General features: G+C 36.7%; 3 protein-coding genes across 3 annotated transcripts; 2 read left to right on the top strand and 1 right to left on the bottom strand.

The window, feature by feature from the left end:
• The first annotated feature begins 23,282 nt into the window (after positions 1–23,282).
• Positions 23,283–41,073, top strand: LOC105439451 (tyrosine-protein kinase receptor Tie-1-like). Its single transcript, XM_030981220.1, has 7 exons — positions 23,283–23,448; positions 27,734–28,048; positions 28,811–29,086; positions 30,108–30,242; positions 39,020–39,181; positions 39,597–39,725; positions 40,765–41,073. Exons 1-7 carry the CDS (start codon positions 23,343–23,345, stop codon positions 40,929–40,931), a joined length of 1,290 nt encoding a protein of 429 aa, XP_030837080.1. The 5' UTR covers positions 23,283–23,342; the 3' UTR covers positions 40,932–41,073.
• A 3,061-nt stretch (positions 41,074–44,134) lies between these two features.
• Positions 44,135–54,180, top strand: LOC105440970 (ephrin type-B receptor 4-like). The gene is made up of 7 exons (XM_030981219.1): positions 44,135–44,276; positions 45,885–45,955; positions 46,548–46,779; positions 49,858–50,096; positions 50,880–50,949; positions 52,161–52,272; positions 52,689–54,180. The coding sequence occupies exons 3-7, from the start codon at positions 46,641–46,643 to the stop codon at positions 52,921–52,923; spliced, it is 795 nt and encodes a 264-aa protein (XP_030837079.1). The 5' UTR covers positions 44,135–44,276; positions 45,885–45,955; positions 46,548–46,640; the 3' UTR covers positions 52,924–54,180.
• Positions 54,181–63,696: 9,516 nt separating this feature from the next.
• LOC593221 (V-type proton ATPase 16 kDa proteolipid subunit) lies at positions 63,697–71,879 on the bottom strand. The gene is made up of 3 exons (XM_792708.5): positions 71,637–71,879; positions 66,542–66,734; positions 63,697–65,785 (listed from the first exon to the last, which is right to left on the bottom strand). The coding sequence occupies exons 1-3, from the start codon at positions 71,704–71,706 to the stop codon at positions 65,581–65,583; spliced, it is 468 nt and encodes a 155-aa protein (XP_797801.1). The 5' UTR covers positions 71,707–71,879; the 3' UTR covers positions 63,697–65,580.
• Positions 71,880–72,089: the final 210 nt, after the last annotated feature.

The raw sequence follows: 72,089 nt of genomic DNA, 5'->3' as shown, positions 1-72,089 counted from the left end.
GCTTCGCGCGGGAGGGGCGAAACAAGAATAAAAAGTCTAGAACGGTACAACGGATCGTATTCTTTTTCTAATAATTTAATGAAGTATCAAACCTTCCGCGCGCGGGAGGGGGAAAACTGAAAAAATAACTTAGTTCCTGGCCCCGGGTTTACAGGGTTAAATTTATAGACATTGGGACATTGGCATTAATATATTTGTCGGTAATTGGTGGCTCGTTTTGAAGGTAATCGGTGGCCTCTCCCCCCCCCCCTCCCCCACTGAAAAAGATCTAGCAACGCCCCTCATAACAACACAGTTTATACACTCGATATAATTTTTAGTACAACTGGTACCGGACCACCGTCTTTGTGCATTGTGCGGCAACGAACCTAATACAACGTCTCATTTCCAGGAAGTGGCGGTGGACTATTATTGCGCAAAATGTGGTTCTCACATTGTAAAAGATTCCTACTCTTGGAGGGGGTAGGAGAAAGCAATTTTATGTCATATTACTCCAGGAAGTGCCTGAAAAGGCGTCTAACGTGGTTCTAAAATTGCAAATGCTTCCTACTCTGGGAGGGGGTCAAAACGGTAAACCCCCTCCCAGAACCACCCCCGCTTGGTCGTTCCCCTCGCCGCTAAAGCCTCGCTCTGTCGCTTCATCAGGTTTTACATATATTTCACCCCATGCCACCCCCCCCCCCGTAAGAAACTCCTGGATCCACCACTGGTGCCCATACCCATTGAGCTTCGGGGGCTCCGCCCCCTGACCCCCCTAATGGGGCTTTGCCCCTAGACCCCACTTTGAAAAACGTTCAGCGGGGCCTGCATGTTAGAGTGGGGTGATGCGGATTTTGTTTTTTGCCAGCCCCCCCCCCCCCAAACGTTTTTGCTCATTACGCCACTGCTTGCCATACAATAGCAACATTTGACAAGATATTAAAAACCATTTGAATCAAGACTTACGGAATATTTCGGATTTGCTTTCATATAATCTGTTGGCATTCAATACAAAGAACTGTGAAACAATGTTATTCGGATCCCAAAAAAAAGAATTCATGGAAAAAATCATATATTTTTTTATTGATAACATAAAATTGAATCGAATAATTGTAAGTAAATATCTTGGGGTGCACTTGCATAACTCTTTAGATTGGGATACGAATGTAGAGCATGTGTGTAAAAGTACTGTGAAGAATTTGTTTTTGTTAAAAGAAAGACATTGTAAAAATTAAATTAGATTATTGTGATGTTCTTTGAAGTATTTCGAAGAAACAGAATATTCAAAAATTGCAAATTTTACCAAATAGATTACTTAAAACAGTAATAAGACGGGAAATAGATATTAAATTTGACCTTTTGTCTGAAAACTTGATTTTGGATACCTTAGATTTGAGACGTAAAAAAAAATGTTGTATTATATGTATAATGTATAAAATTGCAGACCAATTAAATCCGGATTTTCTTTTAAGTAAATTTAATTTTTTTAATACACATCCTATAGCTTAAGAAATGCTCCTCGTATATTTACTTTACCAAGAATAAAGACATGCTTTATGGTGTAAAACTAAGGAATAAATTGCCGGTAGAAACTAAATGCAAACCAACTTACTATGCTTTCAATAGGAGTTTATGATATTTGTGATATCATGTTTGAATGTAGAAAACAAAGCAAAAGTGTATGTTTTTTTTTTTGACTTTGTATGTAAACCATGTTAGTCTAATGTTTGTTTCTTTGTAATTGATTTTATATATACACGGCCATACTGAAGAACAGCCCTACGACTAAAGTATGCCATCGTGCTAAAATAAGATAAACGAAACGAAACGATTTGATGAATTAATCTATTATAGGTCAAAAACATTTAGTATCTTCTATATAATTTTAAACTTCAGAGCCCAGTGCTTCTCCAACTGGACTATATGTGGCAGCCATCCACCCTAAAGAGCTTGATCTGACATGGGAGGTATGAACTGTTTAAGAACAGGTGTTTGGTCACTTAGTGAAATGTAGTTGGATGTAAAGACTCGTCCTGAACACAAAATGCATAACTATTAATAGTCTCTTTTTAACATAAAGGTAGAACCACATGATTAGGATATGAAGATGGTAAATACATGTAAAACCGTGATTAGACATGATTTTACCAACAATTTCCTCGAAATATGCCAAGTAAGAACTACTCCACATCACTTACTTCCATATCTCTGGATGTTTCTTTACGTACCTCAACGTTTGACAACATGAAATACGTATCGTGAAGAAAAAATATTGATTGCTAGTTGAAAGTATGAGTTGTTTTGGTTAATGAAAGGGAGTTTTGATTTTATTCCACAGAAGGAAGCAAATATAAGCATAGTTTGTGATCACGGGATTGTTGTATGATATGCAGAAAGCTCAATCACATTAATTGCAGCATCCTTTAAAGCGAGAAATTATGGACATCAAATCAGAACATCTCATAGGTTTGTTTATTAGTGTGAAAGTAACTTCTTTTTGTATGTGGTTATGATGTTTTTTCACATTTATGTTTCAGCACCTCCCCTCGGAATCAGCAGAATGCAGAAGTGGAGTGACTCATTATATGATCTACTATGCTGCCACTGGGTCAACTTCTTCAAACTCTCTCAAGGTTCGAAATGATACGAGCTCCATCACTATACGAGGGTTGGAAACCTATCTGGACTATTCCTTTCAAATGACTGCATCAAACGAAGACGAGGAGAGTGACAGGAGCAGTGAGACTATCGGCAAAACACTTGAAGAAGGTTCGTGTTTATCTTGATGTGATTGTGTGTCTATTGGTGGGGGTGGTGGAGTAGTTGCCTGTTAAACGACATAGTTAATATTCTTGTCGATACCTTTGTCACAACCTACGTACAACATGACTTTTTGTGTTGATTTCACAATTTACTTTAAAGCTGCATCTACAAATTAAATTGATCTTGATAAAGTGAGTGTCATTTTGTCTGCTTGACTGCAAACTGTATGGTTGGTATTCTATCAATTCATTAGACCAAAATCCAGGACTACAGTTTTGTTAGAACTAGACCTCAGTCTAACTTCTTTGTTAAACTCAACTTCAAATGATTCATAAATCCAGCGTCGGGTTAAATGTTAGTGGAGTATGGACGATGATGTTTACGCGTTAGATATCGTCGTAAATCATTAAGAGCAATGAGATTTACAAAATATTAATAGAAGTGTTTTTACATTAAACTACTTCCTTCTGCATCATGCACGTCGTATACATGACTGTTTGAGGCATTAGAGTACTATTTCCTAATGTCATTTAATTTTGATGGTAATTCAAACTCTGTTTTTCTTTTTATACAATACACCAGTTCACGGTTGTGTGCGCCATTTTAAACAAAGCCAATGACCTAGAGGTCATGTATTTATGCGTAAATTAAGATTGCGCCCATGCAAATTATGATGATATCACTGCATACGCGCTGCGTTGTGCGCGCACATCATCATTTGCATGGGCGCAATCTTAATTTACGCATAAATACCACTGACCTCAGGTCATTGGCTTTGTTTCAAAGCCAATGACCCGAGGTCAATTGTCTGCGCATGCGCACTGATACAACCGTAAACTGGTGTATTAGTCGCTTTAATTGCACAGATTACGACGAGAATGAGAATGGTAATGGATATTCTGGAAAAATTATTATATAAGTCTACCATATTTTACTGTGACATTTTTTATGAATAATTTCTTCTAATCAGTCGCACCTGCTCCTATCAATGTGGCTATACCGCGGAGTACTACAAGCTCCTTTACTGTATCCTGGTCTACCCCTCTACCATATAACATCAACGGTAACATCCATAAGTATTTCATCCGCTACAAGGGAACTAACCCAGATGTTGAAGACACTTATAAGATAGAGGAAGTATTGACTGATGCATTTGATGGAGAACATACTGTGGTAAACCTGGCCAGTGAAATCAACTATTCAGTTCAGGTAAGAAGTCGTTACATCAATCATTATGACCCAACGATTAAGGGAATGTTCGATCTCTTCATATTTTAGTACAAGCATTCCATATAAAAAAAAGAAAAATTAATATGAGTGTTAAACCTAAACGCTGTTGGAGCAAATATATACTTTTTTAGATGAAATCACAAAGTGATCTCTTTCATATTTGTACCATTGATCTAAAAAGCATTCGCCAATTATAGACATGACATTGAATTTAAACATTTAGTACTTATAGTGATTAGTGAATGATATAGTGAGGACACTTATGATGATTGCAGATATATTTGTTAGATTAAGATTTCAGATGTGTTTTTTTTTCTCGAGTATATGAACAGTTATCTTATGATTATATATAGATTTGATTTAATAGATTAGAAGAATATAATTATTTTGTGTGTTAATGATGTTTGTTTTGTCATTATTTCTGCAACTCCATTTTGTTTTCTATGTTTGTCAGGTCCGTACTGTCAATGGAGCTGGTTCTAGTAATTGGTCCGAGCCAGTGTATGCAAAGACCACCCTCACAGGTAAAAGCATGAATTGAAAGAAACTTTTTCAACCCTGAATCTCATACTTAAAAAAAATCTGTAGATAATGTAATTTGTTTAAAGGTACTTTGTCCCATTTGCAGGCCAAAAATCAAAAGGTTAAATACCAACGGCATTTGAAAGATAATACTAATTTAGAACTTCTCTTTAAAAAAAGGGGGGAGGGCTTGAAAATGTCTTTAAGTGGAAAAAAACGTCTTTTAGTTGTCAAATCGACTTAAGTGTTACCAAGTTAGTAAGTAATAGTCTGATTTCAGACCATTGTACCGAATGGTCGTATGTTTTTTGCTGCACAAAGAATTAATCAGTTTAATTTTGGCCATTACAAGAAGTTGGTTATTGATGTAGACAAATGCTGTACACTTTACAGCCCATGTTATGTATGTTATTACCAAGGAAGAAGAAAAGCCAGTCAGTCACTCAATAGTGTCTGATAGTATAGTCTTGCAAGTAAATGGGGTTTCTCGCATAATTTGAATATGAGGACACTGCTAATGTTTACATTTCACAGATAGGACATACATTACATATCATATTTCCTGCAAAGTTTTACACAATTCGATGTTGGCTGCAAAAGGGACATAGTATCTTTAAAGAATGTAGAATTAAAATGTAATTGGCATTTCATTTATTGTTCTTTCATTTTCGTATGTTATATGTTACTCCCGTTTGGTTTTAATGCAGATGCTTTTACGTGATTTTTTTTCCTTCTCACCAGTGCAACTTTGAGCATTCGATTAAAGAGGGTTACGTGCATTCCAAATATAGTTTATTATTATTATCATTATTATTATTTAGTAAGAGCTACTTATGATAACGTTAATATGTAACCGTCATATATACCAAAATATGAACATAAGTATGTAGCTTATCAGTATCATTTACATCTTCATAATAATATTATTCTTTGTTATCCGTTTGATTTTCTGAGTGCCTTTGTAAAAGTTAAAAAGTCTGCACTAAACATGGACTATTTATATTAAGCAAAAATGGAATGTATGAATCCAAAGCAATTGATACATCTTTTTGTGAAACTTCATGAAAAGAATTTTTTTAAGTGTCATTTATGAACCCTAAACAAAAATCAACAAAATCTTTATGAAACAGACCAACAAATGGTTTGCATAAGTCATGACAGCATAATTACATGTATATGTATTTTTGTTTGTGCTAAAGGTGATGATAATGGTACCAGGATACCACTAAGTGCCGTGATAGGGGGTGCGATAGGACCCCTCGTTATCATCGTAATACTTATATCCACTGTGGTGATGTATAGAAGGTAAGTTAACTCAACAACAGTAGAAAATCCTAGTGAATTCAATGTCACTGTCTGATATTAACATTGTTGCAAATAAACATTATTTTTTATTGGAAATTTGACGTTAAAAAAGATAAAATTCTTGACCATCTAAAGTGAGACAAAAGACAATGGATAACGTTATTGCAGGATTTTCCGTATTCTAGAAGCCATTATTATATATCTACAAAGAATCGTTTATAATGCGTTTGAAGATTTTGTATGATAAGAGGCATCCAGAATCACACGCATGCAGCTCATCACTGACCATTCCTACTTCAATTTTATTGGACCTTTGTGTGTATATGTGGGTGTGCGTATGTAAAGTCAATGACGTTACAAAGGCGAGGGAAATAAACGTTGTTTTGAATTGAATTTCACTTCCAGGATCAAACACAGACATTTAAACGCTGAACCAGCCGATACTGCACATGAGACCTCCTCCAAGCATGGGAACCCTGCATTTGATAACTCGGACACCAATACATACCAAGATCATACTACAGACACATCGAACTATCAGAATTGTACCGACCCCCATGGCTATGAAACTCCCATTGGCCGCGTTACCTATGAAGATGTCATATCATCAGATCCGGGAGACATTTACGCAGAAATATAGATGCAACCTATAAGCATGGCTGAGGGGTATGGTGCCAGCATTAATACATGCTGGATCAACAATAATGAACATGTTATGCAGTACACATAGTTTGGAATACATGTATTCATCTTGATGCTTCAATTCAATTAAATTCAATTCAATTTTATTTCGTCCAATAATAACATGGAAATTCATTTTGGGATTTTACATATTGCGTTTACATTAGAATCATGTATAAAAAGACATCAAAAGCATGACATTGAAATAGGAAATAATTACATTCAAATCGTTTAGAAATTGGAAAAACATAACATGACATCGACACAATGCACAAATATACGTAGTAAAAAGGCCCCACGATTTTCAACATAGCTTTAGTACACAATACCCCGATCCCTTGCACCCCACCCCAGAAACTCATCCCAGCCGGAGGGACATAGAGAGAGAGAGAGAGAGAGAGAGAGAAAGGGGGGGCATACAGACAGAGACAGAGACAGTGAGAAATAACGAGAGACGAAGGTAGAGAGAGAGGAGGATATAAGAGGGAAAATGAAAGAGAGAGAGAGACAAACAAAGAGAGTAGAAAGAGAGTAGAAAGAGAGAGAGAGTAGAGAGAGAGAGAGAGAGAGAGTAGAGAGAGAGTAGGGGGAGAGAGAGAGAGAGGGGGGGGGAGGTGGAAGGGAAGGATCGAGAAGAAATCCCAACCCACAGTACGGGCAAACCCGAATTCAGAGATAATAGCACATAGTTCATAATACATACATACATTGGCTGTACTTAAAAAGTGATGATAGATGTGTGAGCTATTCCAAGTAAAAACAGTTACATTCAATAATTTTGCTCTATTTTCTTCGTACATACACCCTGCAGTGGGAACTCATCATTTTAATGATAATAATACGAAGACACATGAATATTGGAGGCATGGATATTGCACATAATGAGAACAGGTTTTCAGTCATTCATTAATTAATTAATTAATGCATGTCAAGGAGATACAAACGACCAGTTTCGCAACGTATCCAAACAGAATGAACAGGCTCCCGCGAGGCGGCCAAACGCGAGCGATTCCACCCACCTGCCAAGAGCGACCGCACCCCGAATAGACAGAGCGCGAGTTGCACACATCATCCGCAACCAGGCTGGGCAAGCGTTAATGTTTGCCCAACCTAGCAACAACAAATGTGCGCAACCCACACCCCGCCCACCGAAACGCAATCACTCCTAGCACGCGAGCGGAACCACACGCGTCCAGGTACCCCACGCGGACACATGCACCCAACTCGAACACATTACGAAACTGGTCCATCGAAAGAGGCGTCTCCTTGCACATAATAACAAGAGTTACATGTTGGTGATGAATATATGAATATATGAATATTATTATTATTATTACATGCAATTTTGTTTGTTTACTCTTACGCTTACATGACTACGAACTTAGCAACACAGCACATGTCAACGAGTATGGGAAGTCAGAGTTTGATTGCATTTAAAAACCAAGCTCTTTAGACATAATAATAATTCTAAGGTCAACATTTCAGGTGAACTATGTTGATTGACACCAATTTAAGTTAACGTGTGTTGTTAAAGGCTCTAATGGCAAATGGGATGAAAGAATTCAGATAACGGTTTGTTCTGCATTTTGCAGACTGGAGTCGTTTGCCTGATCGCATCCAGCAAAAACATGGATGAAGGGGGTGTTGGGGGTCCTTCATGATATTTTCAACTTTCTTAAGAACACGGACAGAGCATGTATCATCTAGACTGAAATTTTCACCAACTATTTTACCTGCTTGGTTCAACAACCTTTGAATTTTTGTTTGGTCACCCTTCCTTAAACTACAATACCAAGAGAGGCAGCCATATAGGATGGTACTCTCAACGACTGCGGTGTAGAAGAGTTTCAGAATGGTCTTGTCGACATGGAAAGATTTGAGTTTTCTCAGGAAGTGCAGTCTTACATGACCTTTTGCCAGAACATGTTTGCTCTGTTCTACCCAATTCAGCTTCTCATCAATTACTACACCCAGATATTTATATTTCGGAACAATTTCAATGACTGAATTTTGGAGGATAACTGGACTTATAGCAACATTTTGTCTTTTCCTATGATCGAATACAATTTCATTTGTTTTCTTTTCATTGAGTATTAGAAAGTTAGAATCGCACCACTGTACAAAGTAGTTCAATGTTCTTCTATATTCTGTTTCGTCGTTCTTCGTGATGAGACCAATGATGACCGTGTCATCGGCGTATTTAAGAATACTTGTATTTACACCATCAGCTTGACAGTCATTTGTGTAAAGTATAAAAAGAATGGGAGAAAGTACACAACCCTGAGGAGACCCGGTGCTCGTTGACATCGGTCGCGAGAGAGCACCATTAACCGACACCTGTTGGGTTCTGTTCACGAGGAAGTCACCAATCCATTGCACTAATAAGGGGTCAACATGAAGATCCCTGAGCTTTTCAATCAGCTTTGCTGCTACCATGGTGTTGAATGCTGATGAGAAGTCAACAAATGTAGCGCGAGCGTATGTGTCGCGGTTGTCCGTATGACGTTGAATAGAGTGAGCCAGTGACAACACTGCATCGTCTACTGATTTATTCTTTTGGTATGCAAACTGAAATTTATCCACCTGCTGCACTAGAGGATCAAGGAGACGCTTGGATACAATTCGCTCAAAACACTTCATGACTTGCGATGTCAAGGCAATCGGACGATAGTCGTTCGGTTCCTTGGGCCGCGGTTTCTTAGCAACAGGAACAATGATGGCAGACTTCCAGCAGTACGGAATGGTGTGCGTTTTCAGTGACTTTTCGAACAGTGCTGCATACGGAATTGCTAACTGATGAGCACATTCTTTAATAATTTTCCCTGTGATGTGATCTGGCCCATTAGCTTTGCGTGGATTCACCCGCTTAAACTGTTTCACCACTTCCCATATTTCAATAAGATGGTTGCATTGTGTAGATTCATCAAACAATAGTTCTGGAGTAGTGGAGTCCCCACGATTTTCCCTTTCAAATCGACAGAAGAATTCATTCAACTCATTGGCCTTGTCATGGGGATCAGATGCAAATAGGAAGGGGTCATCGTTTTTCCTCGAAGAAAAACCTGTCATCTCCTTCATACATTTCCATGCGTCTCGGGGGTTGTTAGTTTTGAAGTTATTCTCTAATTTGTCACGGTATGCTTGTTTAGCGTTCTGAATTTCCCTCTTTACTTTCTTAGCACTGCCAATTAACATGTCTCGATCGTTGGCCGAGAATGCAACGATTTTTTGCTTCATTGCATCTCTTACTTTCTTCGTGATCCAAGGTTTTTGGTTAGGATATATTTTTACTGATTTTGTTTGAACACAGGTATCTACGCAAAATCGTATGTAATCATTTATCCTTTCCGTTTCAACATTAATGTCTTCATCGCAGAAAATATCCCAATTTGAGTTTTCGAAGCAAGATTGTAATCTGTCGATAGCAACTTTATCCCACACTTTAACGTCTTTTTTGATGGGTTTAGTTGTTTTAAGTTTTTGTCGGTACTTGGGTAGAAGGTGGACGACATTGTGGTCCGAGTTCCCAATTGCAGGACGAATCACTGACTTATAAGAATTGGAAATTGAACAGTAACATTGATCCAAAATCTTATTTCCACGTGTAGGTTCATTAACACATCGAACAAATGTAGGAAGTATTTCGCTGAGAAGCTGTTCACAGTGATTAACATCTCCAAGAACAATTTTCGGTGACTCTGGGGAAGAACTACTCATAGATTGGACAAAGTCATAAACCATATTCGACGCCTCATCCTTGTTAGCGTCTGGGGGGATGTATGCCAGGAAAACATGAATTTGGTTGAATTCTCGGGGGAGGTAGTAGGGTCGTAGGGCTACACACATGAGTTCAATGTTAGCATTGCATATGCTTTTCTTTATCTGAAAGTTCTGGCACCATCGCTTGTTCACATACATGCAAATTCCACCTCCCCTCGATTTATTAGTAGCGGTCTGTGACCTATCGAGACGTAGAATATCGAATCCATCAATATCAATAATGTTGTCCGGAATGTCATTTGATAACCAGGTTTCAGTGAAACAAAGTATGCTAGAATCTCTGAACTCGGACAAATATTTACAACCAGTTCGAATCTCATCAATTTTGTTTCTTACTGACCTCAGATTAGATAACGTTATTACTGGTAAGGGTGGTCGTTGTCCTCTCCTTCTGACACGTTGTCTAACACCGCCCTTTCTGCCACGGCGTCTGTTCCTACGCTCGTCGGGCGGCGCCGTCCAGTGGTCATTTCTAGTTGGTACCCACGTAGGCAAGTCTAAGGGCGTGGCATGCGACGCCACGGCTCCTTCGAGTTCACGTAGTACACGACGGTCATATGTAATGGGGTTGAGGGATTGCGCCGGAGAAAAAGCAATCAGAAATAGCACCAAACAGACCCACACGATGTTTAAAAACTTAACAAACATGTTCACCACTGCACAATAATCACCTTGAAGCAAATGAAAAGTAACAGTACGTTTCCAAAGATGAAAAATAACGTGAAAATATGACTAAAATGGACGAGAAGTTAAAAATCCCTGGTCGCCACAAGTGCAGCGCCCTCTGACATTGAATATTTATTCATTTTTATACATGTTTTTTACGGTACTAATCAATGGTTACACGAATTATAATGAAACTTAAACAGGCATTTTCAAAAATTTATAGAAACAGGTTATATGTTATGTGATTTTAGATCATTAATCGCTTGTAAATAAAGGGAGGAAAGGGTAAATGTATATCTAGGTTCTTCAAATTAGCTTTCATTTACAACGCACAGATGCCACTTTTTAATTATGAACTACTGTTGTACAGGAAATCTTTTTTGTTGTTGTTTACTTTAAGTTGTGTAACGATTCTATTTGTCATGTCATATACCTCTTTTCTTTTTCTTTTTTAGACGTGTAGATTTTTTTAATATTTTGTTGTAAGCGTATGTAACAATATATATATTATTCAGTACTTATGTATTTCTCACTCTCTGTATTCTCTGTATTGAATGAAATATAATATCTATAGATAGGTAAGGGTTCTCAAAATTGGCTGAATTTGAGGTTATTCAATGTTGTGTAGTGGCGGACAACTTTTCCATTTGTTCAAACATACAAAATTGATTAAATGTGACTCAGGAGGGTCTATTCGTTTTAGAGGACATGCTGTTATCCATGATATATTTTAAGTAGTGTCCTAAGGGAGAATGCACTTAGGAGAAATACAGAAATTTATCATATTCTTGTACACGACAAACAATAGAGTTATTTGCATAGACCTAGTGATTTCATATTTAAAACATCCAGAACTTTCTTGTTACTGGTCCGATTTATTTCACACCTTCGCCATTCTGTTATTTTCTGCTTTCAACCGAATAAACTTGGTACCATGGATGGATTGCCCCGTGAGGGAGTCCTCATAGATTTATCGTATATGCAATTATTTGAAGTGTAGGACTGAAAGAACATAATTATGCACTGTACTATAATATTAGTAAACTAAGAGGAAATTATAGTTTCGTATACATGCAATGCTAGTCAAGTGTAGGCCTGAATTATATGCACTGTACTATAATATTAGTAAACTAAGAGGAAATTATAGTTTCGTATACATACAATGCTAGTCAAGTGTAGGCCTGAATTATATGCACTGTACTTTATTTCTGTTCCAATTATTGAACCTTAAAACGAAACAAGTTTTCAGCATATGAATAATGTCATTATAGTACATTATATGTGATGTAATTTTGCAATTTATTATTAAGCAATTAAAAGCTAATTCTGAGAACTGGAGTCTATTAAGATTTCTGTATCCCATTAATAATATGTTATTGGCAGTTTTGCGTGATCACAATTATTATCGGGTTTGGTTGTTACTGGATTTTTTTTTAAACTCTTATAATATTTAAACTATGTGACCTATGTATGTCGGCGGTTTTCAGAGTTGAGGAAAAAATCATGCTTGATGTGTGTGTGTGTGTATGGGTGTGCGTGTGTGATCGACACGGCTTTGATCCTGGGGCCTCACAGATACGAGGCCAATGCTTTGCCTCTGAATCATGACTTTGAATCGTAACCCCTATTAATAGGAACAGACTGAGTTTGATATGGTAAATACGGAGTGAGGAGGACTCCTGGATATTGGACTCGAAGTCTTGCTGGAATGCATGGTTTTGTCCCCCCCCCCCACCCCCCCCCCCCTTCTTCGACATTAATTTTGACAGAGGGAAGATTATGAAAAATTAGCTCAGCACTGCCCGAATATCAAAAGCCATGGGCAAAAAATAGCTAATTTAGAGTTATACGGGTTTTCCGCCATAGCGCTCTTTGCCTGTCTTTTAGGACACTTTAACACTTGTAATAACTTCAATATGGACGCAGTAAAATAAGAGAAACGAATAGCGAAAGTTTGATACAAATCAGGCCTATAATAAGGGAGTTACGACTGTTCTAAAGGCATCGTTTAACAATGTTTGATCTGAGATGCATGGCCCTACGCAGGATTTTTTAAGGGGGGGGGGGGTTTAACATTTATAAATCGGGCCGAAAATTTCGCAACGACTCAGACAGCCGCTGAATAACCGAGGGGGGGGGGGGGGGGGGGTATGAGGACAGGTTTTATTTAATTTTTTTTTGGTCTTGAAATTTGAAAAATTTTCATTTTGCTCCGTTGGGGGGGGGTAGGTCACCTGTTTTGGCCAGTCATGGGAATATTTTTTTTTTTTTTTTTTTTTTGTTATAAAATTTTTTTTTTTAGGTCTTCAATATTATACTATATCACCGACACTGGCGATACGTAGGGCCAGGCGCGTACAAAGGGGGGGGGGGGTTGGGGGTTTGGGGGGGGGGTTACACACATAAAAATACCAAAGGGGGGTTTAACCCTGAAATTTCGAATTCCAATCATAGATATCTTGATAATCAGACAGGCGATTGGCTTGTAAAAGTCACGGGATTCATGTATGACCTAAAGGTTTGTAATTATGATCCCTTTAAATATGAAATCACTAAATCCATGCGAATCTCAATTTGGCAGTTTATTCAGTCGATAGAAAAAGAGTCATACACTTCGTCACCGTAAAACATACCGATTCGACCAAATCGAAGTGTCCATACGTACAATGATTACAACTGTCAAAAATCTATAACTTTCTTCATTTTTGTCCGATTTAATTCAAGCTTTGCGTCTGCTTCTTTGATTTTCTGCTTTCTTTTAGAGTAGATGTCTGTTTAGGTTGGATTTACTTTTAACGAGACTAAACACCAACATAGAGCAATTTCTCATTTGCCTCATTACGTCAGAGAATGGCATGCACAGCTCTGATTCAGGTTCTTGATTTGATAGCTGATCTTTTGGCACGCCAGTGGCTTATAACAAAATTAACGAATAGGAGGAGAAGATCCAAGTGGGCGGGTGGGGAGTCCCTGGCTCCTGTTACTACGCCAACTTGAGTCTTTGTATAGTACTGGCGCTAGTTACATTTGGTGATATATTTTCATTTGAATTTGAATTTAATTGATTATTTAATGAGTTTCGTGTAAACATCTTTCAATAGTCATCACTATTAACAATATCACTCATTTATTTCATTATCATTTCATGCTCATGATGATAATCATTAACATAATTTTGCTATTATTAATAAATATGTAGTCACAGGCATCATCGTCATCGTCTCCAGCACCAACATTGCAATCATCAGTAACATCGTCATCACTATTATTTAGCATCTCAATCTTCTTCATCATCACTATCAGATGAATGATTATCACCAACATCACCACCGCCATAATCGCCATCATGCTCATCATCTTCATCATCACCATCATCAACATCGTCATCATCAATGCCATTACTCACCATAATCTTCATCTTCACCACCTCGCCACTACCATCACCACCACCACGACCACCGTCATCACCATCATCATCATCATCATCATCACTATCATCAATACCATTCGTCACCATTATCTTCATCATCACTACTATCACCATCTCGCCACCACCATCACTATCGCCACAATCATCTTCACCACCACCACCACCATTTCATCATCGTCATCACCACCACCATCATTATCATCATCATCATCATCACCATTATCATCATCATCATCATACTGTTTTCATCACTATGATATGTTCAATACCTCTATTTTCCATAGCGTTTCGTTGCCACCTTGGTAGATCACTTCCTGTGCCCATAGCGAATGGTCAATCCAGTCTTATCAACTCATTCACAGTCGTCTCGAATTGAAGATGGGACATTTTTAGATTTGTTCTGTCTTGAAATGCCTTGAGCGTAAGATGATGTTGGTCTATCCTAAAGAAGTGGATATGAGAGTAATGCGAGTTTTTGAGCTGTGGAAATAAACAAGAAGATTTTCTTTTTCTTTTACGGAATTCACAGCAGTTTTACATATCGTTTTAAAACCTTCACAGAAGTCAGTCATCCAAGCAACAATAAATGGGGGCTTTTAGATTTTTCAACCCAGTCAATAAGTGTATCTTTTATTTTGATATCCAATTAAAATACGAAACCATACAGGTTCAAGCTCATGTCTTTCAAAGTTTGAGTGACTGTCAAATCACATTTGTTTTCCAAAAAAAGGTTTGTCCATCAGCGGCATACATCGGACCTGTACTCAAAAACTAAAGAGCTTACTTTGCTTACCATGTAAATAAGCAGTAATCATCATTCGATGGTAATTTTATAGCTGTTCTCGACTTCTGTGTTAACCTTGGGAGTATGGTTGTGCTGTATTTGCAAACGAACTTGAAAACTTTAACTCTGTTCCGAACACACAGCCCCTGTACTTCGAGGTGAATCTAAGTCAGTGGTAGAATGTCTTGTATTGTCTATCTCTTATTTATTCTGAATCCCTCACCCCACTCTAATAAGTGACGTGCATGCCAGTGTCATAAATAAGGTATGAAAATATGCTCATGCGACCGTAATTAAATGCCTAAAACCTCTGAGCTTCCGGGGGCTCTGCCCCCTGCATGGACCCTACAAGGTGGCCCTAGAGCGGGCCCCTGGATGCTCTTCTGACCGATACTAAATGCCTAAAACCCCTGAGCTTCATGGGGCTACGCCTCTTGACCCCGCTGGGTCGTTGCCCCTGGACCCTACACCAATTTACGTTTCACTTAAAAAAAGGTTCCGCGGGGCCTGCATGTAACATGTAGAAGCGGGTATGATCCGGATTTCTTTTTCTGCCCCCCCCCCCCCCCCACCAACGAAAAGAAATCGCCGCCCCTGGGTGTGTACCCCTCCCTACCCCTAAAACCGGAATCAATTCAACTTTAACAAAAAAATTGGGGTTTAATCCTTACCGATTCATTCACTTTCAGGATATAAAGCGGTTTTTATTATTTATTTTTTTAGCTCCAATCTCCTACGTTACGGTGTGCATTTGTATGTTAAGTGTATGCATTTATATCTACAATGTTTATGCAATACTACTATTAAAGATGATTATGCATTATTTCCATTATGTGGTGATGTGCATTTATAACGTCTACATCAGTCAGACACAACTTCGAAAAACCGAGTACAGGAAAATACTCAACAGGGAGTAACACTTAATGAATATAGAGTCCTCTACGTTCAATGAGAGGCAGTATGTACAGTAGGTTGACTGGAAGATTTTCCCTATGCCACACAGCTAGGGCGCTAAATACTGTACTGTGCATTATTCTGTTTTTAGAGTACTAGCCATGGTAGCCCGTGGGCCAGAGGGGGCTAACGTGCACCCCCCCCCCCCCCCCCATGATCCTACTTCTTGGGTGTCATTTTGTTCATTGGGATCCATTTTATCAGAAAAAAGATGTTCCCAAGAAAAAAACTCTTTTGGACAATGTTTTGTTGCCCCTTATTTGAAGATATGTAAAAATGTCAGTTTTTCGTATTTTGCACACTTTCTTGGGGTTTGCGAATTATTTGCTTACATTTTACCCTGGATCAGCAGATATAAATCTAATCTCCACCAAAATGATAAACAATCTTTGTAAATGATGCAACAATAGGTATACAAAATCATTGTAATTTATTCTTTTGTCTTCTGTTATTAATGACGTCATAAATTTGCATATATTTTAATATGCAAATTTCTGTTGAAAAAAACCTGTCAAAATCACCTGAAAGTTGTATTTTGTCTGCTATTATCATGAAATAAGTTTTTTAACCCCCTAATTTCGTGTCAAATTTGTCATTAATATGTTATCTGATGTTTCCCGCAAAAAATTCAGTCAACTCATGTAGACATTGTTTTTTTTTCCCTTATTTATTTTTCCCGAGTTTTTCGTGTATTGTACCGTGACACTTTCTTAGGATTTGTGAATTATGTGCTTATATTTTACCCTGTTTCTCAGCAGATATAAGTCTAATCTCCACCAAATTAATAAAAAATCTTTGTAAATCATACAACATGTACAACTTATTTCATGACAATATCAGACAAAATACAACTTTCAGGTGATTTTTGACAGGTTTTTTAAACAGAAATTTGCATATTAAAATATATGCAAATTTATGATATATTTTTGTATACCTATTGTTGTTTGATTTACAAAGATTTTTTATTAATTTGATTACAAACATTTTTACATATCTTCAAATAAGGGGCCAAAAAACATTGTCCAAATGAGTTTTTTTCTAGGGAACATCTTTTTTCTGATAAAATGGATCCCCGGCAATGAACGAAATGACACCCAAGAGGTAGGACCATAGGGGGGGGGTGCACGGTAGCCCCCTCTGGCCCACGGACTATGGGGTCCGCTTGCGATTCATGATTTGAGAAAAGGGTCATCATTCATAAGGGTCAATATTCATAATTAAGGGCCGCTATTCATAATTGTAGAAGAGGGTTGATCTCTATTTGTAATAGGGGCGTGCTCTTCATAATACGAAATCGGGGTCCCTATTCGTAAAATACATGCTTTCCGTATTATGAATAGCGACCCTCATTTCTAGTTATGAATAGTGGTCCTTATGAGTAGTGACCCCAATATAAATTCTGAATAGCAGCCCTCGTCACGTTTATGAATAGCGACCCGATTTCGTATCATGAATAGCTACCCGATTTCGTATTATTAATAGCGGTCCTTACGAGTAATGACCCTCGGTCATCTCCAATTATGAATAGCGGACCTTATGCCTTTATGAATAGTGACCCCCTTTCCATTTTATGAATAGCGATCCTTAACGTATAGGAAGTTACAGGTTATGAATAGCGGTGCTTATGACTAGCGAGGTTACCCCATATTTATACCTGTACCCGGTTGCGTGTGGCATGACTGGTAACTTAAAATGGGGGCAAATATCCCTTTACTGGATGAAAGGGGCGTACAACCAGTTTTTCCCACATCAATTAATATCCCTTCAAAAAAGGGCCTTTTTATTGACTGAAAATGTTGCCTATCCTGAGAGAAAAATTACATATTCTCAGTGATGGTTTATTCTCTGCCTTATGTGCCCATTGGACCAAAATTTTCCCCATTATCAATATATAAGGTGGTCTTTACTTCAATTCTTCTGGAAATAGAACTGAAGTGTCTGCTTCGCTCTTTTAAAAAGTTGCAGTTCAGAAAATTGCTATAATAACTGTTTATAACAATTGCAGACCCATTTAAAGTACAAAATATGTCCCTTTTCACCCTTGCCATTCTCCATTCATTTATTTTTTTGTTGCCAATAATCTTGTCCTTATTATTGGATAAAAAATCCCATGAAAGCAAATTTCTCATTCAGTTCTAAAGTTTAGGTTTTGTGTGATATTAACGTTTTCAACCGTGTTCACCGTTCCACTCAAATCTGACATAAATAGATTTCATGCCATTTTCCAAACAATGTTGCTTCGTGAAACGTGTAGTCATTGAAGTCATTAATATACATTTGAAAGCGTATTACTTCTAATTCAGGGAAAAAGAAACCAATCATATTTACACAGCTTATAGTTTGTTTACAATATGTTTGTTTGCTGTTTTGTCTTTTCTGGGATGCACTGTATATATAAATGTTTTTAAGTTTGTTTACCGATACTAAATTACTGTTTGATCAGCCAGCCTTTAGACCACATTATAACTTGCCTTCAAGCCCAATGTTCAGTGGACCGCAGCAATAACTCCTCAAACTCCAATGTTCAGGACAAGCATTCAGAGTCTAATTTCCACAATATCATTCACTTACTTCTTCACACACAGCAATATTTCATTTCAGTTTTCTCTAGAGTTGATTTTGGTAGCTTTAAAACTAAAAATAAAAGCAATAATTCTGATTTAATATCAGAATTATCAAGTTATTTAGATGATTTCAGGAAATGTATTACAAAATTGCATCACACAGCCAAAAACAAGACACATTCTACACAACAATTAAAAAAAAAATGCAAAGAAGTCCTTTGTACATGAGTTTAACATTCATTCATACATTTATTCCATGATATATAATATCTGTTACATACACTAACCAACCATAAACAATTTCTTGTCAATGTGGGATACATACCTTTAAGGATATATTAACTATTTTCTAAATAAACCCAAAACAAAGAATAACATTTTTCTTATCGGAATTTTAAAGAATAAATGTTTGAATTTTCAACTAATCACTTTAATAGTACAAGTAAACAGAATAACACAAAATGGCTTTTCTTTACACATTTGCACATGCTTTATTCCAAACTAAGTAATGGAATGATTAATACCTGCACATTAAGTGCAATGAACACTTTGTACATTTATGGATTAAAATGGTGACAAGATCATAGTTATTAGGTGCTACATGTAATAAATTACAATACATCATCTTACACATTTTGTCAAATAATATGGCATGTTAAACTTACAAATCCATCTATTTCTAAGAGATTCTATTATGACACATGTTTTTCTCAGAGAAATACATGAACATAATAATGGACAAAAGAGTGCAGTCAACACAGTACTGATTGTCCCGTTGTCTATCAAACAACATCATTTACTTCATGTATAATGCTTAAATGGATTTTTTTCACCAGACACACAATGTACCTTCTTATATTATACATTGCAATAACACTTGTTACTACACAAAAGGAGACAACTTCATCGACCCAAAATAACTACTCATAGTAAGACATGTACAATAAGATTTTTGAACCCATATTGCTGCATGTTCTCACAATACACGTACCGGTACGCCAGGCATACTACATTATCTACTCTAGTACATATTACATGTCCAGTCAAGCCCGGTCCAGGAATCGCCTGATTTCAGTAGAAGCAGAACAATCAGAAAGATGGATTTTTTCTTAAGTTTGAGAGAAATCGGACAACGGATAAGTTAAACGAAAAGCCATGGAAAAATATAAAAATCACTAGACAAATTGGCCATGTGATAACATCATTCCCTCATAACTACCGATAACCAAATCATTTTCTTGTATTGATAATAAAAATTCTGGTTGTTGTTTTTTGGCCAAAAATATTATTCCCCCATAACTTGAAGCAAGCTGTTTGTAGTGTGGTAACGGTTTTTTCTGATTCTCTGCTTCTATTAAAATCAAGTAATTCTTGGACTGGAAGTTCCCATTACCTTCTCCTTGCTGCGTTGATCTGCCTTTAGTTCTCATTTCCATGCTTGCAATATACAGCAGTTCCCATTGTATCCATGTACATGAGCTCTCACCAAATTATCAAACCTTACTTACAATATTTTCAATCCTTGATATTGGGTTCTGTTTGAATGTACATGTATTTATAAGATTTTCACAAGAACATATTTATGCCTTTGGCTTCTTAGAATGCAATAATACCTAGCTAGGTGTAACATTAATTCATCTTGAACTACAATTCATGATACTCAAACCATAATATTGGCCAAAAAAGGTAGGGGTTGAAAATGTCTTCAAGTGGGAAAATAACGTCTATTAGTTGTCAAATCGACTTAGGAGCTACAGAGCCAATAAGTAAAAGTCTTGATTTTCAGACCATTGTACCGTATGGTCATACGTTTTAGCTACGCAAAGATTTAATCAGTTTAATTTTGGCCATCACAAGACTGGGTTATTGATGTAGACAAATGCTCATGTACCCTTTACAGCTCATTTAATGTATGTTATTACCAAAGAAGAAAAAGCCAGTCAGTCACTAAATAGTGTCTGACAGTGAAGTCTAGCAAGTAAACGGGTTTCCTTGCATAATTTGAATATTAGGACACTGCTAAGGTTTAAGTTTCACAAATAGGACATACATGACATATTTATAATTCCTGCAAAGTTCTACAGAATTTGAGGTTGGCTGCAAAAGGGACATAGTACCTTAACAAAAATGTTTGTAGTATGTATAGAAAATTGGGTGAATTACGATTTCTTTTGATGGAAATTAACCTTGACATATTTCAGAAACATGACTATCTCAAACTACACATGATAATCTGATATACACTATTCCGACGGGAAAGAGCAGATGGTCGCCTTGGAGGCGGTGTTTGTATTTATGCAAAAAGCACATTATCATGTATTGAAAGTTATAATCTCAGTGACACCTCATTGGAGGCAATATGAATTGAGTTAAGGTTACCTTCATCTGAGAAAATATTATTATGTTGTCTTCATTGACCACCTGACTCGAATATTGAGTACTGTAACATGCTAGATGTATTTGAAAAAGCAACTGATGAAACATCTAATACACTGATCATATAGGAATTTAATATTGATTATAAAATGGACGAATCATTCAATGAAAATTAAATTGATCTCATAGAAAACCTATTCCTCCTAACACAAATGATACACAAGCCAACTAATTAACTACTTCATCATCAACTTGTACAGACCATTTGTTAACTTCGATCCCCAGAAGCACCTCCTATGTGATATAGCAAAAAAATTCCATGAGTGATCATTATATGATTTATACATGTATTAACCTTATCATTGAAAGAAAACGACATAAACTCGTCATTTTCGTCATTTGATCTATTAATCATTTGATGAAAATCGACTTATTGCTTCCATAAAAACAGTTAAAATATTTCAAATAGCTGACGATGGTTCAGTTGAAGTAACATGGAATGTTTTTGGGAAAACGTGTTTGAAATAAGTAACGAACATGCACCTATCAAAACAACTAGGCTAAAAAAACAAAAAATTCCCTGGATGACTACAGAAATTGTAAAACTCATGTACACTAGATATTTTTTTTAAAGAAGGTCCGTGTCTTAATATAATACAATATATGTATATATTATCTGTCTTTTACGAACACGAAAACCGGAATACTTCCGGGATGTACATAATCAACATAAAAAATAATTTAAAGAAATTATGGGCAGAATTGAATAAGATTTCTCGAGGGACAACGTCCAAGGAGCTAAGCTGTAATATTGAATGTAATTAAATGAACGATTTTTGGATTAATACAGGTTTAATATCTTTAAATCATTTGTTAAAGAAAAATCGAAATAGAATCATCCACATTGCATTTATGATTTTTTTTTCTCAATCATTTGATAGTTCCAAAATTCTAAAAACACATTACTAACTTGGCTTCAAATAGCAACTTAAATTTTTTAGACTTTGACCCTAAATTACTTAAATTAGCTGCCCCGTATACTGATCAATCACTGTGTGGCATTTCAATGCAACATAACATAAATGAAACCAAAACAATGCTAGTAAAATCAAGATCCTCTGATATATCAGAAATATTCATTAAAGATGTACGAATCGAACAGGAGGCGCGATAGCTCAGTCGGAAGAGCAGTGGTGTCGTAATCCGGTGACCCGGGTTCGAAACCGAGTCGATGCGCTAGTGCCCTTTGGTAAGGCATTAATCCTCATTACCAGGTCCCTCGGAGAGGATCTAAAGCCGTCGAACGTTTGGTTGCTTACTAACCAACATTTATGCTTTCTTAGCAGTCACGTAAAATAACCACCAACACCACAAAATCTATAAGATATTTAGGTATAGTGATTGATGAAAACTTGAGGTGAAATGTACAGTGCGTCCCAGAAGAAAAGGAAACCAAGATTTATCGATGTTTTATCATAACTTAATCACAACTATAATTTATAAATGACACATATTTGTAAACCTTCGATCCTCCTCTTCATTTGATGCAACTCATATGATGCATATTTCACGCATGAGTAATTTAAAAACAATTTGAAGCAAGGGCACCAAAAAGTCATTTTGCGGACGGTATCTGAATTTCAAAGGGAAATTAGTGTAGAAAGTTCATTTTATGCATGACACCTCAATCAGAAAAAATGAAAAATTAACTAATTTTATTTAACGAATTCGTTTTCACTGGCTGCATGCCGTAGCAACAAACAGAATTGACGAAAGACTTAACTCCGTTTCGTTGACAACCAGACATGCATGCAGTAGTTCTTCTATGGCTGATCGTGTTAAAGAATGTTTTAATAATTAAATCGATAAATTAAAACAATTGTGTCATATCATGCCAAAATGTGGATTTATCGGATATTTTATACAAATGATCTTGTTCAATTTGTTGTCATGAGGTGTCAAAATAAAGGATAAACATCAAACTCTGCATAATACATTGCGCCCATTAGTAAATCCACTGCTTTACTACAAGTAAACAAGTTTACACGTACCTGGTATTTCTACATGAATGAATGAGCAAGGTGTTAAAAGCTAATGGGTTAATTTCTTTGCCCTGCTATCCACTTTATTGCGAGAGACTTGATGAAAGACTAACATCATGGATTTTAATAGTTCCGGGTACAAATGGTATACAGACGGCATCTGATCGGGAAGTTGTTTGTGGTTATTTACACTGAATGATGGATGGGGGTCCATGGTATACGGAAGACAGTTAATTGAGAGTACGTTTTAACAGTCGGAGTTTGGGATGTGGATGTTGCGGAGAATACTGGCGAAAATGGCATCATTAAAAGTGCTGAAACTGTTTTTATTAACTCTGTCACCTTTCGTCTGTTTTCCGTTATTGATTCAAGGTAGGTAGCTATCATCCATTCAATTGATTCAAATCCATATTGGTGGGTGATTGTTTGCTTATTGGGGTGATCACGACTGAGTCGATGGTTTTATGATAATGTCTTCATGGTCATGCGAGCATATATATATATAATAATAATAATAATAATAATATTCAGCTTTTATATAGCGCAAATCACAATAAGTCTCTAAGCGCTTCCAAACTTGGATATATATATATATATATATATATATATATATAAGTGCGAGAAATCTCAACTTTTGACGCCTATATATATATATATATATGTGGCTCCTCTTTTAAGGGGCGGTTTACCTGAGAATTGTCAACAAAGTATATTTTCCGTTTTTACGCCCAACCTCTTACGGCGTGTACAGGTGACTAAACAACAGAAAAAAAAGTTTATGAATTTTAGCTCTAACATGCCTGTCATTTGGGAATAGGCAACAATATTCTTTACATATTAATATATATGTCTATTTATTTATTTATTGCACCCGACTTTCAAAAATTCAAAAATTAAAAGTTTTTACACTTTTAACCATCTGCAGTTTTTTATATTCATATTTATTTATTTTTATTCATCATTTAAAAAATGCATTTTAGCAAAATGTAACCGAAATATTGACTTTGCATGAAATCTTAAGAAAAATACCCCACATGCTTTTTGGCATAAGATGTCGTCACCTCTCCTGCAAAAATATTTATCACAATACAGAAGTTATCACAGAATATCGGTGTCATCAGCAAATTATGCCATATCCTACCAAAATGCATTCTTATCACATTGTATAATACTTTAGTCCTACCCTACTTATCATACTGTAATGTCGTATGGGCTAATACATATTTTTCCAATTGGAAGCACTTTTTATATTGCAAAAGAGATTTGTAAGAATAGCTTCATCATCTACATACTTAGCACATACTAAACCCTTATTCATAAAGTTAAGCATACTGAATATTTATAAATTAAATAATTATTTCAATGCAATACTACTTTTTAAACACAAGCTTGGTTTATTACCCAATAATGTATGCAATATGTTAACTTTAAACCGTTCAGTTAATAATTATAATACTCGAAATAGAATGAAATATTATTTATCTGCTATTACAAAACAATATGAATTACACTCTTTTAGACATAAAGCTCTTTCTGTATGGAATTCTTTACCGTTAGACATTACTTCTAGTTTGAACTCATTTAAAAGAAAGCTTAAATTATATCTTTTTTCCAATAATCTTATATCGTAAAAACACTCACTTACTCCACGTGCAAATTTGTTTAGGGTTGTGCGGTCTACATGCATGTTTTTGTTTTTGCTTATGTTCTACTTTGTTTTTTTTGTTTTTTTAATTGTTTATTCAAGTACCATTTATCATTTTGTATGATTCCTATACTAGTTTTCTGTTTCTGGTGGCCGTCCAGACAAACCCTCTTCTAGGGTTTTTATACGGCAACCTAATTCCTATTTGTTTGTTTTTACTGTCAATATTGTACTATGTTAATAATAATTATGTAAAAGTAATATTTTGATGTTACTATTTTTACTATGGAATTCAATAAATACTGAACTTGAACTTGAACATGAACTTAAACATGAACAAGATTACAACCAATTGATGATATCTGCAAACTAATTAGAGAAATAATTCCAAAATTAATAAAGGTTCAAAATTTGATGCTTCATACGCTGGCACTGTTCATTTAGCTGAAACTATGAATTTAGCCTTGAGCCTGGAAGGATTATAAAAAGCGCCTTATATATATGTAATACCGTATAAAGTTATTTATTTGATAGGAGAATATTTGTTTACAATTATTATATTTAAGATGAAGAATAACAGGTCCCGCTCCGCGAAGTCACGATTTCTGAAACATTTCTTCTCGTTGCTCTAAATCGAAATTTCAAAAAGGATTTCGCTTAAACTGAACCATTAGTAACAGATATATGTAGGGTTGCTAAAACGTTATTCCGTATTATTGCATATAAACTTGAGTGAGACTATTATCTATCGTTCACATTCTCAAACTAACCTGGATACATATGAGCTGAGAAATATTTCTGTTCAAATATCGAAACTTACTATACCATTTATACTATACTACATCTTAACCTAGGAATCATTGTTTTGATGACGATTTCTAAGTAGGCCGGTATGTGCATATAATATTACGATATGCTTCCAAACTGTACAATGTACATGTACATTATAGTTGCCTTCTGTACGTGCACGAGTACCCTCACTGGTTTTGTTGAATAGAATTGAAACTATAAATTCAATGAACATGCTTCTCAAAAGGAATCGTTCGTCGTACTTTGCCCTAATAAAAATAATACATAAGATTTGTCGATCAAATGCTCAATGCGCGATTGTGATTTACATCGATTGTGTAGGGGGTCAATTACAGTATGCTTACTATTGTCCTTGGAAGAAGACAAAATGTGCAATGCTTGAAGGGACAACATTTCGGTCCTTTTCAACTTAAACACATCTCATTTCCTATTCAAAAGTATATTAATGTATATATTTGGTGGTGTCCCCATTTTTATGTTTTATTTGATCAGGGTATTAATGGGAATATTGAGACTTTTTGCTCAGGTCCTACACTCCCTCGCATTAAATATCAACATCTACTAACCAGACGCAAGATAAAACTTTGCGAATCATATTTTCCGCGATTATCACAGACTGGGTTTTGACGTTTTTATTACAATTTGGGAAAGATCTTCTTTTAATCCCATAAAACGTATTACCGATGTTGGTTGGGCGATAAAAAGGGTAGACCAGTAGCCCCTACAAACATGTCAGGAAATATTTAAATCAAAAAGTAAATTCAACTTTTGTTGTTATTACGTAAAAAAGCTCTGTACTATTCATCTATGCAAAATACATGTAGTTTTTGTGCCTATGCTTGTGCCTATGAAATCTAAAATGCTGACTTAAAAATATCTAATGAAAATATTTTCTTTCTCGGCCATTGTCCTTCTTCGGAAGGAAATATTATTTCAGCTTAGAGATACGATAGAACGAAACGATTCAATATAACAGAGTGCAAATCTTATGTTATTTTTTAAGGGAGGGATCTCCGAAATGTTGACGATTGGGGGCGTGGGGTTTGGGTTCTGCAGCAATGTTTGGTTAACCATCACCTCACATTCGGGCAGTGAGGTGGTCTATTTGTAAGTTTTGTTTCTCATATACTATATTTTCAATATCAATTATATTACATATCCTTCTAAAGTTGTCCCTACGATTGTATATTATGATTTTAATGCTGGTTCTTTTTTCCCCATGAACTTGTGTACACATTTTTCTAAAAGAGAGATTGAAGAGTATGACAGTTTTACATATACCTTTAAAATTATCAAGGAAGTGTGTCATTTGAATGTTATTGGTAAGGAATTCCCTATTTAGGATAAGGAATGTTGGTATCTTGAGTGAATGCAGCTGGTTCTAGTGAATGCAAAAACTGTCTTCTCATGTAAGAGCATGAAACAAATGAAGCTTGCTCTACCCTGAATATCATGCCTTAGAAAATCGTGTAGGTAATGTGGTTTCTGAAAGCAGAAAGAAGTAAAATGCATTCGCCGTTTAATTAATTATCAGTTCAGAGAATTTAAACAAATTATTGCGTCACTGTAATAAAGCGAATAAATAAAGATAGAAGGAATTCTTAATGAAGCTCAAACATGAACATGAACTGATTTAATAAGAGTGTAATTATACCAAAACAAAATCATTTTCTAGTGAAGAATCCTTAAAAATACAATGATATTTGATTAACTATGCGTTTATATATTCGTAGTCGAGTGGCTTAAAAACATGACTGGAGATGGGAAACTCGTGGGTTCGAGACCTTTTGGAAAGACGTTAATCTGCTTTTGCCACTTTTCTCCCAAGTGTTCAATGGGTGCCGGTAGAAAGTAATTTCTTGAATGCTGTGAGCACCGGAATCTGTAGTCTAGCCGGGGTATACATGAGCGCATAGAGCACCTTGCGTGGTGGATCTGTGCATGCCTTATACAATCTGCAATGTTGTTTAAAAAAAATTGAAATAATAATTTTGCAAAGGGGCCTACCCTCACACAGTCCTTAGGCCCACCAAATGATTTAGATTCTGATCATTCCACAGTTGTGTTATTGTTTAAGTGACATATTGCCATACAGTACATATATAACTTACTAGATGGTTTGAAGTCCAAAATGCATGGGAAAAAGGAATATCAGTATAGACTTGAACTGTAACAAAAATCTATTTTCTCTCGGTATTTCAGGTGAGGTTGTTCATATCACAGTGCTGGCCATAGGATACACCAATGTAGATACGGATAGCAATCCGCAGTTTCAATGTTACCGTAGTGAACCAGATAGAAATGCTTCACTATCATTTGATCGATCAGCACCAATAACAACAGATAGATCACCACCAGTACATGAGCCACACTCAGATGAACAATTATTCTTGAGAGTGGTCAGGTTCCCCGAAGGAGATGGGTGGGATAGTGATGGATTCGGTCCTTTCTACTGTGAGGCTTCTAAACATGATCGAGATGTTACAAGGGTTACCACATTTTTCCAACGAAATGATGGTAAGATTATTATTCCATTCATAATAATAAGTATAGAATTTCCTTTTTTTTAACATTAATTTTATTCTTCAATTGTAGACTGTACCTGATGCACTGTAACAGCAGAAATAGGGTATCTTTGGCAATGAAATTGTATGTGTGGTTTCTTCTGACATACTTCATTTATAATCGGTATTGAAAACGATGCGACACTTTGGAAATATTTTACGTGCATCAGAGAGGCTCATACCGCAAAACGGTTTACTGAGGATCAGGAGCGAGAGTGAGTCAATAAAATTGCTCCGCTTATGACGATTTCATACTCGTTGAAGATTTTAATGCTTGAAAATGGCTATATTGCAAAGGCTTGATATGTCACATGTATAATGTCAATGAATCTAGTGAATCTAGGGTAGAATACTGTTAATAGGTTTAAGACTTAAATAGCTCAAAGTTGGTATCATATGCAAAGCATGCGCGGTGTGGATTTGAGCCTGAAACAAGCCCACTTGTGTTGATGCTGTTTATGTACATTCCAATGGCCAAAGGAAATTCCAAATAGATTTTGACATGCAACATACTATTTGCCATGTTATAATCTTAGAAATGGTTTTAACTTGTAATTGAAAAATATAAACAGTGAAATAAATGTATGCAAAGTCCTATAAATCCTTATGGTTTCCTTAAGTAAGTAAATAGCTACAGTGCGCGTGACTTGTAGGTGCTACATGTAATGCATTAAAGTATTTTTTAATTTGTTTAACTTATCATCCCTTTTATTAGCGAAATTCATATCGAGTGATGACTTGTTTACAAAGACAGTTAATGTGAATGACACTGGGGTGATGTTCAGCATGACTAGTCGTTCTAATCCTGATGAGAGTGACAACGTGATTACTTGGATGAAAGATGGAAGTGAGGTTCTTACGTCATTTGATGGGCAGACTCAGATCAGCTTCCCAAACCCAATCCAGACATCAGACCAAGGAATCTATGAGATCTACTATGATAACGAGAGGAATCAAAATAGAGGAGGACTATACAGACTCATCGTCAGAGGTATATTTACATGTGTTTTCCTGCTTCATTCAGATAGGGCTTCTTGAAAGGTGTCATTTGTTCTCCAAGATATTAAGAGTGGTGAGGTGTGACGTCATCAATAAATCTATTTTATGAATTTCTCTTTTTTTTTCTTTATTTCCCGAAAGACCACCAAAAATAATGTCCAAATGTCGAAAACCAATTGAATATGTTAAGTATTGGTTGAGACATGACCATCTGAATAAAAAGATTGCCTATGGAAACTCAGTGTTATATTGCTCTGGTTCATAACATTACGAGCCAGAGCAATATAACACTGAGTTCCCATAGGCAACCTTTTTTATTCAGATGGTCATATCTCAGCCAATACTTAACATATTCAATTGGTTTTCGACGTTTAAACATTATTTGTGATGCTCTTTCAGAAAATGAAGATAAAATTGAGAAATTCCAAAAATTGATTTTTTTTTTTTATGATGTCACAGCTTCGGTACTCATGTAAAAGAATTGCTTCATACTTTGCCAAGAAATCTTTTTTTTAGATTCATTGGATTAGGGAAGTTACATGTGGATAAGGATCTTTACATATTCATTTATAATTCATCATTAATGTTCAAATGAATGTGAACATTTCTGAAAAATTATAGTTCAGGTTATTCTTGTAAAAATGGTCGGAATTTGATTTTGGGGAATGGCATATTACCGTACGATAAACAGCTATTTCCCTTTACAAATTTTATTCCATAATATTTATGAAAATTCAAATGATAACATTTAGGTGATAGCTAATCAAGATCAGTGATGGGATTTGTACAAACGAGTAGTACAAAATTACCCGTATGTATATTCAGAATGTGACAAAGCCAATGACATACACTTTAGTTCTACCTTTGAAAACATTATTGTGTATCAAACTTTTCAATTGTCTACTCCCATTTTATTTCACTCTGCTTATCTTTTGTCTATTCTCAACTTTTTTATGATGTCATCTTTATATCTTTTTATATAATCAGATTTCTCTCTCCCCATCTCATATTAGAATGCCCTGCTGGTAAGTGGGGTCCCCCTGAGTGTTATGGTATCTGTGATAAATGCTACAATGGTGGAGTCTGTGACGACAAGTCTGGTCTATGTATCTGTCCTAACAACTTCAAGGGACCGAATTGTTTAGAAAGTAAGTAGGCCTGATGAAATTCATGTGGAATGGTGTTGTTGTTTTTTAAACTCTTAATAGATGAATTGAAGAAAATATGTATTGTCTAATTCCATTGAAAATGAACAGAGTAATGTAAATTTATTTTACATGTTCTTTTCCAAAATGTCTTTCTTCTACCTGACGAGGAGATAGAGAACTCAGAATATTATTATACATCATGTCTTTCGTACTTTTGAATCTTCATTTTACAAGGAATCGTTTGCAAGAATAATGTTGAATTATCATTCATTATTCCGTTAACAACAAGTAGATTTCTTATCGTTTATGATGTATTATATGTCATGTATTTTTAACAGCTCTTTTCTTCATGAGCCTGGTTCTTTATTACGGCTCTCAATCTGAAACTTCAAAATTTGGAATTACGTGCTTAAAAAAATAGTCTTTCAACTTTTTTATTCTCCTATATGTAGCTTTCCCTATTTTGAATAGCCACACTGTGACAAAATTGTTTTTGTATATGCACTTTACAGGAAAGAATAGTTCGATACCTGTACAATTACATTCAGGATATATCCTGCGAGTCTCTACTATCTGAACTACAGTGTACATGTATAATACAGAAAGAGAGAAAAAAAATTGTCATGAATTACTGGGAATGCTATCCTGCATACACTTGTAAAATACACAACATTGTCATAAATATACTTCCGTAGGTCAAATTCAAATCCCCAACTTTGTGTTGTTGTTTTTTCTTTCTAACCAAATGAAGAAAAAAAAATCTTTCCTCGTCTTCCTCTATTGTTTGTACATAATCATGCTTTTTTTCTTGTCTGAAGATTCCAATACCTTTTCCTGCCGTTGTTTGTTTCCAAATAGAAACATAATAAACCCAACCAACAATACCGACAATTGTTGGCCTATTTCCAATACATAGGAATTTCTTACTGATGCCATTAACCATAAAATAACACAAGTGCATCTGTCAATGACAAAAAGTGCATCTGTCAATGATAAAAAGTTTATAAAAATTTGTCGTATACTCATTTCCTTTACCGATAATAAATCCATCTTCTCTTTCCTTGCGCTGTTGAATGATCAATCCTACAAATTTAAATCAAATCAAATAGATAGGAGTTGCATCTCAACAACAACAAAATATCCACTCCATAGCTTTGTGTTGTTATAAAAATTTAAAAAATACATAATGGAACCATCTCTTGTTTTTTGTTTGTTAACAGTACCAATTTTCTAAAATATATATCGGTACAAAGGCAAATTAACATTTCCGCACAAATTGTTGAACTGTTGCCAATTTACAGATTTATACCTAGCTCAGTGTTTGGAGAAAAAAATACTGATACTTTGTGACCAAACATCATGAATCAATAAAAATAAGAAATAAATAAATATAGCGTTTTTCCTTTTTAAATACCTTTCCTTATCATTAACAATATTATTAGTGCTAAAAATACCACAATCCGTGTATATACTCTGTATATGTGCAGAACACGATAAGTCACACAGAAATGAAACTGACAAAAATCAGTTTTCTTCTTTTTTTTCTTTTTTTTTGTTGTCTTTTTTCAGACATAACAATTTAAGTTTCTAACACAAGAAATACACACCTAATGATGAACAATGTCAGCTTAGGGACATTAAATTTGCACTTTTAAACATAGGAGCCATTGTATATATTTTCTTCCTACAATTCTAGGTAAGCCCTGTCTATTTAAAATAAATCATCCTTTTTTTTCCATATTCAGTTCCAGTTGAACTATCTTGCACAGATTCACATTATTACTCCAAATAAAAAATATAGTAATAAAAATTAATATACTGGATCTATGAAAAGTACTGCAAATTCATTGCCCTACAAACATCATTCATATACACAATCGCGATACTTAGAAGGTTTCTGAACTAGGCGACCAGATCTCGTTCTCAACTGTGGCTGGCCTTCTCTGTCAGGGGGTAGAGCATCTCCGTCCCGGGGTAGAGCATCTCCGCCCGGGGGTAGAGCATCTTCGTCCGGGGGTAGAGCATCTCCGTCAGGGGGTAGAGCATCTCCGTCCGGGGGTAGAGCATCTCCGTCCAGGGGTAGAGCATCTACGTCCGGTGGTAGAGCATCTCCATCAGGGGGTAACTGAAGTCCCTCAGGATGGTGATTCATCTGACCTCCACTCCATAATGGTGGGAGTGAGCCAGACAAAAGCGTGATGAGAGGTCCCAACGGCAGATCATATGACGTGGGTGTTTGCTGGTTCCACTCAGACCGATATGGTTTGATGCGGTTCTTGTGCACTACCATCTCTTTCCTGTCGTCGTCAAACAGACTCTGAATTTTGACTGTGAGCTGAGATGGTGCTGAAGAAAGAACTCTGTAAGGCCCTTTCCAATTAGGCGCCAACTTGCTTCTGCTCATTGCTGGATTGTTGACCCAGATCAGATCTCCTGGTTGGTACTGTACATCTCGTTCTTTCTTGTCGTAAGTAGCCTTCTGTATAGCTCAAGCCTTATCGTTACATGAGGTAGCATGCTGGAAGGCTCGATGTAACCGGGAACGTAGGTCTTGTACATACTGGTAAGGATTGTTAGCTGATCTCAAGTCACGGTGAGGTAGAGAATGAGGCAGACGTGCCTCTCTTCCATATAGCATGAAGAAGGAAGTATACCCAGTTGACGAGTGTACGGTTGTATTGTATGCCAACTCGACCTGTTTGAGATGTTGATCCCATTCACCTCCTCTTTCCACCATGTATTTAGCAAGCTGGTCTTTGATGACACGATGAGTCCTCTCCAATATACCAGCACCTTGGGGTGATATGGAGATAAGCAAGTTTTCTTGAAACCAAGCTGTTTGCAAAGTTGATGAACAAGAGTAGACTCAAATTGACGGCCCTGAACGGCATGCAGCACGTCTGGTAGTCCATGTTCTCTGACATAGTCTTCAAACAGGTGTTTTGACACAGTTGCAGCTGTCTGATCCTTCATGGCATACATATTGATGAATTTCGTAAAGTGGTCTACAACCACAAGGATGTAGCAAAAGCCACTAGAAGAAGAAGGGAGCATTGCAATGTCAGCAAACACCATCTGGAATGGGTAAGATGTGGAGACGCTTTGCAGGGGTGCTTGGTGACCTGGTGTAGGATTTCTGAACGCCTCGCAAGCTGTGCCTGTCTCACAGTGGTCCATAACATCCCGATGCATGAATGGCCAGTACATATCATTCTCAGCTCTGGGAAATGCTCTCTGTGCACTGAAATGGCCAGAAGTAGGGTGAGTGTGGAGCAGTCGGAGAACTTCATGTACCAAACTTCGAGGGATAACTGCCCGGTACAAAGTGGTTGACTTCCGTCTGTCTGTCTTTGTGCGATAGAGGATGCCATCTCGTGTGGTAAACCGATTCAATTGCCACAAGAAGCGTCGCATTCTTGGTGAGTGCCGACGAATTTCTTTGGGACTGAATTTGACGTTGTTCTCCACCATGTGTTTGATGGCCTGTATATCCTCATCTTGTTGTTGGTGATGGAAAATCTTGGGTAGTAGACCCTCACTAGCAACGTCTGACGTTGAAGAAGGAAGGGATGGTACATTGACAGACCTTGCTGAGTTTGAGGATTCTGGCTTACGTCTAGTTGACTCGGTTTGTGTACTAGTGGAACTTGTAGGTCCAGTGGCAATCAGGGAGCACAGATGCGGAGATGTCGAAGAAGGGAGACGTGCGTCACCCTCAGAAGGTGATGGATGACAAGACAATGCATCTGCGTTAGTGTGAGATCTGCCACGGCGATGTATGATCGAAATGAGTATGAGTGCAGTTCCACCATCCAGCGAGCTCTTCTTCCAGTTGTGTCATCTTGAATGGAAAGTTTCTTGTAGCTTAGCAGGGGTTGGTGGTCTGTGACAACAGTGAAGTGCTGACCTCTAAGGTAATGTCTAAAATGCCGGACAGCAGAGACAATGGCCCATAGCTCACGATCAAATGTTGACCATCTTCTTTGTGTCTGAGTGAGTGTAGAACTATAGTAAGCAATTACTCTCTCTCTGTTGTCGTGGTCTTGTGATAGGATGGCCCCAACAGCGTCATTTGAAGCATCAGTAGCTAGTCTGAATTCCTTCCCAAAGTCTGGATAGGCAAGGAGTAGTGGACTGACCAGTGCCAACTTGAGCTGGTGAAAGGACTTTTCATCAGACCAGACGAAGGGAGTATTCTTCTGAGTTAGTCTGTTAAGTGGTGCGGCAACTTGCGAAAATCCAGTAATGAAACGTCTGTAAAATGACGCTAAACCCCAAAAGGCTCGAACTTGTGTTGCTGTTCTGGGTGTAGGCCAGTTCTGGACTTTTGCTGTGTTGCTCGGGGCAGGTAGAAGACAATCTGGGTTAATGCAGTGGCCAAGGTAAGTGACCTCCTTGCTGAAGAACTGACATTTACTTGGCTTGAGCTTCAGTCCAGCCAAGCGGAAACGTTCTAGGACTTCTACTAGGTTCTTCAGGTGTTCATCAAAATCTCTGCCGGTGACAATGCAGTCATCAAGGTAAATGAGACATTTCGACCAATGTAGGCCATGCAGGGCGACTTCCATTAGCCTCTGGAAGGTCATCGGTGCATTATCCAGTCCAAATGGCATCACATTAAAATGATAAAGGCTGGTTCCTGTTGTAAATGCAGTTTTCTCCTTGTCATTTGGATGGAGAGGAACTTGCCAATAACCACTAGAAAGGTCCATCGCACTGAAGAAGGAAGATGAATTCAAGGCATCTAAGGAGTCATCTTGTCTTGGAATAGGGTGAGAGTCCCTTATCGTAATAGCGTTGAGCTTCCGATAGTCGATACAGAAACGAAAGGTGTTTTCTTTTTTGCGGACCAGTACAATAGGACTTGACCACGGGCTGTGGCTCTCTTGGATTATGTTCCTGTCAAGTTAGTCATCCACTTGGCATTGAATCTCAACCTTAGTAGCAGGTGATGTACGTTACGCCCGTTGTCGTATTGGAGTCTCAGTACTTGTGATGATGCGATGATAAGCTAAGTGTGTGCTACCAATATCATCAGAAGAGGTGCTGAACACGTCAGAATAATCCGAAAGTATCTGTTCTGCTCGTCGATACTGTTCCTGTGTAAGATCAGAAGAAGGGAGAATGTCAGTGACCTTGTATGGAACACTGGATGCTGAAGCCACTTCTGGTTCAATCAGTTGGTATTCTTCTTGGTGCTTGCCTGTCACAGAATGAAATTGGCCCAAATGTGAATCCGCTGGGAGTTGAACACTGTTTCCTGATGGGTTAATGAGACAGACCATGATATGTCCATTCTGAACAGTACATAAGGACCTTGCAGCTGCAGCAGAAAGATGCTCTCGAATTTGGGGCTCAAACATTCCTTCGTAACCATCGGGGGTAACACCATGTTGAGAAAATATTTGAGCTTGAACATTAATCTCACACATCGATGGAATGGTTACTCTGTCAACCAGTAATGCATTGCATCGTAGTGGAGTTGTTGCTGCCTTGTCTGCTAATGGAATTGACGTTCCAGGCATGTCAAAAGTTGCTGTTACTGATGATATAGAAGCCTGATGTTGCCAAAAGAAATCCCAACCTAGGATGAGTGAGTGACTTATGTTTCTTGCCACATGGAATTGATGCTGAACGCTTCTGTTGCCAAGATGGAGGGAGAGTGATGCAAGTCCCACTATGTCAATGCTCTCTCTCGTTACAGAAGTCGCCGTGTAGAGGATTGTCTGAATAGGTCCTCGTTGAGTATTGGGTATATCAGACCAAAGTTGATGGCTGATGAGTGAAATGAAAGAACCGGTATCAAGGCTGGCCATGGTGTAATTGGACTCCACGATGACCGGGATGTAAGGAAGAATCTCATTCTTGGGTTGAACTTGGCCTTGCTTAATAATAGGAGCTGTAGGTGGAGAAGTTGGTGGTTGCCCCTTGTCACCAACTAGTAGCGGTTTTCCTGATCCTGGGAGAAATGTACTCTGCGAGGATCGTAGGAACTGGAGAAGGAGGGGGAATCAGACCGTGAATTATCGACTCCTGGGGGTAATGGGACCTCCGGTCTGGGCTTGGCGATCACCGGCGGTAACCGTCAGCATAATGTTGCGACATATCGTGCCTGTAATCTGGACTTGGCGAACCAGGATGAGAACGATGTGGTGAATGATTGCGATGTGAAGAAGGATGTTGCCATGTATCTCGTCTACGTTCTGGGGTAGGTGAACGATGTCGAGAAGAAGGATGTTGCCATGTGTCTTGTCTACGTTCTGGGGTAGGTGAACGATGTCGAGAAGAGGGGCGTTGCCATGTATCTCGTCGACGTTCTGGGGTAGGTGAGCGATGTCGAGAAGAAGGGTGTTGCCATGTGTCCTGTCGACGTTCTGGGGGAGGTGAGCGATGTCACGAAGTAGGGTTTCGCCATCCATCGTATCGCTGGTCTGAGGTAGGTGAACGAGAGCGAGAGGGAGAAGGATGAAGATGGATGGTTTTAAACGTCTTCTCCATTTCTTCCAGTCGAAGAAGGATGCACTTCAGGACATCTGACTCCTGGACAGTGGCAACCGTAGTATGCGAAGCCAAATTCTGGGTGGATTGCCCCATGACATGAGCTCTTTCAACCCGGATAGCAATGTCAACTGCTTCCTGAAATGCCTTGGCCCTTAACTCGTGAACGCGGACTTGAAGAAAAGGACTGAAGCCCGCGACAAACCTCCTAAACTTCTCTCCTTCTTTGGCAGAGCTGCCATAAGAAGGGAATGCCTCCTCCACCAATGTCGTGATGGCAGCAGCATACACTGCAATTGGCTCCTCGGGCTTCCTTGGTCTGGCATTAATACATGTCTGAAAAGATGCCAGATAATCCGACCGACCAAATACCGCAGACAACTTCTTCTTCATTGACTGAAAATCCTTCTGCTCACTAGGGGGGGGACTCTCCCAAACCGTGAAGCCGGATAATCGGGACGGCATTAGAGTATGCAGCTTGTCAGCAACACTGGAATCCGCTGCAGCAGCTATCTCAAACCTTTTGACCCATTGTCCAAAGTCCTTCCCATCCTCCCCAGTAAAAAGTTCTGGCAATTCAATGCGGAACATTGTGAAGCAAGTAACATCAAAACAGGCTAAAGAAAAAATAAAGGAGGGTGATACTAGCTCGGGTATCTATAGCACTGGGGGAAAAAAACAACAGCAAAATCCGTTCACACCACTGAATTACTGTAGCCGAAATATAATCTACCAAATGACGTAGGGTGAAACAGGTTATAAACTGACAGACCTACAACGATGGAGGTAAACCACCAGTAAGTAGCAGGTAGTAACAACAGCACTCAGCAGAGCTTACTCGACAACCGATGTAATACAGCTGTACTGAAACCTATCTAACACTACAATCACACCATACAAAAAACAGCAATGTTGAACTTGAACTTGAAGGGAGACAGTAGTCTAGAAATAGCTAACAAATATCACAACAGCAGAACTTACTCACCAAAGAATGAAGGGCGATACAGCTTAACTAATATGTACATGTAACTATGCTGACTACACAGGAGAGGTAAAGAAGGACGAAATGAAGCTTGCAAATTCACACCTAGTAGACCGAGGGGAATACAGATGAAGGGCGAAAGCAAAGCGGCAGTGAAACAAGTGCAAGGGTGTGCAGCAAGAAAATCAAAGATGGCGAAGGTGATTCAAAATTTCTGGGTAGGACACAGAAACACCGCTGCCACCAGTGTAAACTAATAATTTAATCTCTTGACAATCAATCACAACACCAATCTTCCAAATCACTGCCTATCTCACAAGTCCTCTCTCCTCTAAAGTCTCTCCTTCTTTTGCCCACAGAGCTCTAAAATAACACGTCTGACACAGTGTAAGTCCAGTCCAGCTTTATTATCCCAGGCTGTACATGTGCTCCATGCAAATTATATTCAAATATAGCACAATAGAATTTAAGAATAAAACTGAATATTCATAAGAAAAAGAAGAAGAGAACCAATGATAAGGAAGAAGTGGAAATATGCAAATGAGAAGAGAACATACCACCTGTTCTAGCTTGAAGAGTTGGTATGTGGTGGAGATGAAAGGTAGAGATGAATGGATGAAATGAATATGCAAATGAGGTGAAATGAATATGTATGGGGTAGAAGAGACTAGAGAAACAAATAGTAATTGTGACAAACAAAAGTAGGGAATGAGTCTAATTTTAACTCTTACACACGTAAGACATAAAACGACTTTGTAAATATTTTGTAAAGTGACCCTCTCTACCAGAGATGCGGGTCATTTTACATGAACATGTAAAGACACTAGTACTGTACATCAAGTAAATCAATTATAAAATGCATAAAATATAAGATACAGCAGGGGAAATGATTTTTTTTTTGTATTATTATTCCTTAATACCATATGACATGTGTACATACTGTCTGAATACAATATGTCCGAATAACATTAATTGTGGTGATCGACGGCCATTGCTATCCATAGTATAATAATAATAATAATAATAATAATAATAATAATAATAATAATAATAATAATAATAATAACAGTGGGATTTTGTATAGCGCTAATGTCTGTCAGACTTGATATTCCTGGCTCTCCCGAGAGGGGGATCATTGTAGTAAAAACTATTATTTTTGTAGAGCATTATACACCATTAGTAATTTGCGAAGGAGATTACAGGAAAGCAACCATATATGAAATTTATCTCATGAAATTGAATTTCTTATGCAAGTCTATAAGGATTTGATTCAATAATGCAACTATTTTGTTTTCAGTTTGTAGAACTAGCGGTGGAAATCGCTTTGGATTGAACTGTGAGTTTCGATGTTCATATTTCGGTGATGCTCCCACACAATGTCATGGGTTTCTGTTTTGCCTTCCTGATCCTTACGGATGTTCATGTGGCGTCGGTGCCCGTGGTCTTGCATGTATAACACGTAAGTCTTCTGATAGTTAATTAATTGTGCTCAAATTCTGATAGTGAATATACCTGGATTCACGAGTGAGGTCAGACGCAACTCAGTGAACAAAAGAAGTAAAATAAAATTTAAAAAAAGAAAGAGGAGGAGAAGAAGAAGAAGGAGAAGAAGGAAAAGAAGAAGAAGAAAAGAAAGAAATAAAGAAGAAAAAGAAGGAAAAAAGAACAGGAAGAAGTAAAAGAGGAAGAAGAAGTAGAAGAAGAAGCAAAAGAAGAAAAAGAAAAAGGAGAAAAGAAAGAAAAGAAAAAAGAAGAAGGATGAGGAGAAGGAAATAAATTCATAAGCATAATATTTTGCAACATGTAAAATATTTATTTCTGATGAATGTATTGTAACTGTAAATCCTGATGTTGTATTTTTATTTATATTACAGTATGCACTATCGGTACATATGGCCCCGGATGTTCACAGACATGTCACTGTGCAAATTCATCATGTGACATATATAGTGGAATATGTGCAGAGGGGTGTCAGACTGGCTGGTCTGGGGACAACTGTCAAAGTAAGTCATGGTCAGCAATGATAACAATTAATATGACATTAACAATTTGTCCCAAAAAGATAAATAAAAATATTACATGTACACTGTAGCTTTGTAATTTTTGTCATTGTGTTATATTAGATAGCTTAGACAGATACCGAGATGTGATTGGTCCAGAGCTCGTAACGTGAAATCAATTGCGAGGATCCAAATTGTTATATTTTCCTGGCTGGTTATATTTTCCCAGCTGGTGAAATATTTTCAATATTTGTTTTCATATGAATTTTTTTTTCCACATTCTTTTAACACAGTAGCCCCCGGGTCCAGTATGATATAGGGTTAAAAAAAAAAAATAACAATATTATACAGTTATTGACTGGCAGGGGGTGTAATATAACATTTTTTGGATCTAAAGGGAGTGATATTTTCCCTCTTGACCATATTTTCCCGAAGCGCGCAGCGCTGAGGGAAAATATAACCACTTGGGAAATATAACTCCCTTTAGCAGTCCAAATAATGTTATATTACACCCCCTGCCAGTCAATAACTGTATCATATTGTTATTTTTAACCCTATAGCATACTGGACCTAGTGGCTCCTGTGTTATACCTCATGGAAATGAGATAATTCAGTAGTCAATGGAATATCTTGAAGTTATTGTACTTTGTATTTTTGTAGATAATCCCACTCTTGAGCTGTGTTTTGGGTACAGCTCCTCCCATATATTCCGTGTTCAATATTATTAGTAGTAGTAGTAGTGGGAGTAGTAGTAGACGATTGGGCGACGTTATTGGATAACTTGTTTAGCACCAGGCTAATCTGCCACAAGGTCCATATATGATGTTTATTAATAGAGGAATTGATTCCTTTCTAAAAAAAAATACTCGTAATTATTTAGTGAAGGCACTGTAAGTTTCAATATCAATATAATTCTTGAAATCGATAGTTCAAAATTAAAATGCCTAATTACAAGGAAATAATCCAGTTGTAATGAGCTAATATTTATTGTTAGTAGTACTTGCTAAATTTTGATTTCTACCATTGTTCTTGTCATCCTCAGTTCCAGATGAATGTGAATACGGTTACTACGGATCTCAATGCACTGATAAATGTCATTGCTTGAATGATGAACCATGTGATAAAGATACTGGAGAGTGCCCTGAACAAAAGTGCGCTCTAGGATACACAGTAGATAGTGGCCAGGTAAAATGTCAAGGTAAAATATAATTTTTACATAAAGGATGTTGAATTTTCCATATCAATTCCTATTCATTTATTTCCAGACTACATACAACAAATACATCAAGTATGATGCACTATGCATGGTACACCAGGGGTGTGTCACAAAACTTGTCATCAGTGACAAATGACATTGTCACTTGTCATTAAAAAGGGCGTTGCTCTATCCTTTATTGTTGAACGCCAAACTAGGTAGCAACAACTCCCATCTTTTAACGTCTTTTGGTATGACGCGGCCGGGGTTCGAACCCACGACCTCCCGGTTGTGAGGCGGACGCTCTACTGACTGAGCCAACACTCCGGTACTCATGCGTATACATGTACATTGTGTCCGTGCAGTCAGTAATGAATTTTATGCCTGTAGTCTTTACCAATCAAAGGCCTAGAATCTTGATATGCTGTTGATAGCATTACGCAATAATTCTGCATGCATCACTTTTACCCAAATTGTTTTCCGAAACAAGCCATACTTGAATGATTTAAACCAACTGCTTTTACTTTTGGTGCTGTCAAAATAGGGGAAGTCATTTAAAAAGAAATTGAAGGTGAATTTGAGAGAGTACTAGAAATTTGATATGATGGTTGATGTGAGTGATCATGTAAGTAATAAAGACTATATATCAAAACCTGACCATTGGGCGGTTTGCTTTTCTTCTTTAACAAACTTAAATCAAGAGAATTTAAGATACAAATGTAATAATTAAGTTGATGGAAAAATATTTGTTTGTAATGGAAGATGCTTTATTTACACTCCAGCACAAGTAAGATAGGGCTTTGTATTCAACTGGTTAAAATTGTTTTTAACGTACTCTCATCTACCATATGTTTCTATTATGAGACCTTACCCTTTTGTTTTATCATATTTCAGAGTGTGAAGGGGGTACCTTTGGTCTGGATTGTCTTCAGCAATGTCATTGTGCTCCAGAGGCTTGTGAGAAGGAGAGGGGTCTTTGCAAGGGACAATGCCTTGATAGCTGGATTGGACCATACTGTCAAAGTAATTATACCCAAAATAAGTGTTCTGGTTTGTCTTTTTAATTGGTCAGCTTAACAAGGTTTACATTAAAAACAACCTTATATGTTATTCACAATCTTGTTCCAGAACATTGTAGAACAAGGAGTTTTATCAAGTTTAGTTTAAGCAAATTTATTTGTAGAGCTCCATGAGCATCAGTACCTTGCGGATACGGACGCTACATAAATATCCATTATCATTGTGATTATTATTTTGTTTTGTTACGGAGACTTGAAAATGTTCAAACAGATTTGCAAACACTCCATTTTACTGTTTCTTCTGTAAAAATGTCCCATAAATATTTGATGAGGTTTCTCCAAGCTTATACACGCAGTGATTGGAACTTTAGTGTAAATCTGACAAAATTCTGCAGATAATTATCCGTTATTGTTAATCGTTTTATAAAGCGTTTTCTCAAGTGGCTAGACATCATGATTAATAACAGAGAGTGGTTTTTGAATGTGCATTTGTGATTTGCTTGCCTGGAGTATTGCATTGATATACATTGAGCAATTAGATTTTGAACCAAAAAATCAGATTAAGATTTTCCCTTGTGTAGGTAGGTACACCTGCATGTAAATGTGTAAGTGTATATTTTTGTTCTTGCTTAATTCTTGATACTAATCATAATATCATAAATTGACTGGATTACTATCTTCTAGGGTTTTCGACGTGTAAAGTTGTAATAAATGTTTTGTTTTTTAGCTTTGTTTTTGACAGGAATTTCACGATTTTTAGTAATTGGATATTATTTCCAATATAATCAAATTTATTCTTTGCTTTATGAATACCAAATGAATATGAATAGTAAATGTTTAACAAAAGTGCATGTAGGATTTGTTTGCCATACGTATTGTCGCTATAGTACATGAGGCAAGCAGATTTTAAATAAAATCATTGGGTTACAGTTTGCTCTGTGTCGATGTACATAATTTAATGTTTACTTTGTTCTTGACAGGAGTATCAAGACTGGTTCCAATGAGAGTAAACCCATATCAACCATCTAGCTTCACATGTTATGTTGAGGGTATCCCACTTCCTGATGCATCCTCAGTTGATCTTTACAGACAGACTGGAAGCATCAATGACACGGAAGGAATCACCAGGAGATCAAGCACTGTCTCAGGGTCAGAACGAGCTGTTGCCTTTGATGTTAATAGTGTTTCTCCGCAGGAATATGGTGGATACCAGTGTACTATTTATAGAGACTATCCAAGTACGCTTATTACCAACGCAACTTATGGTACGTGAGCAAACTGCGTGATATTATCAGTTTACAGTATGATATAATTTAGCTTATGTACTGCGAGATACCTGATAACTAAAGAGCCTGGATTCTCTCATTTTAAATGAAAAGTTACTTTCAGTCATTTATGTTTGCATAATTGATACAGGGAACAAAAACAGCATTGTTGTTATGTTATGACCTTTCACGAAATCACAAACAATAATCAAACAATCATATAAACTAAGCTGCAAAGCACATGTCCAGGCTTGAATAGTTTCAAAAAATAATTGAGCTCGGAAAGCATATACATAACATCAGACAACTATTCTTAGAAAGCAGACATATTGGTCCGAATTCACAAAGGAGGTTTGTCGACAAACCTAGGTCAATGTGCGTCAAATGACTCGTTTCGATGCGTTTCAGACCAAGGTTCAGACAAACCTTGGTCTGAAACGCGTGAAAACGCGTCTTATGACGCACATAAACCTCCTTTGTGAATTCGGGCCCGAGTGTCTATTCTTCCCATCCATGCATATCTGCCACGTAATAATATTTTGTGACGTTACGTAACGACACGTAGGTCCCACGTTATTTGACATGGTAAATTTATCAATTTTGTGAAATATTCGCTTTACCTTCAAGTAAGCACCATGCATGCACTACACCCGAAATGTCAAAGTGTGGGTTTTCAGATACTGACTTGAAGGTAGAAATCGCATATTGCCTCTGATATTGACTGTTCAGGTGATTCCAAAATGTTTGTTTATTTTCTTTTTTTGTTCAGTTCTGCCAGTCATAGAGAAAGCACCAGTGATAGTGAGCACCACGTCAACGACAGTAGGTCTTCGATGGAATACATGGTCTGAAGAAGATGACATAGGTGATCCTCCTCTGATAGGGTATGATGTCTTTGTAAAGAGGAATGGTGACTGGGTACATGATCAGAGACCAAACCAACTCACAACATTAGCCATCGTTATTAACCTGAAACCCGACACCGATTACAGGTTTCGTGTAGCAGCAGTGAGGAAAGGAACAGGTGGAACGGGACCTTTGTCGCCTAGCAACACCACAACAACTCGCTGTGGAAGTAAGTTATAACATGTTCGTAATAGTTCTATGGTTATACTCAGACGAAAAATAATTGGACGTGCCAGGGGTTCGTCATAATTTGGGTTAGGGTTACGGTTAGCAAAGTAAAAATGTTGACGATGCTTATTTTTCAAACTTGTTCAGCTTTTACAGCTATCTACAAGAGAGTACACGTATTACATTAATAGTAAATTTGGGATATTTATGCAATTTCCAATGATTGAAGGCTCTTTAACTTACCTAAATTTATGAGTAAATTTGTCCCGTAGAAATGATTGTATTTTCAATTCATGCATGCTCCTTTTTAATTGTTCTATCGTTCTAAAAAATGTACACAAAAATATTCTTCTACAAAATATGTATTTTCCCAAATATGTTTATAGCATATTTTATTGTGTTTTGCCTAAGATGGTTTCATGTTCGACTTGCTGACATTTAATTTAAACAACATTAAAAGTACTTGTTTTAGCAATGTATGATTTTACCATGAGGTGCATGGCAAACAAACCAACTTTCAGAAATTGTAGATAATCTTAACTTCTATAAAGGACTTGATAATAACAAACAGACACGAGAAAAATGATAAATCTGAGGTCTTCCTATAAGTATGCGTGGAAAATATCTGGTATATTGTACATGGGTAAAAACGTAATACAAAACAAATAGTTGTCATTGGTACAAATTATTGCATGATCTTAACAATTTGATGTAAATGCTTATATTGTAGATGTAGTACAGATTAATTGGGATGATATTCAACAATGTGAAGATATCAATATGCATATGATACCTTGAAAGAAAAATTGATGGTTATTATTGAAAAATATGCGCCTCTCAAGTTTACGGAGAATACGAAAACAAGAATCCCCCTGGATGACGTCAGAAATATAGGACCTTATTTGTGGGAAAATCTAGATCTTTTTATTGATAACATAAAATTGAATGAGGTAATTGTAAGTAAATATCTCGGGGTACACTTGCATAACTCTTTAGATTGGGATACAAAAGTATAAAATGTGTGTAAAAGTACTGTGAAGAATTTCTTTTGGTTAAAAAGAATAAGACATTGTAAAAAGTAAATTCGATTATTGTGATGTTCTTTGACATAATTCGAAGAAACAGAATATTAAAAAAATTGCAAATTTTACAAAATAGATTACTTAAAACAAAAATGAGACGGGAAAAAGATATTCAACTTGACTTTTGTATGAAAATTTGATTATGGATACCTCAGTTTTGAGACGTAAAAAACATGTATGTATGTATAATGTATAAAATTGCAGACCAATTAAATCCGGATTTTCTTTTAAGTAAATTTAATTTTAAATACACTTCCTAAAGCTTAACAAATGCTCCTCGTATATTTACATTAACAAGAATAAAGACATGCTTCATGGTGTAAGACTAAGGAATGAATTGCAGGTAGAAACTAAATGTAAACCAACTTACTATGCTTTCAATAGGAGTTTATGATATTTTGATATCATGTTTGACTGTAGAAAACAAAGGAAATGTGTATGTTTTATAGACGAAACGAAACGATTTAATGAATTCATCTACTCTAGGACCAAGCCATTTAGTATCTTCTATATAATTTTAATTTCAGAACCCAGTGCTTCTCCAACTGGACTATATGTGGCAGCCATCAACCCTAAAGAGCTAGAGGTGACATGGGAGGTATGAACTGTTTAAGAACAGGTGTTTGGTCACTTAGTGAAATGTAGTTGGATGTAAAGACTCGTCCTGAACACAAAATGCATAACTATTATTAGTCTTTTTTGTACATGAAGGTAGAACCACATGATTAGGATATGAAGATGGTAAATACATGTATAGCCTTGATTACACACAATTTTACCTACAATTTCCTCGAAATATGCCAAGTAAGAAATACTCCACATCACTAACTATCATACCTTGGGCATTTTGGATGTTTCTTTACGTACCTCAACGTTTGACGACATGAAATACGTCTTGAGAAGAACAAATACTGTTAGCTTGTTGAAAGTATGAGCTGTTTTGGTAATAATGAAAGGGAGTTTTGATTTTATTCTACAGAAGGAAGCAAGTATAAGCATAGTTTGTAATCAAGAGATTGTTGTTAGATATGCAAAAAGCTCAATCACATTAATTGCAGCATCCTTATTAAAGCGAGAAATTATGGACATCAAATCAAAACATCTCATAGGTTTGTTTATTAGTGTGAAAGTAACTTCTTTTTGTATGTGGTTATGATGCATGTAACATGTATTTTCACCTTGTGTTTCAGCACCTCCCCTCGGAATCAGCAGAATGCAGGAGTGGAGTGACCCATTATAATGTCTACTATGCTGCCATTGGGTCAACTTCTTCAAACTCTCTCATGGTTCGAAATGATACGAGCTCCATCACTATACGAGGGTTGGAAACCTATCAGGACTATTCCTTTCAAATGACTGCATCAAATGAAGACGAGGAGAGTGACAGGAGCAGTGAGATTATCGGCAAAACACTTGAAGAAGGTTCGTGTTTATCTTGGGGGTGTCTATTGGTGGGGGTGGTGGAGTAGTTGCTTTGCCTGTTCAACGACATAGTTAATATTCTTGTCGATGTCTTTGTCACAACCTTCGTCCAACATGACTTTTTGTGTTGATTTCACAATTTACTTTCAGCTGCATCTACAAATCTAATTGATCTTGATAGAGTGAGTGTCATTTTGTCTGCTTGACTGCAAACTGTATGGTTCGATTTATATTAATTCATTTGACCCAAATCGAGGAATACAGTTTTGTTAGAATTAGACCACAGCCTATTACTTCTGTGTTAAACTCAACTTCAAATGATTCTTAAATCCAGCGTCGGGTTAAATTGTTAGTGGAGTATGGACGAGTATGTTTACGCATTACATATAGTCGCAGATCCTCAATAGCAATGATGTTTACAAAATATAAATAGAAGTGTTTTTATAATAAACTACTTCTTTCTGCATCATATACGTCGTATACATGACTGTTTGAGGCATTAGAGCAGGCGCGGATCCAGGGGGGGGGGGCGAGCGTGCCTTGCCCCCCCCCCCCCCCCCGCAAAAAAAAAAAAAAAAGAGAGAGAGAGAGAAGAAAGGAAAAGAAGGGAAAGGAAAGAGGAGAGAAAGGGAAAGAGAGAAGAGAAAGAAGAAAAGAAAAGGGGGAAGAAAAAGATCGGGGGGCCGAAAGGGCCTTGCCTCCCAGGCTGTTGCCCCCCCCCCTCCCCCATCACAAAAATAAGAGAGAAGGAAGGAAAGGGAAAGAAAAAAGAAAAAGGGGAGATACTGGCGAACTGATAGGGGGTTAGGGGGCTTGTGGGAAATCAAATTTAAACGTGGTTTATTTCTAATTCCATAACGGTAGATTACAAATAATGCTGAAATGACATAATTTTCAGAGATTTTTCCTCACTTTTTAGTAAATTATACGTTTTTATGTGACAAATTCCTAAATTTACAGCCAGGCAAGAAATGTAATTCTTGAGATTCCTACATGTCAGGGCCCGAGGAATGGCGGGGATCGAGAGCCTCGAGCCCCCCCCCCCCCCCCCCCACTTTTTTTGAAAAGGTATATTAAAGAAAAATAAAAAAGAAAGAGAGCAAGAAAGAAAAAAGAGTTAACTGCCAGTGTCAAAAAATAATGAGGCATCAAAATATGCTCATCTGACCGTGATTAAATGCCTAAAGCCCACAAGCTTCCGGGGGCTCTGCTGGCCCCTGGATTCCAACTAGGGCCCTAAGGCGGGCCCTTAGATGCTCATCTGACGGTAATTTAATGTCTAAAACTCCTAAGCCTCCGGGGGCTACACCGCCTCGACCCCACCAGGGGCCGTAAGGCGGGCCCCTGAATGCTTATCTGACCGTAATTTATAGCCCCTGAGCTTCTGGGGTCGGACAAGTAATCAAAATATGTTTATCTGACCGCAGGCGCGTAGCCAGGGGGGGGGGCTGTGGGGGCGGTCCCCGAAAATTGCCGTCAAAATAAAAAAGAGAGGAGAGAAAAGAAAGAGGGCGTAGGAATAAAAAGGAGCAGACAAAGAACATCTTTGAAATTCAGACAAGGATTAAGAGTAGAGAACGGTACAACGCATCGTCTTCTTTCTCTAATGATTTAATAAAACGTCAAAGCTTCCGCGCTTCGCGCAGGAGGGGAGGGGGAGGGACTGAATTCAGACAAGGATTAAGAGTCGAGAACGGTACAGCGAATCGTCTTCTTTCTCTCACAATCTTATGAAACGTCCAAAATTGTGCGCTTTGCTCGGTAGGGGAAAACTGAATTCAGACGAGGATTATTATCGAGAACATTATAACGGATCATCTTCTTTCTCTAATGATTTTAATAAAACCTAAAAGCTTCCGCGCTTCGCGCGGGAGGGGGGGGAAACTAAATTCAGACGAGAAATTTTTTTCGAGAACGGTACAACGAATCGTCTTCTTTCTCTAATGATTTAAATGAAACTTAAAGCTTCCGCGCTTCGCGCGGGAGGGGGGACGAATTTAGAGAAGGATTAAGAGTCGAGAGCGGTACAACGAATCGTCTTCTTTCTCTAATGATTTAATGAAACTTAAAAGCTTCCGCGCTTCGCGCGGAAGGAGGGAGCCTGAATTCAGACGAGGATTAAGAGTCGAGAACTCTACAGCGAATCGTCTTGTTTCTCTAATGATTTAATGAAACGTTAAAGCTTCCGCGCTTCGCGCACGAGGGGAGGGGGGAACTGAATTCAGACAAGGATTAAGAGTCGAGAACGGTACAGCGAATCATCTTCTTTCTCTCATAATCTTATGAAACGTCAAAAATTCCGCGCTTCGGGAAAAACTGAATTCAGACTAGGATTCAGAGTCGAGAAAGGTAATACGAATCGTCTTGTTTCTCTAATGCTTTTAATGAAAATTAAAAGCTTCGCGCGGGAGGGGGGGGGCCTGAATTCAGACGAGGATTTAGAGTCGAGAACTGTACGACGAATCGTTTTTTTTCTCTAATGGTTTAATGAATCGCAAAAGCTTCCGCGCTTTGCGCGGGAGTGGTGGGGGGAGGGAACCTGAATTCAGACGAGGATTTAGAGTCGAGAACTGTACGACGAATCGTCTTTTTTCTCTAATGGTTTAATGAATCGTAAAAGCTCCCGCGCTTTGCGCGGGCGGGGAAAAACTGAATTTAGACGAGGATTATTTTCGAAAACGGTATAACGAAACGTCTTCTTTCTCTAATAATTCAATGAAACGTCAAGAGGGAGGGGGAACTCGCCCCTCCCTGCACCCCCCCCCCTCCCCGCATTACGTCACTGCTGGTCACCATTACGTACCAATATTTGGCTCGCATAATTTCACATTTGGGGCCCCCCCCCCCCCCTAAGAAATCCTGGATCCGCGCCTGCATTAGAGTACTATTTCCTAATGTCAATAAATATCCATTGTAATTCAAACTCTGTTTTTCTTTGTATACAATTAGTCGCTGTAATTGCACTGGTAATAGATAAGACGTTAAGACGATACTAAGAATAGGTAATGGATATTCTGGAATATTATAAGTCTACCATATTTCACTGTGATATTTTTATGAATACTTTCTTCTAATCAGTTGCACCTACTCCTATCAATGTGGCTATACCGCGGAGTACTACAAGCTCCTTCACTGTATCCTGGTCTACCCCTCTACCATCTAACATCAACGGTAACATCCAGAAGTATATCATCCGCTACAAGGGAACTAATCCAGATGTTGATGGCACTTATAAGATGGAGGAAGTATTGACTAGTGCATTTGATGGAGAACATACTGTGGTAAACCTGGCCAGTGAAATCAACTATTCAGTTCAGGTAAGAAGTTTTGACATCAATCATTATGACCCAACGATTAAGGGAACGTTCGATCTCTTCATATTTTAGTACAAGCATTCCATATATACAATATTTTAGAATGAGCTGTTAACCTTAAGCGCTGTTGGAGAAAGTATATACTTATTTAGATGAAATCACAAAGTGATCTCTTTCATATTTGTGCCATTGATCTAAAAAGCATTTGCCAATTATAGACATGATATTGAATTTAAACATATGGGGTGGTATTCTCATAAGTTAAGCCGGGACTAAGTCCAGACTAAACAAGAATTTTAGTTCACACTTTTATGGAATGCTAGGTTTCATCTTCCTCCTTCAATATTCATGACAAAGATAATCTACCAAAGACTTTTTGGAAATTCAGTTCATACTCATATTATCTTTTTCTTCCCATTTCATTGCAAAATTAATTTTTGGAGACTTTTCATTGAAGGATTAAAATAATCTGTAAAGGATAAATGAGTTGACAACAGGCACTCCATAAAAGCGTGGACTAACTTAGTGCGCGCTAACTTAGTACGCGCTACCAGAATACCACCCATAGTGCTTATAGTGACTGATATAATGAGGACACTAATGATGATTGCAGATATTTTTTTTAGATTAAAATTGCAGATGTTTTTTCTCGAGTATATGAACAGTTATCTTATTATATATAAATTGGATTTAATATAAATGAAGAATATTATTTTTTTGTGCGTTTATGATGTTTGTTTTGTCATTATTTCTGCGAATCCGTTTTTTTATTTCTATGTTTGTCAGGTCCGTACTTTCAATGAAGCTGGTTCTAGTAATTGGTCCGAACCAGTGAGTGCAAAGACCACCCTCTCAGGTAAAAGCATGAATTGAAAGATACTTCTTCTACCATGAATGACTTACTTAAAAACATTGTGTAGGTAATGTAATTTGTTTAAAGGTACTATGTCCCATTTGAATCACAAACAAATTAAAAGGTTAATTTCTAAAGGCATTTTAAAGATAATACTAATTTAGAACTTCCCTAAAAAAGGGGGGGGCTTGAAAATGTCTTTAAGTGGGAAAAATAACGTCTATTAGTTGTCAAATCGACTTAAGTGCTACCAAGTCAGTAAGTAATAATCTGATTTTCAGACCATTGTACCGAATGGTCGTACGTTTTGTGCTGCACAAAGATTCAATCAATTTAATTTTGGCAATTTCAAGAAGTGGGTTCTGGATGTAGACAAATGCTAATGTACCCTTTACAGCTCATTTTATGTATTTTATTACCAAAGAAGAAGAAAAAGCCAATCAGTCACTCAATAATTTCTGACAGTGAAGTCTAGCAAATAAACGGGGTTTCTTGCATAATTTAAATATTAGGACACTGCTAATGTTTACATTTCACAGATAGGACATACATTACATATTCATAATTCCTGCAAAGTTCTACAGAATTTGATGTTGGCTGCAAAAGGGACATAGTATCTTTAAAGGATGTAGAAGTAAAATTGAATTGGCATTTCATTTATTGTTCTTTCATTTTAGTATGTTGTTTTGTTTTAATGCAGATGTTTTTACATGCTTTTTTTTTTCCTCAGCAGTGCGACTTTGAGCATTCGATTTAAGGAGGAATACGTGCATTCCAAATATAGTTTATTATTATTATCATTATCATTATTTAATAAGAGCTTCATAATTATCATAATAAAGTTAGTATTAAACCGTCATATATACCAAAATATGAACATAAATATGTAGCTTTAATACCATTTTTATTTACATCTTCATAATAATATTATTCTTTGTTCTCTGTTTGATTTTCTGAGTGCCTTTGGAAAAGTTGAATAGTCTGCACTAATCATGGACTATTTAAAATAAGCAGATATGGAATGTATGAGTCCAAACCAATTGATTACATCTTTTTGTGAAACTTCATGAAAAGAATATAAAAAAGTGTCATTTATGAACCCTAAAAAAATCCAGACAAAATCAACACAAAACTTTGTGAAACAGACCAACAAATGGTTTGCGTAAGTCATGACAGCATAATTACATTTATATTTATTTTTGTTTGTGCTAAAGGTGATGATAATGGTACCAGGATACCACTAGGAGCTGTGATAGGGGGTGTGATAGTACCCCTCGTTATTATCATCATAATACTAATATTAACTGTGGTCGTGATGTATAGAAGGTAAGTTAACTCAACAACAGTAGAAAATCCAAGTGAATTCAATGCCACTGTCTGGTAACATTGTTACAAAAAAAGATTTTTTGTTGTTGTTGTAAATTTGACATTCAAAAAGATAAAATTATTGACCATCTAAAGTGAGACAAAACAACAATGGATAAAGTAATTGCAGGATTTTCCGTATTCTAGAAGCCATTTTTTGTTATATCTACAAAGAATCGTTTATAATGCGTTTGAATATTTTGTATGATAAGGGGCATCCAGAATCACACGCATGCAGCTTATCATGGACCTTCCTACTTCAATTTTATCGAAGCTGTGTGTGTATGTGTGGAGGATGTGGGTGTGTGTATGTAAATGCAATGATGTTACAAAGGCGAAGGAAATAAACGTTGTTTTGAATTGAATCTCACTTCCAGGATCAAACACAGACATTTAAACGCTGAACCAGCCGATACTGCACATGAGACCTCCTCCAAGCATGGGAACCCTGCATTTGATGGCTCAGACACCAATACATACCAAGATCTTACTGCAGACACATCAAACTACCAGAATTGTGCCGACCCTCAAAGCTATGAAGATCCCATTGGCCACGTTACCTATCATGATGTCATATCATCAGATCCGGGAGACATTTACGCAGAAATATAGACTCAACCCAAGTATGGCTGAGGGGTATGGTGCCAGCGGTGATACATGCTGGATCAACAATAATGAACATGGTATACAGTACACATAGTTTGGAATACATGTATTCATCTTGATGCTCATACTTATTCATTTGCATACATGTTTTTTACGGTACTAATCAATGGTTACAATAATTATAACGAAACTTAAATAGGCATTTTCAAAATGTTATAGAAACAGTTTATATGTTATGTGATTTTAGATCATCACTCGCTTGTAAATAAAGGAAGGAAAGGGTAAATGTATGTCTAGGTTCTTAAAATTGGCTTTCATTTACAATGCACAGGTGCCAGTTTTTAATTATTAACTACTGTTGTAGAGGAAATGTTTTAGTTGTTGTTCACTTTAAGTTGTGTAATCATTCTATTTGTCATGTCATTTACCTCTTGTTTTCCTTTCTTTTAGACGTGTACATTTGTAAAAATATTTTGTTGTAAGCTTATGTAACAATATATATATTATTCAGTACAGGGCCCGTCTTACAAAGACGGGGCCCTGATGTATTTCTCGCTCTCTGTGTTCTCTGTATTGAATGAAATATAAAATCTATAGATAGGTAAGGGTTCTCCAAATTGGCTGAATTGGAGGTTATTCATTGTTGTTTAGTGGCGGACAACTTTTCCAACTTTTATTAAAATATATTACTCAGGAGGGTCTATTCTTTTTAGAGGACATGCTATTATCCACTAATATATTTTAATCAGTGCCCCGAAGGAGAATGCACTTGGGAGAAAAACTGAAATTAATCATATTTGTGTACACTACAATCAATAGATTTATTTGCATAGACCTAGTGATCTCATATTTAAAACATCCAGAACTTACTTGTTACCGATCCGATTTATTTCACACCTTCGCCATTCTGTTATTTTCTGCTTTCAACCGAATGAACTTGGTACCATGGATGGATTGCCCCGTGAGGGAGTCCTCATAGATTTATCGTATATGCAATTATTGGAAGTGTAGGACTGAAAGAACATAATTATGCACTGTACTATAATATTAGTAAACTAAGAGGTAGTTATAGTTTCGTATACGTACAATGCTAGTCAAGTGTAGGCCTGAATTATATGCACTGTACTTTTTTTCTGTTCCAATTATTGAACCTTAAAACGAAACAAGTTGTCAGCATATGAATAATGTCATTATAGTACATTATTTGTGATGTAATTTTGCAATTTATTATTAAGCAATTAAAAGCTAATTCTGAGAACTGGAGTCTATTAAGACTATGTGACCTATGTATGTCGGCGGTTTTCAGAGTTGAGGAAAAAATCATGCTTGATGTGTGTGTGTGCGTGTGGGGGTGTGTGTATGGGTGTGCGTGTGTGATCGACATGGCTTTGATCCTGGGGCCTCACAGATACGAGGCCAATGCTTTGCCTCTGAATCATGACTCTGAAACGTAACCCCTAATAGGAACAGACTGAGTTCATAGCTCATCACCTCTGCTGGTTCAAGTTCCCGTGTTTGTTAAACTACCAGGAACCGTTGAATATCAGGTGACCAAAAATCCTCCAATCGAATGGCAAGGATCTACTTAGATGTTATATAATATATCATATAAGTTTATTTTTGTGTCATCTTGCTACAAAATATCAATAAGCAGTTTTATATGGTAAATACGGAGTGGGGAGGACTCCTGGATATTGGACTCGACGCCTTGCTGGAATGCATGGTTTTGCCCCACCCCCACCCCCCCCCCCCCCCAAATTCGACATTTGACAGAGGGAGGATATGAAAAATTAGCTCAGCACTGCCTGAATATCAAAAGCCATGGGCAAAAAAGAGCTACTTTAGAGTTATACGGGTTTTCCGCCATAGCGCCCTTTGCCTGTCTTTTGGGGCACTTTAACACTTGTAATAACTTCAATATGGACGCGGTAAAATAAGAGAAACGAATAGCGAAAGTTTGATACAAATCAGCCAATAATAAGGGAGTTACGACTGTTTTAAAGGCATCGTTTAACAATGTTTGATCTGAGATGCATGGCCCTACGCAGGCGCGTACGCAGGATTTTTTCAAGGGGGGGGGGGGGGTTAACATTTATAAATCGGGCCGAAAATTTCGCAACGACTCAGACAGCTGTTGAATAAGCGGGGTTGGGGGGAAGGAGGGGGATAAGAGGAACACTTTTTCTTTTTTTTTGGTCTCTAAATTTGAAAATTTGACTCCGTTTGGCTCCGTTGGGGGGGAGGGAGGTCACCTGTTTTGGTCAGTCATGGGAATAATTTTTTTTTTAATTTTTTTTTATAATTAAAAAAAAAAATAAAATTAAAAATTAAAAAAATACAAAGGGGGGGTTTTGGGGGTTTGGGGGGGGGGTTACACACAAAAAAATACTAAAGGAGGGGTTTAAACCTTCCCCCCCCCCCCCCCTGTGTACGCGCCTGGCCCTACGTATCCCCAGTGTCGGTGATATAGTATAATATTGAAGACCTAAAAAAAAAGGCGCTTAAAAATGATCATGAAATGCCTCAAAAAAGTAAAAATCTTTGAGTGACCGGTTTTAACATACTCATTATCCCAAATTGACTGTAGTGTTATAAAAACCGTTGGAAAAATGAATTCTGAAATTTCGTATTCCAATCATAGATATCTTGATAATCAGACAGGCGATTGGCTTGCAAAAGTCACGGGATTCATGTATGACCTAAGGGTTTGTAATTATGATCCCTTTAAATATGAGATCACCAAATCCATGCGAATCTCAATTTGGCAGTTTATTCAGTCGATTGTGACGTATTCTCGGAACAACTTTCCCGTAGTCGTCTACAAAATTATCATTAATAATAAAAAAAAAAATATATATATATATATATATATATATATATATATATATATCTTTTAAGTACCTTATCCCTTGGGGCACTACTCAAAATATGTTATGGATAGCATATTATTAAAAGTCCCCTACACAGAGAAGACTATCACGAATCATACATTTGTTTTTTAATTGAAATTTTCTTGTGTTGAAATCAATGAAAAAAGAGTCATACACTTCGTCACCGTAAAACATACCGATTCGACCAAATTGAAGTGTCCATACGTATAATGATTACAACTGTCAAAAATGTATAACTTTCTTCATTTTTGTCCGATTTAATTCGAGCTTTGCGTCTGCTTCTTTGATTTTCTGCTTTCTTTTAGAGTAGATGTCTTTTTAGGTTGGATTTACTTTTAACGAGACTAAACACCAACATAGAGCAATTTCTCATTTGCCTCATTGCGTCAGAGAATGGCATGCACAGCTCTGATTCAGGTTCTTGATTTGATAGCTGATCCTTTGGCACGCCAGTGGCTTATAACAAAATTAACGAATAGGAGGAGAAGAACCAAGTGGGCGGGTGGGGAGTCCCTGGCTTCTGTTACTACGCCAACTTTATTCTTTGTATAGTACTGGCGCTAGTTACATTTGGTGATATATTTTCATTTGAATTTTTTTGTTGTTGTTGTTTTTATTTCCGTATGATAAAAATCAGATACAAATACATATAAAAGAATCATACAAAGAAAAAGGGACCGTATACGGCTGGTAGCCCATATTCAGCTGCAACTATAATTGTTGCTGCTGGTCTTCCATGGGGCCAGTTTACAATATACAAAATACAAAATATACATAATATTACAAATTAACAAAATAAATAAGTATCAGTCGAAAACATAACACAAATACTTAAAGGGAACAAAAAACAAAAAACAACAAACAAATTTGAATTTAATTGATTATTTAATGAGTTTCGTGTGAAAATCTTTCAATAGTCATCACTATTATCAATATCACTCATTTATTTCATTATCATATCATGCTCATGATGATAATCATTACATAATTTTGCTATTATTAATAAATATGTAGTCACAGGCATCATCGTCATCGTCTCCAGCACCAACATTGCAATCATCAGTAACATCGTCATCACTATTATTTAGCATCACAATCTTCTTCATCATCACTATCAGATGAATGATTATCACCAACATCACCACCGCCATAATCGCCATCATGCTCATCATCTTCATCATCACCATCATCACCATCGTCATCATCAATGCCATTACTCACCATAATCTTCATCTTCACCACCTCGCCACTACCATCACCATCACCACGACCACCGTCATCACCATCATCATCATCATCATCATCACTATCATCAATACCATCCGTCACCATTATCTTCATCATCACTACTATCACCATCTCGCCACCACCATCACTATCGCCACAATCATCTTCACCACCACCACCACCATCATTATCATCATCATCATCATCATCATACTTGTTTTCATCACTATGATATGTTCAATACCTCTATTTCCCATAGCGTTTCGTTGCCACCTTGGTAGATCACTTCCTGTGCCCATAGCGAGTGGTCAATCCAGTCTTATCAACTCATTCACAGTCGTCTCGAATTGAAGATGGGACATTTTTAGATTTGTTCTGTCTAAGTTATCTTGAAATGCCTTGAGCGTAAGATGATATTGGTCTATCCTGAACAAGTGGATGTGAGAGTAATTTACAGCAGTTTTACATATCGTTTTAAAACCTTCTCAGAAGTCAGTCATCCAAGCAACAATACATGGGGGCTTTTAGATTGTTCTACCCTGTCAATAAGTGTATCTTTTATTTTAATATCCAATTAAAATACGAAACCATACAGGTTCAAGCTGATATCTTTCAAAGTTTAAAACCATACAGGTTCAAGCTGATATCTTTCAAAGTTTAAAACCATACAGGTTCAAGCTGATATCTTTCAGTTTGAGTGACTGTCAAATCACATTTGTTTTCCAAAAAAGGTTTGTCCATCAGCGGCATACATCGGACCTGTACTCAAAAACATCAGCGGCATACATCGGACCTGTACTCAAAAACATCAGCGGCATACATCGGACATGTACTCAAAAACATCAGCGGCATACATCGGACCTGTACTCAAAAACCGTTCAGCGGCATACATCGGACCTGTACTCAAAAACATCAGCGGCATACATCGGACATGTACTCAAAAACATCAGCGGCATACATCGGACCTGTACTCAAAAACATCAGCGGCATACATCGGACCTGTACTCAAAAACATCAGCGGCATACATCGGACCTGTACTCAAAAACATCAGCGGCATACATCGGACCTGTACTCAAAAACATCAGCGGCATACATCGGACCTGTACTCAAAAACTAAAGAGCTTACTTTGCTTACCTTGTAAATAAGCAGTAATCATCATTCGATGGTATTTTTATAGCTGTTCTCGACTTCTGTGTTAACCTTGGGAGTATGGTTGTGCTGTTTTTGCAAACGAACTTGTTGTATTGTCTATCTCTTATTTATTCTCAATCCCTCACCCCACTCCAATAAGTGACGTGCATGCCAGTGTAATAAATAAGGTATCAATATGCTCATGCGACCGTAATTAAATGCCTAAAACCTCTGAGCTTCCGGGGGCTCTGCCACTTGCATGGACCCTACAAGGGGGCCCTAAGGCGGGTTGGATGCTCATCTGACCGATACTAAATGCCTAAAAACCCTGAGCTTTATGGGGCTACGCCTCTTGACCCCCGCCGGGTCGTTGCCCCTGGACCCTACACCAATTTACGTTTCACTTAAAAAGGTTCCGCGGGGCCTGCATGTGTGCATTTGTATGTTAAGTGTATGCATTTATATCTACAATGTTTATGCAATACTACTATTAAAGATGATTATGCAATATTTCCGTTATGTGGTGATGTGCATTTATAACGTCTACATCAGTCAGACATAACTTCGAAAAACCGAGTACAGGAAAATACTCAACAGGGAGTAACACTTATTGAATATAGAGTCCTCTACGTTCAATGCGAGGCAGTATGTACAGTAGGTTGACTGGAAGATTTTCCCTATGCCACACAGCTAGGGCACTACTGTACTGTGCATTATTCTGTTTTTAGAGTACAAGCCATGTATACATGGTAGCCCGTGGGCCAGAGGGGGCTAACGTGCATCCCCCCCCCCCCCCCACCTATGATCCTACTTCTTGGGTGTCATTTTGTTCATTGGGATCCATTTTATTAGAAAAAAGATGTTCCCAAGAAAAAAACTCTTTTGGACAATGTTTTTTTGCCCCTTACTTAAAGATATGTAAAAATATCAGTTTTTCGTATTTTGCACACTTTCTTGGGGTTTGTGAATTATTTGCTTACATTTTACCCTGTTTCTCAGCAGATATAAATCTAATCTCCACCAAATTCATAAACAATCTTTGTAAATGATACAACAATAGGTATACAAAATCATTGTAATGTATTCTATTGTCTTCTATAATTAATGACGTCATAGATTTGCATATATTTTAATATGCAAATTTCTGTTTAAAAAACCTGTCAAAATCACCTGAAAGTTGTATTTTGTCTGCTATTATCATGAAATAAGTTTTTTAACTCCCGAATTTCGTGTTAAATTATTCATTGATATGTTATCTGATGTTTCCCGCAAAAAAATTCAGTCAACTCATTTAAACATTGTTTTTTTTCCCCTTATTTTGTATGTAAACATATGAGTTTTTCGTGTATTGTACACTTTCTTAGGGTTTTGTGAATTATGTGCTCATATTTTACCCTGTTTCTGAGCAGATATAAATCTAATCACCACCAAATTGATAAAAAAATCTTTGTAAATCATACAACATGTACAACTTATTTCATGATCATAGCAGACAAAATACAACTTACAGGTGATTTTGACAGGTTTTTTGAACAGAAATTTGCATATTAAAATATATGCAAATTTATGATATATTTTTGTATACCTATCGTTGTTTGATTTACAAAGATTTTTTATTAATTTGATTACAAAAATGTTTACATATCTTCAAATAAGGGGCCAAAAAACATTGTCCAAATGGATTTTTTTTCTATGGAACATCTTTTTTCTGATAAAATGGATTCCAATGAACAAAATGACACCCAAGAAGTAGGATCATAGGGGGGGGGGTGCACGGTAGCCCCCTCTGGCCCACGGACTATGGGGTCCGCTTGCGATTCATGATTTGAGAAAAGGGTCATCATTCATAAGGGTCAATATTCATAATTAAGGGCCGCTATTCATAATTGTAGAAGAGGGTTGATCGCTATTTGTAATAAGAAGAGGGGCGTGCTCTTCATAATACGAAATTGGGTCGCTATTCATAATACGAAATCGGGGTCCCTATTCGTAAAATACATGCTTTCAGTATTATGAATAGCGACCCTCATTTCTAGTTATGAATAGTGGTCCTTATGAGTAGTGACCCCAATATAAATTCTGAATAGCAGCCCTCGTCACGTTTATGAATAGCGACCCGATTTCGTATCATGAATAGCGACCAAATTTCGTATCATGAATAGCGGTCCTTATGAGTAATGACCCTCGATCATCTCCAATTATGAATAGCGGACCTTATGCCTTTATGAATAGTGACCCCCTTTCCATTTTATGAATAGCGGTCCTTCACGTATAGGAAGTTACACGTTATGAATAGCGGTGCTTATGACTAGCGAGGTTACCCCATATTTATACCTGTACTCGGTTGCGTGTAGCGCATGACTGGTAACTTAAAATGGGGGCAAATATCCCTTTACGGGATACAACCACAGGTTTTTTCACATCAATTAATATCCCTCCAAAAAAGGGCTCTTTTATTGACTGAAAATGTTGCCTATCCTGAGAGAAAAGTGACATATTCTGATGGTTTATTCTCTGCCTTATGCGCCCATTGGACCAAAATTTTCCAATTATTAATATGTAAGGTGGTCCTTATTTCAATTCTTCTGGAAATAGAACTGAAGTGTCTGCTTCGCTCTTTTAAAAAGTTGCAGTTCAGAAAAATGCTAAAATAACTGTTCATAACAATTGCAGATTCATTTAAAGTACAAAATATGTCCTTTTTTCACCCTTACCATTCTCCATTCATTTAATTTTTTGCTGCAAATAACTTGCCCTTATTATTGGTGATATTAACGTTTTCAACCGTGTTCACCGTTCCACTCTAATCTGACATAGATTTCATGCCATTTTCCAAACAATGTTGCTTCGTGAAGCGTGTAGTCATTGAAGTCATTAATATACATTTGAAAGCATATTACTTCTAATTCAGGGGAAAAGAAACCAATCATATTTACACAGCTTATAGTTTGTTTACAATAATAGGTTTGTTTTCATGTTTTGTCTTTTTCTGCGATGCACTGTATATATAAATGTGCATGTGTATATACACGTTTTTAACTTTATTTACTTATACTAAATTACTGTCTGATCAGCCAGCCTTCAGACCACAATATGATTTGCCTCAAGCCCAACGTTCAGTGGACCGCAGCAATAACTCCTCAAACTTGGATGTTCAGGAGAAGCATTCAGAGTCTAATTTCCACAATATCATTCACTTACTTCTTCACACACACAGCAATATTTCATTTCAGTTTTCTCTAGAGTTGATTTTGGTAGCTTTAAAACTAAAAATAAAAGCAATAATTCTGATTTAACCCTTACTGTACTGGGCTATTTTGAGCACCCTCTGACTGGGGGGGGGGGGGGGGGCCTCGGAGGCCCCCCCCCCCCCTATGATCTCGGCCGTCGAATGTCCGATCAACGCGAAAATTTGCATATTTGTAGATATTTACGTAAGGAACAAGATGGTATAATTAGATTTTTCCTATTATGCAAATTTTTGTCGTTATAGCCTAATTAATTATGCAAAATGCTAATTTTATGCATTTCACAGAAAACTCTACATATTTGTCCGTAGACTTGTGAAGAATCTTGAAAATGTATTGAATAAATGTTTCCTTCATCTCAAATTGATGAGGTTTCATTATTTTTATGATATTTGAAAATGCATAGGTTAATTTGCATAAATTATGAATATGCAAATTACGCATTCATGAATATCAAATCTGGAACTATATTTAGGGAACTAGAATCATTACAAAAATTGTCAGACTCCACTTTTTGAATGTTGAAACTCATTATTCATACAAAACTTCTTTTCTAATACAAAATAGTTATTTGATGTAATTAATAATGATAATTTATGCAAATTTGATGCGATTTTCAAATATTTATTTTCTTATGTATTTTATTGTTTTTTATTTCTTATTATATCTATTGTTTTATTTCTTATGTATTCTTTTGTTCTGGAATACATCAAGTTACTCTGAGAAACATATAAAAGTAATTTGATATGAATTCATATCTTCACATTTCTGCTTGTACATAAATATATGCAATTATAGCACTTTTTTGATGACATGCGCATACTCATTGTTATGTAACACCTTACAGGTATATCCGATTTTGACGAAAATGGTATCAAAATGTGCGCAAGACTTGAGGGAAAAAAGTCATGAAACGACAATTCAAAATTCCAAGCGGTTGCGGCGCGATCCCCGAAAATGTTGAGGGGGGGCCTCCCAGGCCCCCCCCCCCCCAGTACAGTAAGGGTTAATATCAGAATTATCAAGTTATTTAGATGACTTCAAGAAATGTATTACAGAATTGCACCACACAGCCAAAAACAAGACACATTCTACACAATAACAATAAAAAAAAATGCAAAGAAGTCCTTTGTACATGAGTTTAACATTCATTCATACATTTATTCCATGATATATAATATCTGTTACATACACTAACCAACCATAAACAATTTCTTGTCAATGTGGGATACATACCTTTAAGGATATATTAACTATTTTCTAAATAAACCCAAAACAAAGAATAACATTTTTCTTATCAGAATTTTAAAGAATAAATGTTTGAATTTTCAACTAATCACTTTAATAGTACAAGTAAACAGAATAACACAAAATGGCTTTTCTTTACACATTTGCACATGCTTTATTCCAAACTAAGTAATGGAATGATTAATACCTGCACATTAAGTGCAATGAACACTTTGTACATTTATGGATTAAAATGGTGACAAGATCATAGTTATTAGGTGCTACATGTAATAAATTACAATACATCATCTTACACATTTTGTCAAATAATATGGCATGTTAAACTTACAAATCCATCTATTTCTAAGAGATTCTATTATCACACATGTTTTTCTCAGAGAAATACATGAACATAAAAATGGACAAAAGAGTGCAGTCAACACAGTACTGATTGTCCCGTTGTCTATCAAACAACATCATTTACTTCATGTATAATGCTTAAATGGATTTTTTTTCACCAGACACACAATGTACCTTCTTATACTATACATTGCAATAACACTTGTTACTACACAAAAGGAGACAACTTCATCGACCCAAAATAACTACTCATAATAAGACATGTACAATAAGATTTTTGAACCCATATTGCTGCATGTTCTCACAATACATGTACCGGTACGCCAGGCATACTACATTATCTACTCTAGTACATATTACATGTCCAGTCAAGCCCGGTCCAGGAATCGCCTGATTTCAGTAGAAGCAGAACAATCAGAAGGATAGATTTTTTCTTAAGTTTGAGAGAAATCGGACAACTGAACGAAAAGCCATGGAAAGATATAAAAATCACTAGACAAATTGGCCATGTGATAACATCATTCCCTCATAACTACCGATAACCAAATCATTTTCTTGTATTGATAATAAAAATTCTTGTTGTTTTTTGGCCAACTTCATCAACCCAAACCCCATAACTATGTTTGTAGTGTGGTAATATGTTCTTGGCTGGTTTTCTGCTTCTATTGAAAGCAAGTTATTCTTGGACTGGGATTTCACTTCACCTTCTCCTTGCTGTGTTGATCTGCCTTTAGTTTTCATTTCCATGCTTGCAATATACAGCAGTTCCCATCGTCTCCATTTGCATAAGCTCTCACCAAATTATCAAACCTTACTTACAATATGTTCAATCCTTGATATTGGGTTCTGTTTGAATGTACATGTATTTATAAGATTTTCACAAGAACATATTTATACCTTTGGCTTCTTAGAATGCAATAATACCTAGCTAGGTGTAACATGAATTCATCTTGAACTAGAATACATGATACACAAATCATTTTAGAATTTATGTTTATATACACATGTGTCAATTCTTGCTAAAATTGAAATAAAATTTCATGAAAGGAAGAGATGTCTCAAAGAATTCAACATAATTTGGCAGTGGCATTTGCCATTAAGTGCAGATGATCATGCAATGGAGAAGAATTGTATGCTCCTTTTTTCATTTTAGGTTCAATTAAAAGGTTTTGTCAATGCAATCAAGTTCAAACTACATGTATTTACACAATGAAGTTTCTTACTGCATATATAAACATGTATAAATGTGCACTTATATTTCCCGAATTTAAATAAATCTTATTCACAAACCCTTAACCTTGAGTGTTACCAAAGAATAGTCCATAATCAGAGATCCTTTAATATATCACATGTATGAAGTATTTAGTTTCATTTTTTTTTCATGTCTTGCGAGAACCAAGCTTAATGCTATAAAGAGGGTAAATTTTGAAAGAGAAATTTGAAAAGAAATTAGAAATAAAAAATAAAACAAAAAGTAATAAGAACAGTATATACATGTATTTTGATTGAAAAGGTGCTTTTCTACCAGATATCTATTCACTTCATCTTGATAGAGAGACAAATAACATTATTTTACTGTCTTGCTAAAGGATGTTAATGAAGAAAAAGGGAAAAAAGAAAAAGAATATCTAGTTCAAAATGATGGTTGTCACCTAATATGTGAAATATAGAGAGCTAGCCTGGCTTGTAAATATAATTTGTATTACATGAACTGAAAAAATGTGTAACACAATTTTTGTTTAATGCTTAAAAATGTTTTCAGAACTTGCATTCAAGTAAATTAACATTACTGCCATTATCTAAAATGTAGCTGATGAAGACTTATAGAAGTACAAAACGCATTCGAATTACATATTCAAGTTTTCTAGCAATCCAATTTACATAGATCAATGTAGATACATGTACCAGTATTGGAAATATATATTCTATGACAAGTAATTCACTGTAAACATGAAACAAACTAAACATCAACAAATAAGAAGATTTCCATATAAAACAATTTTCACAATTTTAAAATATTAACTATACTATGTGTATACTGATATGAAAGCATTGTTTGCACATTAACCCTCAATCATGGAAGATGGACATTAGTGTCTTCTAAAGGAAATTTCCTTGAAGAATTACCTGTATGATAATCATCTACACTGTCAATAGGGAAATCATTTACACTGTACTAACCATAGACATCAATATTGCTGGAAAAAACAGAGGCTTATGTAAGTAAGGATCAAGATTATTCTTTTAAATTTTTGTACAATATTTCTCTCAATAATTGACATTGGAACAAAGAGAAGTACTGCAAACTACTACTACTGCTACCATAAAGAATCCACCCCAATATACCAAAGAACCCATGAGATTATTCTATCCTGTTGTAGTGACATTTGAATACCAATTCACTTTCTTAGTAATGAGCTTTTGTTTTGTCCTTTGAATATTTTTAAGCTGCCCCAAGTAAATGAGGTACCTGCACATGATTGGACTCTATACACAACATTAAAGGAGATATAAAAGGTTCCCAATCATATCTAATGATTCAAATAATTGTTGTTATATATTTTGCGAGGATCTGGTCTACTTTGTTGACAACACCAAAGCCACGATGAGACCATATAGACCTAGAACTTCTGCAAAGATAAGGATGATAATCATTCCTACAAAAAGCCTTGGTTGTTGTGCTGTACCTCTCACACCAGCATCACCTACTATTCCGATTGCAAAGCCAGCAGCCAGTCCACTCAAACCAACACTCAGGCCAGCACCCAGGTGCATGAAACTCCTGTAACAAGAACAATAGGACAAAGGTTTCATAGCAAGCAATCCTCTTAAACAACCCCCTCAACAAGTAAAATCATTGTCATTTTATTATGCCAAATATTTTAAAATTGAACATATAAGCTTTATATGAAACCCTTTCAAATAAACCTTCAAAAAATGGAAGACCTGATGACATAGTGACAGAATACAAACACAGAACAATGTTAATAGCAAGAGGAGCAATTGAAAAACATGAAAACCTTCCCTTCTTACATCAATCTTTGTCCTTCATTTGAACTGGTCGGTGTATAAAAATGTATTGAAACCATAAAATGTACCGCCTGAAACAGCTCAACATCATACAAAAGAGTAATGAACATGTTAACAGGATCATCAACATGACATATTATTTAGCTTTAACAATACACTTTGGGTTACAAAATTCCATAAAAATTTTCTGTTCAGGGATACTTCTTGCACAACGAAGTTGAAAATTTGGTTGTCAAGTTTTGGGAGACCAATTTAGTTCCTTGCTACAAGGAAAAGTGACAATTGATTTCAAATTCTTTCTCCTTGCAATTTTTCAGGCTTATACAGACCCATTAAGCTATGTATACCATAGGTAAATTTCTTTTCATCCACTTTCTAAAATATCAAATACATGAATTAAAAATGGGGCACAATAAAAAAAACAAAATAAAATTGGTACAATAAACTAGGAATTGACATTTACTCATGTTAAATGTCTCTTTCATGGACAACGATTGTTTCTACATACTTGTATAGTGTGTAAGCAGATGGATCTGAAGGGATTCCATTGGCAATGACAGCAGCGACGACGAGACCATAGATACCAACAATACCAGCCATGACCACAGGGATGATGGATTTCATGATCAGCTCAGGCCTCATCACACTCATTGCAGCCACTCCTGTACCACTCTTTGCAGTCCCATAAGCTGCTCCTAGGGCTGCATTACAAATACAAAGAACAAATACAAAAGGATGATAAATTACATGTAAGCCATATTTAGTGATAACAAGCATAACAATGACAATAATTGAAAGAAACAGTAGAAGGAATAGACCTATGATTGTGCCAACGATACAAGAGCATTATCGTAGATACATGTATATGAAGATGAACATTGTCATCATAATATTCAACATCCTCATCATGATCATTTCATCAAAGAGAGGTATCCCGTTTTGACCAATCGGATCAGGGCCGATCAGGTGGAATCAGATAATAAATTCTGATTGCCGATCAATGAAAATGATCGGAAAATAATCCATAGTAGAAGGGGAAAAAATGCAGAAAACTTTCAAGTTTGGGGCTATCAAATACTTTTAAAAAATGAATAGCTGGGATTATTTTGTCATTTGGAACTTGTTTTAGTCCATGTTTGTTGATATTAAGTGTCTTTGCATGACTTTGAAATTAATAATATTAGTCTAAGAGAAGAGGTAAAACATGCGAGCTGCCATTTTGGATTATTATGTAGGCAGTAAGGCACATGATTTTTTTTTTCAATGGCAAAGGGGAAAGAAAAAAACTTGTGAGGGCATTATTATGGCTGATCATTATTCAAAGATAGATGACAAACAGTAGTATCTACAGGTACATGTACATGCACCAGGAAATCTGAGTGATTCCCAAAGTACATAAATTTGTCACAACTTCCTTTTCTATAAGATAGTAATATCCTGTTCAAAACTTCACAATCCATGGTTGGTTTTCTGTCACAATTACCAATCTACTGACATGTATACACACACAATTCCAACCAAGTGCATGAGGGCCATTCCATGGTAACTCGCGTTACACTTAATGGGTACATTGACACGATAATGTGCCTATATCTTTAGAACTGCTAGGATCTACAAGATACTTTTTTCAAACATGGACAGGGTAGATATAGAACAACTGAATGAAACAAAAAAGAAAATTGAAGAACAAACATTTTTAGATTCTTGGAATATTGAATTTTGGTAACTCGCGTTACAAAAAAAGGACATGGTCAATTCTATGAGACCCTCTTTTGGCAAAGTCTCCTCATACTAGACAATCTTAACAAAATCTTTCCTACGTTGATAGTAGGTTGAGACTTACTACAGTAGTATAAGATCACAATATTAAAGATAAGAAACAATGGACTAGTAAAATGCAGGAAGCAAATATGTCGGTAACTCACGTTACGTTTTGTCCGGAGGCCATTTTCACCCCTATGTAATAGATTAAATATCCCAGGACCCCTTAGAAAAGGCTTAGAATATGGAAATATATTCATCTTTTTCAATTTAGCGAAATTTTCAGGAAAAAATATTACAAGAATCCTGTGTAATCTGCAATAAATTGGTTTTTTTTTCATCTACAGTCCCACATGTACGTTTTTGATGATGGTTTGAGATCTTAGGAAATCAACAAAAATGAAAAATAAATTGTATTGAATTTGAAAGGCCCTAATGTTTTATGAACATCCATGGCATAAGGTTAGTGATAAATCAAAGAATTAACATAAGAGGTACATTTCTTTTTTTGATGTCATGTCCTTCTTCTCATGGAATGGCCCATGACATCTGAGTAAAAAAAAAAAGACACCTACATGTACATGTACAATTTTAAAGCTGTTAGGTAAAAATTAAAAAATCAAACAAACAAATGTGTATTTTTTTTTTTGAAACAGTAATGCTTTTAAAAAAAGAAAAATGTGTGTACATGTAGATGGTAGAATGGTGTTTGTGACATTAGAAAATAATATTTTAAAGATCATAAAAGCAGTTTATCCTTTACTTTAGCAACATTTAGAAACTGGATGATTTCAGGCAGCAGAGTACTTGATACCGCCCAATTTGGGCAAAACGGTGTCCAAATATTTTTCTAGATACAAGTTGTATGATCTTGACTAAATAGAATTTTTTTTTTTACCATGCTAACTTTCTTCACTAGCAACATTTAGAACCAGGATAATTTTGGGCGATGAGATGCCCTAATAATATCCTCACAGGGTTTATTCAACTTGAGATGACCCAATATTTTTGTTTGCATTCATGTTTATTTAGCAGTGAGGTTTCATTTATTATTTGGCAAAATAGACTCTACACACAAATTGCATACATGTGACGAAATGAAGCATGCTCGGTCTGAAAGTATTAAAGCGCCCATTATATTTTTTGGTGTGTTGATTACGTAATAATTTTTCCACCCACATTAAATAAGTTATTAAAAGTTACATGTAGATTAGGTCGAAAGCTTCAGTCTCCGATAATGTAAGGTTTTTCTGAAGAGAATACATTCGTCTCCACTGACCGCCTCTAAATATTAAATAATGGACCATACCAGACGTTTAATTCAGTCTACATGTACATGTATGTAGAATAGCGTAACTTAAGAGTTCTACACTACCATGAAAATTACACTGTTGGGCCGTCCTAGCACACAAAAATCAAACAAATCAGCTGGCAACCCACAACGATTTGCTTAGCCATGGTTCCGATTGCAATGATGTCATGCCTTGTTCAGCGCTGCGTGTGAGCTGTGCTGGGGCAGATGAAGATTTACTATCAGTATGACATGGTTATATTATTGGATCATTATCAAGTTCTCTCTACCCAATTCACTGAAAGCCCGTCCTAAAATGCAGCTCGAAAATGATATAGCTTTCGGCCGTCTGGTTGCTTACTAATTTATGCTTTCTTAGCAGTCAGGTAAAATAATCACCACCACCACCTCATTTCCTACATGTAGATACCAAGATCGTTTGAGGCTTTGAGCATCTACATTTTTACAAAAGCCTATCATTTCTCTAGAAAATGTTCACCTTATAATTCAAGTTTTAGCAGCCGTTGCATATAAAAAATGTTTTCTAAACAGTAAATTTGGCTGATTTTGTATGATTTGTGAAATATTCATAGGATTCTTGACATAATCTATTGGTTGATGTGCATGGGTGAGTGTGTGCAAGGTATGTGCGAGAAGAGATTTATGCAAGTATGCAATTAGCTGTAGCTTAGCCCACAGCTGCCTCATGAATTATGCATATATGGATTTTGTGCATGCTGTGTAGATGCTAGGGGCATCGATGCAGAACTGTTAAACTCTGTACACAGGGCATGGGAAGCAAACCATTGAGCCACCTCACTATGCTGAGGAATCGGGCCAGAAACCTGTACACCGGGCTCAACACTAAAGGTGCCCAGGACTAATATAGGCACCCAAAATCTAAGTCTGGACCCCAAATTTTGCACAAACCGACTGTGAAGACTCAAATGCGGATCCCCTATAAAATATTTAGTGTGGAGCCCTGCACATGTCACAACGGTTTGCTTCCCAGGGCCAGGCCCTGCATGTGTACAGAGTTTTACATCTTCACATTGATGCCACTACCAGCTACAGTGTACCCTCACACATGCACATCAACAGATACATAAACATGTCAAGAATCTATACAAATATTTTACAATATTTCACAAATTATACAAAATCAGTCAAATTTACTATTTTAGAATACATGCTACAGCTGCTAAAACTCGAACTAAAGGGGCAAAATTCTCCGGAGAAATGATGGGCTTTCATAAAGGTAAAGAACGATGTTGGTTTCAACGTACGAGTCATTTCTGAACTGCATGGCACTTACTCTAGGATAATATACATATGATTTAGCGCATGCACATTACATTCATCCGGTCTTACTTTCAGCCTCATTTTCATACACTGGCGCTTACCAGAGCCCTTATCATTGGCTATCGTTGACTGCCATTTGCTCAACAATATAACATATTATTAGTGCGAGGAGAAAAATTGCGATTTTCTGTTTGAACCAATACCAAACTCACGATATTCAAGTCAAATCTTCTTTATTGTATGATTTATTCAGCATCCTTAAAAAGTAAGTTATTTTACGTAATTTTAAGCCTTTCAGAAGTTTTTAAATTCTCAATTTCATCATATTTTAGGTACAAACTTGCGAGTTGTACTAAAATGTTCGTTGATTTTCTATTGTACGTGTGTACTTTTGCTTTAGTGCGAGTAAGTTATATGTGAAGTGCATCACTTGTATAATGCATGACATGTCAGTGTGTTTGGTACGGTTTTGTAATGGCATTGCCATTGCGCTCTCTGCTGAAGTGGGCCCTCTGTTCCTTAGATGGGTTGTGGGCGAGGGGGTGCAGGCCTGCATGAAGTTATCTCATTACGGTAGATATTAAACTTAAGCAGGCGTGAGCCGCCCGTTTACCGTGAAAGTGAAACCTGTGAGAAAGTGTATAGATCTAGGCCTAGTCTAGACTACTAATATCAATGTTTGTTTTTTCTGCAAAATACTCAAAAAAAAGAAAGAAAATGGACACAAAACAGACACTGTACTTAACGACTTATCAATATCAATCATGACTATCATTTGAGCATTTGATGAATATTTACTTGATTTGGCGTATGTTTTAGTAGATCTAGGGTCTCCAGGCCGGGGTTACGGGTCAAAGTCTTGAAATTATTCTGAACTAGCGTCCCCTTACTTTGGTCTAGAACTCAACTAGGCCTAGATCTAGATCTTGACAGGCATGACACTTGACAAGGTTGACAATTTCTACTTTTTTTTTGCTTGCTCGCTCAGCTTCACACACTCGCAAAATATAGGAGCTAGATTGCTAGAATAAGAAACAAATGTGTCATTATGGGTTTACAATGGCACTTCGCGAGTGCCAGAAACGAGGTGATGCAAAAATAAATCTTCTTCAATGAATTTGGGACTGGGCTGACGTGAAAATATTCATTTCTTAAAACTGGTGCCGTGACTAAAAAATGGCTGAAAGCGCTGCCTCTACTTTAGTAGTCTAGGCCTACTGTACGTGTACTGCGGTGACATGCAACTTACCACTGAATACCATCGCCGATGTAGCTCCCATTACACCAAAAAAGGGCGTGTAAGCTGGATTTTCTGCCATATTTAAATAGAAATATTTCTCGAATATAAATGAATATCTAGAGGTCTACTTCACAAGTCTTGTATCGGTCTAAATAGGAGCGCTAAGTGTCTTTTCTTAGGTTTTACACTGCTGTTTGTCTGCTCGGCTGAATGACAATATGGCTAGCTGGCTGCGTTAAATCACTTGTTCACGATGTAATCATGTGATATGCCTACCGTGTAAAGGTCACAAGCTCTGATTGGATAACAAGAAGCGGAATCGGGAATGGTTCTAAAAAATTGTCCAATTGAAATGTCAGATAAAAAGGGGTAATCGTAATATGCAGACTTGCGCACATCGACGATGGACATCGACTAGAATCGGAAGGGTTCGGACTGGGCCGATGATAGAGTGCAAGCACG

This window comes from Strongylocentrotus purpuratus, unplaced genomic scaffold (assembly GCF_000002235.5).
Source record: "Strongylocentrotus purpuratus isolate Spur 01 unplaced genomic scaffold, Spur_5.0 spur5_scaffold_11, whole genome shotgun sequence".
Lineage (NCBI taxonomy): Eukaryota > Metazoa > Echinodermata > Echinoidea > Camarodonta > Strongylocentrotidae > Strongylocentrotus > Strongylocentrotus purpuratus.
This window is presented reverse-complemented; position numbering and strand designations above follow the sequence as displayed.

What these genes read in the sequence shown, in the direction of transcription:
- LOC593221 (XM_792708.5), bottom strand. Translation starts at nt 71,706, where the DNA reads ATGGCAGAAAATCCAGCTTACACGCCCTTTTTTGGTGTAATGGGAGCT. An exon ending in ATCGGCGATGGTATTCAGTG is followed by an intron (nt 66,735 to 71,636) that starts GTAAGTTGCATG and finishes TTTGTAATGCAG; the next exon opens with CCCTAGGAGCAGCTTATGGG. An exon ending in TCTGCTTACACACTATACAA is followed by an intron (nt 65,786 to 66,541) that starts GTATGTAGAAAC and finishes TTCTTGTTACAG; the next exon opens with GAGTTTCATGCACCTGGGTG.
- LOC105439451 (XM_030981220.1), top strand. Translation starts at nt 23,343, where the DNA reads ATGTGGATGTTGCGGAGAATACTGGCGAAAATGGCATCATTAAAAGTG. An exon ending in TTTTCCGTTATTGATTCAAG is followed by an intron (nt 23,449 to 27,733) that starts GTAGGTAGCTAT and finishes TCGGTATTTCAG; the next exon opens with GTGAGGTTGTTCATATCACA. An exon ending in ATTTTTCCAACGAAATGATG is followed by an intron (nt 28,049 to 28,810) that starts GTAAGATTATTA and finishes CCCTTTTATTAG; the next exon opens with CGAAATTCATATCGAGTGAT.
- LOC105440970 (XM_030981219.1), top strand. Translation starts at nt 46,641, where the DNA reads ATGGTTCGAAATGATACGAGCTCCATCACTATACGAGGGTTGGAAACC. An exon ending in AAATCAACTATTCAGTTCAG is followed by an intron (nt 50,097 to 50,879) that starts GTAAGAAGTTTT and finishes TATGTTTGTCAG; the next exon opens with GTCCGTACTTTCAATGAAGC. An exon ending in TGCAAAGACCACCCTCTCAG is followed by an intron (nt 50,950 to 52,160) that starts GTAAAAGCATGA and finishes TTTGTGCTAAAG; the next exon opens with GTGATGATAATGGTACCAGG.